Source organism: Cynocephalus volans, chromosome 9 (genome assembly GCF_027409185.1).
Source record: "Cynocephalus volans isolate mCynVol1 chromosome 9, mCynVol1.pri, whole genome shotgun sequence".
Taxonomy (NCBI): domain Eukaryota; kingdom Metazoa; phylum Chordata; class Mammalia; order Dermoptera; family Cynocephalidae; genus Cynocephalus; species Cynocephalus volans.
In genome coordinates, this window is record NC_084468.1 from 8955693 (window position 1) to 9027781 (window position 72089).

General features: G+C 42.0%; 1 protein-coding gene across 1 annotated transcript; it reads right to left on the minus strand.

Annotated features, from left to right (window-relative positions):
• Positions 1-21738: 21738 nt before the first annotated feature.
• HS3ST1 (heparan sulfate-glucosamine 3-sulfotransferase 1) lies at positions 21739-53841 on the minus strand. Its single transcript, XM_063108680.1, has 2 exons — positions 53672-53841; positions 21739-22980 (listed from the first exon to the last, which is right to left on the minus strand). The coding sequence occupies exon 2, from the start codon at positions 22869-22871 to the stop codon at positions 21933-21935; it is 939 nt and encodes a 312-aa protein (XP_062964750.1). The 5' UTR covers positions 22872-22980; positions 53672-53841; the 3' UTR covers positions 21739-21932.
• Between the last annotated feature and the right edge of the window lie 18248 nt (positions 53842-72089).

Here is a 72089-nt window from a genome sequence, read left to right on the forward strand (position 1 = left end):
ATTGTCCTGAACCTCAAAAACCCATTCATGTCTATTAATGTCTATAGTACATTGCAAGCATGACATTTAAAAACTTGAAGTTGTTTGAATTATGAGATTGCCAAGGAAACAAAAATTTCCCCATACTTGAAACCCTTTCAATTCTATCAGCTCCCACAGCTGCAGAACAAGAGCTCAAGGGTTTTCAGACTCCAAAGCATTTTTCATAGATAGAGGAACCAACTGTGAAGTATTTCAAACATTAGTTGTTGTTTTTCAAGCTATGACTATGTCAAGGTCTTCAGTAGGAAAGGTTCATTGTCTCTAGTGCATTGATAATAAAATCCATAATATGATATGATTATACATATATTGAAAGGATGTATGTGCAGGCATAGACACCAAAGCAGAGCGAGTGAAAGAGTCATTGTTGTGTGATGGGGAGAATACTGGTTTTAGAGTGAGGCAGTCAAGCTTTAACCCAGCCTCAGTTTCCTCTCCTCTAAGGAATCATTTTTAGGGTCCAAGGAGACAGAATACATCAAAGGTATTAACTCTTTGTCCAAGCAAGAGCACATTTACATTTAATTTAAAATGATAATGCCATTGAATCTCACTAGCTCAATTGCAGAATCTCGGTTCCTCTCACCAGCATCTTCCAGTTCTTTCTTCCATCCCGAAAAGGGGTATATCACATGTTTACAATTAGTCAACTACTTGTCATTGCCCTATGGGTTGTGAGAGTCTGGCCAAGCTTTGGTTGTACTACAATATCAACACTCCTAAATCTCAAAGGGTTTGTACACAAAAGTGTTTCTAGCTCACACTAAATCCACTGAGAGTCTGGGTGTCTTTAGTAGTTGCCTCCCATGTCTCTTGCTTCCACTGTCTGTATGAATGGGCAGAAAAGGGGCTGAGATGTGGGCACTGGCTCTCTCCCATTTAGAGCTACTTTTTCACTTGACCCCAGAGAAGTCCTGCTCTACCCAGAATTCCACAATGTCTTTCAGGATTTCAGCCCTGTCAGCTGCCCTCTTCTTTTCTTTCCTGGATGCAAGTCTCAGAAAATAAACTTTCAAAAGCCACCTCCATTTTTATATTGATAAAGTACAATTCATAGAACATTCTAAATCAATTTCCTTTCACCAGCCCTTTGCCAGACCCCAAGTCGACCATGACCCTATCAACTTGCTGACTTAGCCACTCCTACCGCAGAAACAACTGCCTAGTGTAGCACAGAAAATGTAAAATGGGTTTCCATTTCCAAATCCATCACTGAACTCTACCTAAAATGTCAGGATGAAGGAGATGACTTTCCAATAAATGACATTTGTAAAAAGATGATACTCAGAACAGAGGAAAATAACCACAAAGGAGTCCTCAAGTTTCTTCATCTAAAGAACATGTCCAAATGTCTACAGCCTTTAAGAGATCATTTTCTCTGGCTTCTACCCACGGCATCTTCCAAAACGCAAGGTACTAACTTCAGCCAGAGCACTCTGTTATTTACTTAAAATTTTGGCACTTAAAAAAAAAAATAGAGGAAGAAAAAGAGAGAGAAGAATGAGGTGGAGGAAAGGGAGGGAGGAAAGTAGGACAGGAGAGAGGGAGGGAGGGAGCAAGGGAAGGACAGTGGGAGGAAAGACGACAGACACTTGCCCTACTGGGAAATTAAAGATTATCTAGTTCTATGACCTTTTTCAGAGAAGGAAATCTGAGGCTCAGAGAAATGAAGATCATGGTGTAAAATCACAGAGCTAGCAAGTGGATGAACTAAAGCTTTTTGCAGCACTTTGCACAGTCCTGTGTCGGGTTGTCTAGATAAACAAGAGCTCAGATAAGAGGAAGAGCTTTCTGGGCAATTATCTCTTGCAAGTCCCAGCCAAATCCAGCCTTCCTTTTGTATAAGTCACTTTGTTTCGGTGCTGAGAGAGCAGTGCTTGTTTAAGCCCCTGGCCCCTGGCCAGAAAAGCCGGCTCTGGAAGCAGTTCAGGGAGACTGTAGTGAATGGGAGAGAGGCTCCCAGCTGGGAGGGACTCTGGCTCTCTGCCGAGGACTGCATAGGAATCCTCCACGAGAAACTACTGAGAAATCCCTCTAGGATGGTAAGCAACTTTTAGTGCACAACTGGTGGCCAGGATGAAGGACTGATGTGAGCAAAAAAGCTAATTAAATGTCCCTCCTGGTTACTTTTTTCAAGAATCTAAACCCTGAATGATTAGAAATCTTCACCATCTATTTAGATGGAGTGTTCCTGGAGCACAGAGAAACTTCTTACGTAATTGATGTCTTTCCTGATCCTTCACTATTTTTTTTCTTCGCTGATCAGTAATCCTGTGTTATTCCGCACAGATATAGTCGCTAGAGCGTGGAGCTGGATTAGAATTATGATGCTGTCCCTGTCTAGCTGTGTGTCCTTAAGGAAGTTATTTGATATCTCTGAGTCTCACTTTCCACACTTAATAGAGATAAAGTTCAGACCACACAGAATCATGAGGGTGAAATACCAGATGCATTCCATAACCCAACTCTCCATCTGTCGGAGATCTTCTGAGTTTGCCCTCCCCCCTTTTCTTCCCTGGTAACAATTGCTATGTGCCAGATTAAAAGAACATTCATTCATTTATTTATTTTCTAAGCATGTACTCTGTGAGCCAGGCATTGCTTTAGAACCAGGGGATTCAGGAATGAACAGAAAACACAGAGTCTTGCCACCATGGAGATGGACTGCTGGCAGGGAAGGCTGATAATAAATCAACAACAGGGGAAACATTTCATGATAGAGGAAATTTTTCTTTTTATTTGCTGTCCTATTCTCAGTCTCATGAGTAGTGCCTGACACCTAGTTGGTGCCCAGATAATAGCCATTGAATGAGTAAATTAATTACATTTGGCACTGGAAAATTGAAACAAAAATATTTAAAAAGCAATATTTAATCTACAAATAAATATATAATATCATATTTGGTAATGATCAATTACATAAAGAAAAAATAAAGTACAATAAAAAAGTAGAAACTTATCAGAAGTTAGAAGGTGGTAAGGGACATTTTTGCTAGGGACTGAGAGCGGGTTATGAAGAAGATCTAGCTAAGGTACTCGATGATGGTGGCTACACTAAACAACAGATTTGCAATGTGGACGAAAAAGCCTTATATTGGAAGAAGATGCCATCTAGGACTTTTACAGCTAAAGAGGAGAAGTCAATGCCTGGCTTCAGAGCTTCAAAGAAAAGACTGACTCTCTTGTTAGGGACTAATGCAGCGGGTGACTTCCATTTGAAGCCAACGCCCATTCACCATTCTGAAAATCTTAAGGCCCTTAAGAATTATGCTAAATCTACTCTGCCTGTGCTCTGTAAATGGAACAGCAAAGCCTAAATGACAGAACGTCTGTTTACAGCATGGTGTACTGAATATTTTATGCCCACTTTTTAGAACTACTGCTCAGGACAAAAAAAAAAAAAAAAAAGATTGCTTTCAAAATACGTTGGCTCACTGACAAAGTACCTGGTCACCCAGGAGCCCTGATGGAGATGTGCAAGGAGATTAATGTTGTTTGCATGCCTGCTAGCACAACATCCATTCTGCAGCTTATGGATCAAGGAGTAATTTTGACTTTCAGGTCTTATTTAAGAAATACATATTTGTCAGGGTACATCTGCCACAGGTAGTGATTTCTCTGAAGAATCTGGGCAAAGTAAATTGAAAACCTTCAGGAAAGGATTCACCATTCCGGACGCCATTAAGAACATTCGTGATTCATGCAAGGTCAAAATATCAACATCAACAGGAGTTTGGAAGAAGTCAATTCCAACTCTCAGGGATGTCTCTGAGGGGCTCAAGGCTTCAGTAGAGGAAGTAACCACAGATGTGGTGGGAATAAATAGCAAGAGAGCTAGCATTAGAAGTGGAGCCTGGAGATGTGACAGAATTGCTGCAATCTCATGTTAAAACCTTAACAGAAGAAGAGTTGTTTCTTATGGATGAGCAAAGATAGTGGTTTATTGAGACGGATTCTATTCCTGGTGAAGATGCTGTGAACATTGTTAAATTGAAAACAAAGGATTTAGAATATTACATAAACTTAAACTTAGTGGATAAAACAGTGGCAGGGTTTGAGAGGATTAACTCTAATTTTGAAAGAAGTTCTGCTGTGGGTAAAATGCTATCAAATAGCACACATGCTACAGAGAGATCTTTTATGAATGGAAGAGTCAGTTGATGTGACAAACTTCATTGTTTTCTTATTTTGAGAAATTAGCACAACTACCCCAATGTCCAGCAACAACCACCCTGCTCAGTCAGCAGCCATCTGCACTGAAGCAAGACCCTCCACCAGCAAAACTGTGGCTCTCTGAAGGCTCGGATGACCATCAGCATTTTTTAAGCAATAAAGTCCTTTTTAATATAAAGGTACATACCTTTCTTTTTTAGGTAAAATGCTTTTGCACACTTAGTAGACTACACTAGAGTGTAAACATAATTGCCATATGCACTGGGAAAGTAAAAAGTTGTATGACTCGCTTTATTGTAATATGCTGTTTATTGTGGTGGTCTGCAACCTAACCCATAATATCTCTGAGATACGCCTGTATATATTATGATTTCCTACATATACTTACCTATAATAAAGTTTAATTTCTAAATTAGGCACAGTAAGATATTAACAGCAATAACTAGTAATATAGAACTTTGGGGCTATTATTAAGTAAAATACAAGTTACCTGAACACAAGCACTGAGATACTGTGAAAGTTAATCTGATAATCAAAAGGGCTACTAAGTGACTGATGTGTGTAGTGCATACACCATGAATACGCTGGAGGTAGGGATGATTTACGGCCCAGGCATTGTGGGAAGGGGCAAAATGTCATCACACTACTGAGAATTGTTTGGAATTTAAAACTTACGTATTGTTTATTTATGGAATTGTCCATTTAATATTTTAGACTACTGTTGACTGTGGGTAACTGAAACCAAAGAAAGTGAAATCCTGGGAAAGAAAGACTACAGTAACTGGTCTGTGGTCACAGAAATAGACAAAAGAGAGTTTGATATTTAAACCCAGCAGCCTGATCCTGGTCTTGTGCATTCAACTGTCATGTAGCACTGCCTCATTTCCATCAAGTTAGGAAACATTCTCAAGCCTTGCACTCCTCAGATCCAAATTACAGAACAGTGGTTTAATCATTCAGTGTGTTTTAGAATGATCTGTGCTTAAAGTGTCGGTGGCAAATAGGGATGTTGTTTTGAGCCTCTGGCAGGTCTCCATGGGTGAATCATAGTGCAGAGCTTTAGGATTTTGGATCAAGGCCCTGCCGTCATGTACACATAACTAATCTCCCTTTGAGAGACAGCTCTTGGCCTGCTACTAGGCCTTAGTAGAAACTGAACCCTTGACTTTGAGCCACCAAGATACCATGTGACCTGAGTTGACCCTCATGAACTGGATGTTATCTGACCCAACAAGCCATAAGGTTGGGAAATGGAAATGGTTTATATGTGATTGGATCTGAGCAGGTCCTGAAGGCACAAGTAAGTTACATGAAGAAGTGGCCCAAATGCCCTTGGTCTCTTCTGCTACACTATTTTCTCTGTCCCAATCTGCACCTATTGCATCATGGGGAGTATCCAATGATCAGTTGAAAAGATAGAGGAGACTTGGGCCTGGTTTCAGATGGTTCTGCATTAGATGCAGTCACTACCCCAAAGTGCAGCTGCAGCACTAGAGCCCCCTTCTGAGACACCCCTGAAGGGCAGTTGCAAAGAGAAATCTTCTCAGTGGGCAAAAATTTGGGCAGTGCCACTGTCCATGCACTTTATTTGAAAGAAGAAATGGCCAGATGTGTAATTATATAGCAATTCACTGGCTGCATAGCCAATGGATTTGGCGGGATTGTCAGGAACATGGAAGAAAATGCAGCTTCCATTTATACTTCTGTCCCCTCCACCAGGCCATCGGCTTTTCTGGGACAAGAACTGTGTCTGAGCCACTTGTCATTCACTGGGATTTCGGGGTGCAGACAGACAGGCCCTGTGTTAGTCTGTTTTGTGTTGCTACAACATAATAGCTGAGACTGGGTAATTTATAAAGAAGAGAGGTTTATTTGGCTTACTATTCTGGGACAGCTGCATCCGGCACGGACCTCAGGCTGCTTCTACTCATGGCAGAAAGTGGCAGGGAGCCAGCGGGTACAAGCAGATCACATGGCAAGAGGAAGCAAGAGAGAGAGAGGGGAGGTGCCAGGGTCTTTAAACAACCAGCTCTTGTGGGAACTAATAGAGTGAGATCTCACTCAGGACCCCCTCCCCCCAGGGAGAGCATTAATCCATTTATGAGGGATCTGCCCCCATGACTCAAACAGCTCCCAAAAGCGCCATATTGGGATCAGGTTTCTAAGAGTTTTGGTGGGGACAAAACATCCAAACTCTATCAGGTCCATACTCTATCAGGCCCAAACTGTGAAAAATGAAGCTAGGACAGGCTGGTCTGAGGAGGAAAGAACCTGAGGGAAGACAAGCCTGCATTTATTGGCCCATTTCTCAAACTGACACAGGGCTGGGAGCCAGAAAGCAGCCCTGGGCTAGAACATCGTTTGTTAAAACCATCAATTCTATCCTCGCCACCTCCATTTTTGAAGCGGCTGTGTCCCTTTCACAGGCCCCTGGGTGTGCTTAAAGGGTTTCCTAGAAGGGAGTCCTTTGGTTTTCATGTTATCTTGTGTCCTAAACCCTAGGTTCTCCAAAGACCTGGAGTCTGTATCTTAAAGCATTAACAGGACTCTGTCCTAGAGCCCCACGGGAGGCTAAATAATGCCCCCAAAGATGTCCACCCTCTCATCCCTGGAATCTGTAAATACGTTACCTTACACAGCAAAGGGACTTTACGAAGGTGATGAAGGTAAGAATCTTGAGGTGGAGAGATCGTCCTGGATTATCAGGGTGGGCCCAGTGTGGTCACAAGGACCCTTATAGGAAGAAAGCAGAGGTCAGAGTGTGCAAGCAGTGATGTGACGCAGGATGAATGGCCTCCAAAAGCTGCAAAAGACTCTGAAAAGGATTTTCCCCCACAGCCTCCAGAAGGAACAGATTCCTGACAACACTTTCATTTTAGCTCCCTGAGATTGACTTTGGATGTTCGAATTCCAGAACCGTAAGATAATAGACTTGCACAGTATAAGTCACTGAGTTTGTGGTAATTTGCTGCAGCGGCATTAGGAAACTGTTCCAAGCTCCTTGATGGATCCTCGGAGTTGATGGATGCCCACCTGTGGGTGAACAACCATCCCGTACAAGCTGGTTTTTCATTGCTATGTGAGCGAGTCAAAGGTGGCCTCTGTGTTTTGGCCCTTTGGTTGTTTATTCACAACAGGTGGATACCCCTTAGTTCAAAAGCCCCCTGACCCTAAATTCAAATGTTTATGTATCTAGTTACTTACTTTAAACATACTCCAAACAAGCCATTTAGAGCCTGTCTGCTTTATATACCCCAGGAAACCTCACCTATACCCATCGGTAAGATAGGGCCTTGTAATTACAAGTCCTGAAAGAAGCAATTGCTAGTCTTGGAAATTCTCTGACTCAGAGACCCTCAGCCTTGCTGCCATAAGCCCCTCTCTGATCTTGTTCTCCCCTGAAAGTTCCCTTGCCCTTCCCTGCATCTGGGTGGTGGTCCTGCCTTAAGCCTATGGATAGTCTCATGCTGTGAAAATGTCTACTCTTACACAACCCTGTCCAAGTACTCCGGATAAGCTTGTTGTATGTTACAGCTACTCAGGGTCATATCTTTTTCCTTGGGCAGCCCCCAAATCCCTTGAACCCCTTCTACTCATAAGCCTCTATTAGGAGAAATGCCCACTTGCCCAGGACTTCTTTTAAATAACTGAACTATTATTGAAGGAATCTAACCAAACTGCAAGGTGTCAAATTCTCTATATATAAAGCTGTGCTTACTCATATTTGTGTAATGAATTCCATGCATGAAGCTAAATAGAGAGAGTCAATCTTATTTCTAATTACATAACTTTTTTCACTTGATATCAAGCAAGAAGTTGGCATATAAGACGCTGTGATACCTGCACATTCAATTAGCCGGCGTGCCTGATGGATATAAACAAAACAAAGAGATGAGATTTTAAACTGCCCCCCACTTTAGTTTATTATTTTGATTACTTTTAATACAGATCAGGTATATCATTTGCTTTTGCCTATTAAGGAGCTTATCTTTTTAGCATTTATTTCAAAAAATTTGGTCAACTATGCTCAACCTATTTTCAGGAATTTTTGTCATACATAACTGACAGGGCCTTGGGTTAATTTCCACCCTGGGAACTGCTGGCTGATGATGCATTTACCCTGAGGTTGTGATGTTTAACATTTCACAGGTAAATTGGGAACAACATAATTCAGAGAGGCAATAATGCACTTCTCAAGATGGGAGAAATTGAAAACTCTATGTACAGTAGCTTAAATTGTAAGTGTAAATGATTTTCTTGGTTTAAAACCAAGTCACAAGTTAGGCACATGAAACGTGGGTGTAATTAGGCTTGCTTTACATTAGGTATCATGTTTATTTTCCATCTACAAACTAATAAATAATGCAACAGTTGGAAACTGAAAGTGTCATGCAATGATGATGCATAGATTTAGCACTATGCTGTGGATCAATGGATCTCCCCAAAGTCTATGTGTTGGAAACTTGGTCCCCACTATAGCAGTGTTAAGAGGGTGGGAAATCTGATTATGATACTTGAAAGATGGGGTTTTGGGGAGGTGTTTGGATCGTGAGGACTGTGTCATTGTTGAGTAGATTAATCCATTCATGGAGCAATGAGTTATCACGGGTGTGGACTGGTGGCTTTATAAAAAGCACATGAGAGAACTCTTCCCGTTCTCTGGCCATGCAATACCCTGCATTACCATGAGACTCCGTAGAGAGCTCCCATCCAGAGGAAGGCCCTCACCAGACGTACCCCCTGGACTGTGGACTTCCCAGCCTCCAAAATTATAGGAAATAAGCCTCTTTTCTTTATACATTACCCATTTTCAGGTGTACTGTTACAAGCAACAGAAATAGACTAACCCAGCACTATTATAGAAATTCTGCATATATTGCAAATTAACCAAGACCATGGTTGATTTATAACTAAATACAAAGTTCATATATAGACTAAGATTAGATTCTTTTTCTTTTTTGATATATATATTATTGTGGTAAAAATATATAACATAAATTTGCATTTTAATTTTTTTAAGTGTGTGATTCAGAGGCATTAATTACATTCAAAGTGTTGCGCATACATCATCACTATTTCCAAAACTTTTTCATTACTCAAATGGAAACCTTGTACCTATTAAGCAATAATTCCTTTTTTCACCCTCCCTCTACCTGGTAACTTCTAATCTAGTTTCTGTGTCTATGAATTTGCCCATTGTGATATTACATATAAGTGGAATCATACAATATTTGTCCTTTTGTGTCTGCTTTGTTTCACACAGTGCAATGTTTTCAAGGTTCATCTATGCTGTAGCATGTGTCAGAATTTCATTCCTTTTCATGCCTGAATAATATTTCACTGTATGGATATAACACGTTTTGTTTATCCATACATCTGTTGATGTCACTTGGGTTGTTTCCACCTTTGGGCAATAGTGAATAAGAGTAAGCTTGAATTTTAATAAATAGATGGACACAGTTAATATATTCATCAAACTTTAAAATTCTGAAAGTTTCCTTCTCGAAGTTACAATTCCCTCCCCATCTAGGGGGAAAAAATAAGTAGGACTCTACACTGGGAGAGGGGAGAAACTGAATTTCAGAGGGATAACTGTGGTAAAAATGAAACAAAACAAAACATTGGTAGCTAATTAAAAAATGATCATTTTATGTTCTTGGAAAATAGTTAACAGCCTTCTCTACCAAAAGAGGAAAATTTCCAAACTATTTAGTGGAAGAAGTGCTTTTTAAAAAATGCCTTTAATCTGAGTCTGTCTACGTACAGAGAAGAAAGAAACAAGGAGACCATTCAACCTCTTCTTCATTATTTGAATATTTCAAGAAAATGAAATGACTGCTATTATGTTGATAATTGCCTAAAAAATTGTGTTTGTTCATTGTACAGAAAAACAAATGTTTTTCTCTGTGTTCTCACTCAACTCTCACACCAGTACTTTACTTCTGGTCAGCAAACGTGTGGGTTTTTTCCCACACCAAGCAAGTCTCCACTGCTCGACAGACACTGACTAATTTAACTCAGTTCTTACACTGTCTTAAAACAGCATCCGACCCCACAAGTTAGGGGCTCAGTCCTACAAGAATGTCCCCACTACACATACCAGTAACAAGTCCTAATTTGTCACAGGTACTTCTGATTCACAGAGTATAAATTCAGGGGGTTCCCACAACCCCTCCTCAGGTTCAATATTCCTTACAATGGCTCATAGAATTCAGGAAAGTGCTTTATTTACCAGCTGATTATAAAGGATACAACTCAGGAACAGCCACATGGTTGAGATACCAGGGCAAGGTACGTAGGAGGGCGTGGCGTAAGCAGCTTTCATGGCCCAGTGGGTAGGCTGTCCTCCCGGCATCTCCATGGGTCTATTGACCTGCAAGTTCTCTGAACTCTGTCTTTTTGGGTTATTATTTAGTAATAATAATACTTCATTTAATAGGTATGTTTGATTAAATCATCAGCCATTGGTGATCAACTCAACCTTTAGCCTCTCTCCCCCAATTCCAGGGAGATCCGGGGTGGGGGAGGGGACGGGGGGGGGGCTGTAAGTTCAACCCTCTGACCACTGGTTGTTCCCCTGGTAACCAGGCCCATCCTGTGGTTGTCTAGGGACTTTCCAACAGTTACCTTATTAACATAAACTTTGGTGTGGTTTAAAGGAGTTTGTAATGAATAACAAAAGACTCTTCTGTCACCTGTGTTTCTTTTATAACTTAGGAAATTCCAAGGGTTTTAGTAGCTCTGTGCCAGGGACTAGGATAAAAACCAAAATACACATTTCTCATTATATCTCTGTATCACATTTATCCATGGCTTGGATTTATGTGAATGTTTATCAGTAGAGGCCCAACAAAACTTCATTGATTTTAGCTAGATTGGCCTTGATATTTACAGTGGTGCAAGGATAGCTGAAGGGATGGTCTATCGCCAACAGTGAGTTCCTACTTACAGATCCTTTGAATGGGTCCACAAAAAGTGTACTAAAATAGCACTGAATTTACATGTGTTAAATGTTTACTATGTGTCTGGATATACTCACAGCCTCTAAGATCCACAGCAATTCCTTAAATAAAATCTTATTCCCAAGGTCATGGGTTTGGATCCCTGTATCAGCCAGCCACCCCCACCAAAAAATAAAAATAAATAAAAATAAAAACTCTTATTCCCATTTAACATGAGAGGAGGTACTTCAAAAAGCTCGTGGGAATATTTGAATTATCTTTTAATTCTATTTTTCCATGAACTTTTTGAAGTACCCTCATACCAGCAAATTGACCCTCTGAAATTATTAAACAAATTTGCCTGGCATTACCCAGATTTTAAGTGATGATGCCAAGATTTAGAACCTAGTTTTCTAACTGAGAAGATAAACAGATAAATAGAGAGGAATAAAATGTAAATCACAGCTGAATTGGATACTTGAAGTGCAAATCAGAACTAGGTACAGTCTTTAATTGTGTGGAAAATGTAAATTGCTACTAAAGATAGAACTTCCAAATTAAAGAAAGTGGAAATAGAGTCTGTCATGCATTCTCTTTTGAATGCTGTACACAGCTTTTAGTATACAATGTTAAATGTCTCGGCAACATTCTTTCAGTTTGACAGATTATCTAAGAGGTCTTGTAGGTCTGCCAGGGTCTTTGCCTTCATATAAGACTGTTTCCTTTGAGCTGACCCCAGCCTGCAATTTGTTCTAAGTATATCTTTTCTTCACATGGTTTAGTTGAGCTTTAATGATATTCAGAGGAAACAACACAGTGTACATGCACACATTCTACTTATGGAGCAGTTGGATTTATGCAAAAATCACTTGTTCACCATCACATATGATCAAAGGACTGGATTGAAAATAGTCAAATGCCTTAGGTCAAAATAGTTGAAATTATATAGCAGGCCCAGTGACTTATGATAATGGTAACTTACATTTGTGTAACGGACTCTAATATCATGAAAGCTGACACCTATATTAATCTCCCTTTTTATATATGACCAAAGATCCATTAGGCAGGTAGGTGTTCTATTTTATTGTCAAGAAACAACCAGGTATGGTAACTAGTCTTGAAAGAGTACGCTTTTGTGAACCAGGCCTCCTATTATTCAGCCTCTTATGTGATCCTTTCTCACACTGAGTCTGGGCTGGCCCTGCTGAAACAAAAGAATGTGGCAATAGTTTCGCTTATGTAACACTTGCAACTCCTACTTTTGTCTCTTGGAACACTGGGGAAAGCCAGCTGTCATATAAAAAGTCTCACCAGTGACCCTGAGTCTGCCATGCTGTGAGGAAGCCCGAGTTGGCCAAATGGAAGTGTTGCAGTCACCTCAATTTAGGCACCAAACATGTGATGAAAGACGTGTTCTTGGACATCCATCCCAGTTAAGCCTTCAGATATCTTCAGCCCTAGCTACCATCTGACTACAACTGTGTGACCCCTGAAGCAAGATTTGCCCAGCTGTGCCCGATTCAACTGTAAAATCATAAGAAATAATACATTATTTCTTTAAACCACTGAGCTCAGGGTGGTATGTTGCACATCCATAAGCAATTAGAATATCAGGACTATTTAGCATTTATTGTTTTTCCCACCACACCGACGACACTACACTCAATGAAGAGCATGACTTTAATCAACTCTTAACAGGGTATCTGCAAAGGAAGAGAAGTGTTTGAGGCCTGGGTCTCTAGAGTAAGAAACAGGCCTTCACTTGAGGATCAGGTAGTTAGACAACAAATATACAGGCACTAGGAGGTAGCTCTGAGTTCTCAGTTGGATTCTGTTGCCAACTACACGAGTGTGAACAGTGACTTTACTCCTCTAGGCTTCAGAACCTTCTCCAGTAAAGCAAGAAGATTGGCTTAAATGACTTCTAATAATCCCACTCAACTCTATTAACTGATGAAGATATAATTTTTATTTTTTTATTTATTTTAATCTGGAAGGATAAAAACCAAAGTTGACAATAGTTATCTCTGAATAATCTTACTGGAAGACTCTGGTTATTACACAATGCACGTGTATTCGTTGGGTAACAGAAAGCCATGAATTTTGTTGGTTTTCAAGAGATTGTATAGAAGAAAAGTGAGTGTAAGCCAAGATGAATGGACTACAAAATAGACTTAAGTCTTTATATTAGTTACTTATTACCTAGCATATTACTACAAACTTAACAGCTTAAACCAACATACATCCATGTTTTCAGCTTTCATGGCACAGTAGTCTGAGCCCTAGCTTGGCCTCAGTCTCCCCAAGCAACCATCAAGGTGTCAGCCAGACTCTTTCTCATCTGGAGCTTAGAGACCTCTTCCAAGATTATGGTTTGTTGGAAAAATATAGTCCTTTGCAACTGTAGGTTTGAGGTCTTTGTTTTCCTGATAAATATTGTCTGTGGACACTCTACTAATACCAGTCACTCTAGTCCCTTGCTATGACACCCTTCCTTAGGCCTCTCACAACACGGCAGATGGTCTCTCCAAAGTCTGTAGGAGAACCTCTCCCTTTACAGTCTTATTTGGAGTCTTATACAACATAATGTAGTTGCATCCCATCACCTTTGCCATATAGAGTAATCTAACCAAAATCATAAGATTCCATCTTATTTACAAGACCTGCTCACAGTGAAGGGGAGACTGTTATAAAGGTTGTAAATACCAGGGAGAGGGTATCTTGGGGGCCACCCTAGAAGTCTGCCCAACACAGTCTTTCTGATGATATTTGTCTTTAGTTCCTGATCTCTATCTTTGCCTTCTCTGTGTTCTAGCTTTTTCTATGGATGGCTGTGTTGGATCGGAAGGCAGTGCAACCTGAAGGTTAAGCATGCTAACTATGAAGAGACTGTCCAAGGAGAAAATCTGGCCCTATCATTTACTAGCCGTGTGACTTTGAGCAAATTACATAATATCTTAGTACCATGGCTCTCCATAAAATGAGGTCAACAGTAGTACCTGTCTCATAGGCTGACATGAAGATTGAGTACTACACACTAGCCTTCAGTAGGCACTCAGCTATCATTCCTTTACCTCCTATGAAAGATGACATCAGCCATGAGTGCTAACTAGAAGTCAGAGGGAGTTACTTTTCAATATCAGATCCATGTTTATAAAATTATGACATATTACATTTGTACCTTGTTCATTATCCATGTGTATTAGTCCATTTCTGTTGCTTATAACAAAATGCCTGGAACTGGATACTTTATAAAGAAAATGAAATTTATTGCTTACAATTTCAGAGGCTGTGAAGTCTAAAGTGCAGGGAACACATCTGGGAGGGCCTTCTTTGGTAGTGGCTTTATAGCAATGCAGGGGTCTCACATGGCAGAAAATGGCAGAGCAGAGACAGAGACTCTCACATGCTCAGCCTTTTAAAGCCCTCAGAACCACACCTCTGACCACCATTTTTAATCCATTCATCATGGCATGGTCCTACAATCTATCACCTCTTCAAGGCTCTACCTTTAAATTACCATGATAGGACTTCCCACCCTCAATAGTTACAGTAGGACTTAAGCTTCTACTATATGAACTTTTGTGAACACAATTCAATGAGTCCACAGCACCATGTAATACTCATAGAATCCCTGTGAAGAAGGCATCATTACTCCTGTTTTACAAAAGACACTAGAAGTTCAGAAAAGTTAAGAAAAATGTCCAAGGTCACATAGTTACGAAAAAGGCTGAGCCAAACCTCTCAGTGTAATTCTTCAAAATTCAAGGCTCTTTCCAGTAGGCCAACATGAGAAAGTGGTATTAGACTTGTTCTTTGTGATACCATGTGGTAGAACTCAGATCCATGGGAAAAAGCTGGGGAATATAGATTTAGGAATTGGAAGTATGAATATCAATAGCCAGTTTGGAGATGTGATGGGTTGCCTTGAAGAATACTGAATTATCTGTTGGTGCAATATTCAAGAAGTGGTTGTATAGTATGGCATAGTACAAAGAACTTGGGTATTAGGATGATTTGTTTAGTTAATTAATATTTGTAACTCTTATGTCAAACGTTGTACTGTGTGCTGGTGATATGATGGTAAGCAATACATGAGTCTTTGATTGACCATTTCCCCTGGGATTTGTGGGGATTAAATAAAACAGCATATTTAAAGTACCTACCTATGCCTGGACCAAAGAAAAGTGCTCCCAGGAGACAGGCCAGATCATAAGGTTGGGATGTGGCGGAGAGGGATTTCAGATCAGATTGACAACTAGGCTAGAGAGTTACCAGTCAATCCACAAACAAATATGTCCTATCTACCATGTGCCAGGCACTGTGCTAGGTGCTGGGGGTTGCGATCAAGAGAAAGAGACATTCACTGTCTGTGTACTAGCTCTATGTGGAACACACATCAAACCGTAGAGAACAGTTCCCTATGACATAAGCGAGATGGAGATCCAGGAAGTTGCCATGAAAGTAGAATTTAAGTTTGATACTGATGCATTAGTACTATTTTGATAGTCTGATAAGCCCCCCCCCAGAAAAACACTACATGATAACAATTTTTTCTACTGTTGTATTTTACACTTTGATGTGTGAGACAATAAAATAGTCTCATTCTCTGCTTTCTCTCATCAATTGAAGGAATTATAATGAAATAATAGTGACCATGTGGATTGGTCATATCACCAATATGAAATACAGACAAAATAAGACACATATGCAAGGTTACTGTCTCAGATTGGATGCCCTAGAAGTAAAGCCTGAGATGGAGATTCCTGTATTCTTGGGCAACTCACTGACTGAGAATTGGATTATAGGAGAAATGGGTGAGAAAGGACAGGGACAAAGGAAAGAAACGAGCAAAACTGTGGTTTTAGGAGAAATCTAGCCTCAGCCTGATCCCACAGGAGCTCTGTGAATGAGCTGTGCCATGGAGGTTGTCCTGCCCAGAGGCAACGAGGCTGGGCTGTTAACCCACCACCCTCACTTTCCACCCCACGTCAGTCAATCATCAGTCATATGGTACCCCCAGGAAAGCAGGGGAGCAGGGTGGGTGAAACTTCCCCAGCATCTCCAGGTAAGGCAGCTTCTGCCAATGAGGGGGAAATGCTCCAGAAAATAGTACAGGGCGAGCCATTAGCAGCCAACTTTTATGGCAGCTGGGGTTGAGGACACTGCCGTGGTAAATGGGATCTGGATGGGGACCTAACAGCAACAGCTATCTTCACATACCTGGGAAGTAGATGAAGAAAAAAAAGAAAGAAAGAAAGAAAAGAAAGAAAAGGAAGGAAGGAAGGAAGGAAGGAAGGAAGGAAGGAAGGAAGAAAGAAATAAAGAAAGAAAGAAAGAAAGAAAGAAAGAAAGAAAGAAAGAAAGAAAGAAAGAAAGAAAGAAAGAAAGAAAGAAAGAAAGAAAGAAAGAAAGAAAGAAAGAAAAAGAAAGAAAACACCACCAAAATAAAGAGTCTGTTGACTGGTTCAAATCCAGTTTGGGTCTGTCTCCCAAAGCCATAAATGCCCTTAACCTCTTAGTCACATATGCACTTAGTATATAATTTTTGTCTACTTTATCTCATTGAATTTTCCCCAAAATAGAGTGAAGTTAGCATCAGCCTATTTTTACTAAGAAGGAAATTGAGATTCTGAGAATTTGAATCTAAGGCCACATGGCCAGGATGCACACTCAGGTCTGTTGGCTCTAATTTATTTTTCTTTCCTGTTACCTAACTGAGAAATTTGGCAAAATGAAGTAAAGATCTTGGTGTCAGGATGAATTAAAGCTCCAAGGACATTTCCTACATGAAAATATTTTAGTCAGGCAACTAAATAAGAGAGCATTGCTTGCTTTGGTCCTTTCTCCTTTTCACCATCTGGAGAGCTCTGTTGTGTTGCTTTGGCTTTTAGCTCAAGCTCGGGCTTCCTAAATGAACTTCTATCAGTAGAGAGAGTGTTTCATTAGGTCCCTGTTGCATCAAGTCCCAGCCACTGTTTTGGTCAAAGGTGATCTTGGCATCCCCTATCTGTCCAACCTTGACTCCTAGATGTCATAGCTTCCTTTACAGGCTCTGCCTAGTAGACAGACATGTTTGCTATACTTCTTCCTACCCTCACCCATGATTGGATGCACTGAAAAGTAGCAAAGCGAGACATTAGAGACAAAATTCCAACTGTAATGAGCAATGACTCTATCATTGTGGGCAAGCCCTTTAACCTCTGAGATTGAGTATTCTCCCCTGTGAAATTAGCATGCCATTTCCTACTTCTCAGAGTTGTTGTGTGGGTTATAAGCAACCTATTTAAAACACCAAGCACACAGCAGGTGTACAATAAGTGGTAGTTGTCTTTATGAGACAGACACACCTGTGCAGGAGCCAAAGACACAGGAGTGCCTGCTAAGTTCACTCCCAGCACATCAGCCTTGGAAAGCGGCTGTCCAGGCCACAAGTGTCTGACCTGCAGTGGCTTCTCAATGTGTTTAACTGTTCCACATGCCTGCAAGAAAAGTCTCTTGCCTCTTCCTCCTTCTCCATCTCCATCGCCACTGTCTTCGTTCCTCAAGCTGTCCTTGTCTGGAATGTCCTGCTCTGGCATCAACATTGTCTTTCATGCTCTGGCTCCATGGCAGTTCCTCCACAAAGCCTTCCTGTGGAACAGCAGGGTCCGGGTGGCTCACAAGTTAAGTGACCTGTGTTGTAGCTCTGCCATGCGACCTTTGGGAAGAGTCTTCATCTCTTACTATTTCTGTGAAATGACATCATGGGAGCAGTCTCTGCCATCTCTCACCTTCTGTTTGTGATACGTGAGGCCAACATTCCCCATTGCCAGGCAACTACTCCCCCAGAGTGAGAAATATTTCTCTCTTCTTAAAAAAATGACTTGTGTGCAGGGCCACTTCTTATACCTTAGTTTCTCCCCCTCTGTGATGAATCTAGTTGTTGCTGAATCAAATGTCAAACTCTCAACACACTGCCCTGCCCATCTCTACACAGCTCAGCTTCCATTTCCATTGCCTTCTTAGCCCTTCATCATGTATTAAAACCCAGAATGAACAGTTCATGCCTATTATTTTATGCTGCACTTCCTTTTTATATTTTTTGAGGACTTAATACCATGCTGAGCACATAGTAGGGGCTCAGAAGAAAAATATAGTTTTAATAATTAATGGTGACTTCTGACCCCATTGTGGTATGCAGCAGGCACATCGGGCATTGACTTCTTCTGTTCTGCATCTCCCTGTAGCTGAGAGCCACAGTCTCCCAGGACAGGGGGGCCAAGGAAACCTGAGCTCAAAGGCACACCATTTTTCCTAAACTAGCAAATTTTCAGGCTGTGATCTGAAAACCAAGTGGCATTAACAGGATTTCAGCCCTATCTGATTACTGGAGGGAAGGAGTGGGTAGGGGCGTCCTGACTCAGGAGCCTCACGTGCAGCGATTATTCCAAATGCAGCAGCTGAGGCTTTGCTTGGCCACTCTCAGCTGCCTCTCTGGAAGAACACCACCTAGAGGTCCCCAGTCTGCCCCAGGCCTGGTCCTGTCAGGGCAGGAGCCTCACTCCCTCCAGCTGGCATCCGTCTTTGTCAATAGAATTGGTATTAGGTGTGTTCAAGAGGAAACAGGTGCCCATTAGGCTCCTGAGTCACTGCATTTCAGTCCCATCAGGACAGGCTCAGGTTCACTTCAGGGCCTTCTCTGAACTTGGCAGTGCTCAGATGAGAACTAAATACCTGGGCTAGGTCTGGAGCAGTAGCTTCTTACTCCTTGCATCTACCTAGCAGCTGACTAAGCTTTCACCAAAAAATGAATGAACAGACACTACCAGTAGGACCCCTGACCTGCATGCTAGACCTGTATGGACATTTCCTTCGTCAAGACTCTGCAGGCTCAAATCAACAATGACTGATTTTACATCCACCAGTCATTTTATGCTGCATTACCCCCTACCATCAACCGTGCTAGATCTTGACCCTAGTGCTTGTCCTGTCTTCCTCCTTTTCTACCCACCATCTCTTGCCCCAACAGTCCACACTTCAACCATCCCTTACACAGTAGGGCACAGGCATTCACAGGAAGTTTGCAAAGAGCATCCTCTTGGGAGTCAGAGACTCTCACTGGAGTTTCCTTAGTCACTAAATTCCTAGACAGGCTTGGAAACTTGATTTAATCTTTCTGATGACTGAATAAAAATTTTTTAAAATGTGGCATATATACACAATGGAATAGTACTGAGCCATAAAAAAGAATGAAATTCTGCCATTTGCAACAACATGGATGAATCTGGAGAAAATGATGTTAAGTGAAATAAGACAGACAAAGAAACAGAAATACCGCATGTTCTCACTCATAACTGGCTGCTAGGAAGGAAGGAAGGAAGGAAAGAAGGAAAGAAAAGACCACGACAATACATTAAATTTTCAGGAGAGAATAAACCTAAGGATACTAGAGATGAGGGGACGGAGGGAGGGGGTTTGGGAAGTGACCAGTTGGGTAAAGGACATAAAGAAATATCACGACTTGTAAGAATGAATATGCTAATAATAAATAAAAAAAATTTAATAAAAAAAATCTTTCTGACACTCTCATTTCTTCAGCTCTTAAATGAGTGTGGCAAAAGCAGGATGCAGTGATGTGCTGCAGCGGGAAGCACTCTGCATAGTGCCAAGTACCAGGTCCAGGGAAGCCTGCTGTAAATGCTTCTGTTACTCCCTCTGGGGAAATGGTGGTTTGACGACAACCTGAATGGATTCCGAAGAGGAGAGCATGCGGCGGGGCATGGGCCGTGCTAAGTTCAGGCCAGGCTGGAGCTGATGAAACATAACCAGTGTGACTCACTTCCCTGACAACGCCGCTGAGAAAAATGCAGGCTCTTTCTTGCTCTTCCCTCTAACTGGGGCACACCTCTTAGGATGGAAAACATTTGGCACCAGGGAAGGAATGTCAGGTCAGAAGAAGTGTCCTTGAGTCTGTGCTTTTCCTTTTGAGTTTCAGAAAGTGTCAGATAGAACCATAAATAAATAAGTATCTGTGCTTTGGCAGTACATGGACTCCAGGCCCTGGCTTAGAGTCAATGTGACCTTGGGCAAGCTCCCCACATTCTCTGGGCCTGTTTCCTCCTTTTTGAACTTGCCATAATAATTCCTACATTCTGGAGTTACTTGAGGAAATTTGAATGAGTATGTGTAGGAGAGTATCAATAATGTCTACTTCTCTCTTCTTCCTAAAGTATAAACTATGATGGGAAATGAGTTTATTTTGCTTGTTTGTATTTTCTTTTTTTCTGTAATGAATATGTTTTACTTTCATAATGAAAAAAAAAAATCCAATCTACTTAATTCTATAAAAGGCTGAGTGAATGAAGAATGCATGAGAAAAATGAGAGTTAGGAGAGCTCATGTGACCACCTTCAGCAAGGCAGCTGTTCAGGGCCAGAAGTGAAACCACCACTGGGGCTGTTGCCTCTGGGGGCAGGTGCGGGGCTCCTCACCCTCAACTTTGCCTTTTTCACTTTTTAGTGTCAACCCTTGGGAGTTTAAATTTTCTTTCACATTTAGGACTCCATATTCAGAGTTGATTTTGAAATATACACATATTTATGTCTCAATGAATATGGAATATATGTCTATAAATGCATATTGATCTTTCAGGAAATAGATAAACAGACTCCCAGACTAAGCAAAAGGCTACCTACCTCTTTAGTCAGCTTTTCACAGAACCAACAGGATGGAGACACACATAGATTTTGCAATTTCTCTTTTCTATTCTAGGTGACTTTCTGGAGGCCAGTTGCCACCTGGGGCAAAGCACACAGCCTCGAGATCATTCTGAAGGTCAAAGGTTTAATCCCTTTTATTGTAGGTTTCTTTCATCACTGAGATCAGGAGTATATGCAAATATTCTTTGAGGCCAAGATGAATCACAGGGAACCTCTGGCCAGTTATTAACTGCTTCCCCATCCTTATTATTGCTTTGCTCACTTTGAGTTTACATGGGGTTAAATTCCACATTCAGGTAATTGCTGAAGTTGGGAAGGGGTGAAACCACCCCCTCCAAGAATAATAGAGAATCTCAGTAAAAATAAATCTTAAAGTGCAAGTAAAAAATAAATCTAATGACCACAGTGAGACATTAATTTTTTTTTAAAAAAGAGCAATGCAGAAAGGATAAGGGGGAGAGAGGTCCATAATAGATACATAATAGATATAAAAACATTTTCTTTCTTTCTTTCTTTCTTTCTTTCTTTCTTTCTTTCTTTCTTTCTTTCTTTCTTTCTTTCTTTCTTTCTTTCTTTCTTTCCTTCCTTCCTTCCTTCCTTCCTTCCTTCCTTCCTTCCTTCCTTCCTTCCTTCCTTCTTTCCTTTCTTTTCTTTCTTTCTTTCTTTCTTTCTTTCTTTCAAGTAACAAAGGAATATAGGCTCTGCAATGAGTGCAACACAGACAGTTATTTTGAATTGGGGGCAAGTTAATTATGTTCAAAAAAAGACAGCGTCTCCTGAAAAAATCTTTTTTTTTTTTCAGTGTAATAGTTTAGTTGCTTCATATAGAGACATATTACACAATGTTAACAACCATGAAAAACAATACAAAATGCCCTCCATTTAACAAGTAGAAAAATATAACTAGTATATATGGCAATTGTGAATCTAATACTGTACAGAAGTAATTTATGGATTTTACAAATAAATTATAGCTTCAATGCCCTTTTAAAATTCTTTTTTTTTTTTTTTCTCTCCCTCTAGATGTACACCAGGACTTACAACAGGAAAGGTTCCGAGCCTAGCTGATTGCACATCAGTGCCAGTCAAATGTCCTGCCGACGAGCTCGAAGAACTTCTTATTTGGCTCGTGAAAATATTCGTGTAGTTTACTGAGTAGTTTGGGATCGACGTGGGGGTGCGCCCGGCCTTTGGACTCGTGCAAGCAGCGGTCCCGGCCGCCGTCCCGCAGGCAGTAAAAGCCCTTGGTTTTGTTAAAGTAGAAGTTGGAGGCGTTGATCTGCGGCGACAGCTTCAGGAACCGCTCGACCTTCTGGATCTCGGGGAAAGGGTCCCTGATGAGGCGGTCGCCGTCCACGATGTGGATGCGGCGCAGCGGGAAGCGGCGCAGCCAGTTGTGCAGGTGCAGGTGGTAGAGGCTGCGGTTGAGCGCCTTGTAGTCCACGTTGAGCCTGCCGTCGCGCACCAGGAACTCCTCGATGGACGGGTAGGGCTTGCGCTTCTGCACGTGGTTGTACAACACTTGGGTGTAGTCGGACAGCACGCGCTCCGACGGGTCCCGCAGGATGAGCAGCAGCCGGATGGCCGGGTTCATGGCGTGGACCCTCTCAGGCACTTTGGGCGACGTGAAGTAGGCGGGGGTCTTTTCCACCGTGAGCTGGTGCGGGGAGGAGAAGGGCATCTGGCTGCGGTACCAGGCCAGGCCTTGGCGGTAATGCTCCTCCCAGTCGAAGAAGTGCACCTCGTTCTCGGCGGCCGCCACGTCGGGGTGCAGGCTGAGCATCTCCAGCAGCGCGCGGGTGCCGCCCTTGCGCACGCCGATGATGATGGTCTGCGGCAGCTGCTGGGCAGAGCCGTTCGGGGCCGCGCCCGCTCGGATGTCCTCCTCGGGGCTCCCCACTTCGTGCAGAAGCTCTTGCTGGCCCGGCTCGGCCCTGGGGGCGGCGGTGGGGCGGGAAGGCACTAGCTGGGGCTGGGCCACCAGCAGCACCGCGCCCAGGAGCAGCGCGGCCATGCTGGACACCACGGTGGCTTCACTGGGCCGCGCACGGCGGGGTCATGGAGCGCTGCAGCGGGCAAGGCCTTCCCGATCAGTGGCACATGGGTGTCGCAGACGCCAATCACTAGGGAACAAAGGGGGGAAAATATTAACCCAACGTAAGTACGGGGGTAATCCAACTGACAACTGCAGTCACAGGCGTTGAGCCCTCTGGGACGCTCTCAGTTTCTTTATCCTATCAAATCGAAGGTGACAAACACTTTCTGTAAAGGGCTGGAGAGTAGATATCACAGGTGTGGGGGACATACGGTTTCTACAGCAACTTCAATTCCAGCTATGCTGTTACAGATCTAAAGCAGCCATGGACAATATACAAGGAAACGGGTGTGGTTGTGTTCCAATAAAACTTTATTTATGGACGCAGATTTAAATCTTCTATGTATACTTTTCATGTATCATTACATATTATTTTCCTGTTTATTTATTGTGCAGCCATTTATATGTTTAGCCCTCTGGCTGCACAAAAACAGGCCAGGTTTGGCCCAACAGCTATAGTTTGCCAACCCCTGCTATAAAGGAAAGGATTGGAAAGGTCCTTTGGATCTCAGCAAACATCAGCAAAATAGCTACCACCCACCAGTCCCTGGCAGAGGGGCAGGTAATATAGAAGCAGGCTTTGTGTCTGCTTCCCACCTGCCCTGTCAGGGGCTGCCAATCTAATCGGGTAGGCGAACCTGTATGCAAGACTAAATAATTAGTCCCAGATTTTCACCCTGCATCCAACCCTTACCATGGACTCACAAGTAGTGTGTGTAGACAGATGTGACACTTTGCAATCCCCAGCCTGGCTCAAGAGGCCTTGTGAGTTTCCACTTGCCCTCTTGCACTCCTGCCATTGCCATGAGAAGAACGTGGCCTGGCCAGCCACTGGTCCCAGGGGGAGGATGACAGCCAAGTTCATCAGAGCCACCCCACAAGTCCACTGTGTGCAGCACAGCCTGCCCAGCTCAGAGCGAGAATGGGTAACTGTGGGTTAAGCCCTTGAGTTGTGGGGTCGTTTGTATTGCAGTATGACCTTGGCAAAGGTGAGTTTGTGCAGCCTGACTATGGGTCTCAGGGTGATATATGTTATAACTGTAGTTTAGGTAGGGTACTATGAGGAGATGTGTTTATTCGCTTTGCCTACAATAGTGGGGGATGGCTTTATAGTAGATGGGATGTTTGAAGTGGGCCTACAGGGACAAGCAGGTGAAGTTACTAGAAAGAACAAAAAGCCTTCGTGTGTACAAAGCGTAGTATTCATGAAGTGTTCTCATAGCTGGCTCAGTTGATTGTCACCGCAACCCCACAGTGTAAGGTAGGAAGGCAGGGCAGTTACCGATACCATTTTATAGATGACAGTCTTGTTTAAGGACACAAGTTTCAGTCCATTTCAGAATTCATATCTCAAATTCAAAACTAAATGTAGGGCTCACTTTCCACAAACTTCCTCCTTCTACCAAACATATCCTTACCTCTCTGAGATTTATCACATTTAGGCAATAAAGTCCCGCAAGGACATAGGCACTGCTGGTATAGATGCTATGGGGTTCCCAGGGACAGATGAGTCATAGTTCATATTTTCAAGGAGCTGATACATAATCTGTGACTGACGCTCTCCCAAAAAGAGGAGACTGGAAGCTCTCATTTAAATCATTCCTTTTTAAACTCATTAAAGAAGGGTTAGAGACAGGCCCGACTTGGGGACTGTAGTATTTACAAAGCTGGTGAAAATCTTCTCTATCACCTGCTTTATAGCAGCTTTAAAATTCACTTCATCAGTTTAAAATTGTCCAGAATGTATAAACAAAGAACAAAATCCAGGTCTTCCATTTTAATGATCAAACCAATCAATCTACCTCCCTCAGATATTAATTGTGTTAGTTGCTTTGAAAAACATGTACTAAAAAGTAAGCAATTAAACAGATGGAAGCCTTTGGAAAACCACAGAACACTGGAGAAGGGAAGGGAGAGATCAGCAATTCACCTCTTTAGGGGGAAAAAAATTTTTTTTAGGGAGGGATGGCCAGGCAGGACATAGTTTCAGGTTGGTTCTACTGATTGGATAAGCTCAATTTAATGGGCGATTTGCTTTAGTCAATTGAAAGTTTCAGTATGTTTCAGTCAAGTTTCATTTCCTTCTTAATTGCCCATGTGGGTCAACCAAATGGACCAGTTATTCTTTCCTTTTTCACATTTGGGGTGTGCATGTGCATGCTTGGGTGTGTGTGTGTTTGTGTGTTTGTGTGTATATGTATGTGCATGCTTACGTGTGTGTGCATGTATGTGCACATGTGGCATGGGCTAGGGTGGGTGACGAAAGGGGGGTACAACTACAGCACAGTAGAGTGCTGTACTGTGTGTGGGGAGCACTGCTATCCCCATCTTACAGTTCTGTGTTGAGACTCAGGAAACAACACGAGATCCAAATCATTCAATACCTGAGTGACAGGGGCAGAGCGGGTCTGAAATTCATACTGCCTGACTGCTCTTTCCACTCTAACATGAGGCATCCTGGTTAGCACAGCTCACATCTGAGATTTTTTTTTTTTTCTAGAGGGGAATTACCAGCAGACAGCAGAGAAGAAACTAAATATAGTTTGTCCTTTACAAAAAAAAAAAAAAAAAATCTGGGCAGTTAGTAGTTTAAAGTCTCCTTGTTTCTACTTTAATACTTTCTAAAAATGTATTTACTTATGTCTAGATCTTTTTCATTCCAAAACTATTTGAAGTATTTGGTAAGAATATTAGCTAAAATCTTACATATAGCTAAAGTCTTAATATTAGCTACAGTCTTACATATACACATACCATACACACAAACACACACACACACATATATATGTATATACATATATATACACACACACATGCAAATGACAGTATTTCAAAAAATTCATAGAAAAATAAAATTAAAAGATAATACTCATGTTTCCATACATTGTTTGACTACAGCTATGTATACTGTGGTTTGGTAATTTGGATTTCCTAGGGACACAGCTAGAATTTCTGGGCCTTTTAGTAACACTCAGAAAAGGTCCCCAAGCTCAGCTGAAACTGTAAGCCAGTCATTTGGGCCACCATGATTCTGACAATGGAATTATAAATATCAGGGCAGAAAAGAGCCATTTGGTCCCTGTATTCCAAACCCTGAGATGAGTTGCCCAAAGTCACATAGAAAATCTAGGGCCTAGAACTTGTGGCTCCTGAATTCCATACAGTGGCTGTTACTGCTGTCTCTCAAGTAAGAGGTTTGAAGTAAAATGCTGACAATGTTTTTGCAGTCCCAAAGAAGAAAGACCCAACCAAACCTGCCTAGCTGTGACCACTCTCTGGCCACCAACTCCAGAATCAGCTGGCACCAAGGGCATAGACAGTACAGGGTCAAACTCGCTCATTTGTTCTGTTCAGTTAAACGGTCAAAAGGAACTGCCCAGGCTATGGAGTGAGTATTCCTGTCTCTAGTCTTGACCTTAGTCAAACTGGCTGACCCTCTCTTAGCCTCAGTTTCTTCATCTGTAAAATAGCTATCAAATGGTTACTTTGAAACCAAATGAGATAATGTGTATCAGGGTCATTCAGCAGAAATAGAAAGTGAGCTACATAAGAACTTTTACATTTTTCAGGAGTACTATGGGTCAAACGTGTCCCCCAAAGGTTCATGTTTTGGAAACTTGACCTTCCTTGTAAGAGCATTAAGAGGATGGAATATCCAATTATGGTGTTTGAAAAGTGGGGCCTTTGATAGGTGACTGGATCCAAAGACCCTGCCCTAGTGAATGAATTGATCCATTCAAGGAGTAATGGGTTAATGGTTTAATGGGTGGTGATGGGCATGGTTCTGATGGCTTTAAAAGGACAGCAAGTGAGGAGGTTAGCTCTCTCTTACTCAGCTCGTTCTCACCATGTGAGTGACAGCCTCTAGGGCTATACAGAGTCACCACCAACAAGAAGGCCCTCACCAGATGTGTTCCCTAAACTTTGGACTCCCCAGCCTCCAAAACTGTAAGAAATATCATTTCTTTACATATTACCCAGTTTCAGGTATTCTCTTATAGGCAACAAAAAATGACCTAATCCAAGGAGCCACATTAAAAAAAAGAAATAATATGCAAGGGTACTTCAAAAAGTTCATGGAAAGATTTATATTATCCTTTAATTCTATTTTTCCACAACCTTTTTGACGTACCCTTGTATTTTATATAACCTGATATATCCAAAATGTTATTACTCCAATGTATAACCACTGTATGAAAATTAATAAGATATTTTGCTTTTTTTTGTGCGTAAGATGTCTTCAAAATCCGGTGTGTCTATATTTACCCTTACAGCACATCTCAAGGCCATGGGTGGCTGGTGGCAACTGAGGTGAAGAACACAGAGGTAGAAAGCACAGAACACAGCTGTGATTCTTAATCTGAAAGCTGTTTAAGTGTGCAAAGCACTCTCCTAACAGCAAGATCCCTACCCACTCACAGATGAGGAGCCTTCCTGAACGGGAAAAGGACCAAAAGGCCTGTTTAAACTTGCAGTCAGGACAAAGATAAATCCATCATACTCCCTCAAGAAACAGACCAGGTAAAATGGAACACATGGAGCCTTCTGAATGTTTGCAGCCTGTAGCTGTCACAGGCACTGACACCAAATGCTCCACTCCACCTAGCAGCCGTGGCCGCGTCCCTTGGCAAAAGCAGGGATTGCAGCTCCATTCAGGGGCATTTGTGGCACTTTAGCAGGAGCAAGGCTGGCAACTTTGCACACAGGGCTCCCTGAAATCCTCACTGCAAGTCCTTAACGGAACTAATATTATTATTATTAGGTGAGGCTCAGAGAAAAAAAAAATGGTTTGTCTAGAAAGACAGAGGCAGAGCAAGGATTCAAACACTCTGAGCGAACAAAGCCAGAAACCTCAGTGTCCCTTTCAGCCCCTGGCACTGTTGGGAGTCAGTGTGCGAGTAGTGACTGTGGCCCTTGGTTGGATTCCTTGGTCCTGTTAAGCATTCATGACTGGCATCAATTTTTTAATAAGCAACATAATTTCTCTGAAGGCTCATACTTGCTAGGATAGACAAAATGAACCCCTTCTTTCCTTTTGTAGATGGGTTAAAAGGTCCCTAAGGGGGACCTAGCCACCTCTCTGATTATTCCTTTTTATTAAGGAGGCTGTTTTCTGGGTACCGCAGTGATAAACCAAGGCTTGAGTTTCAAGAATTCAAAAGACCAGAGTCCTTCCCACCAGCAGCACTGGGCTTCCCTGGGCCCCACTGTGAAGACATTAATGACCTGCCAGGCATGGGGAATCCAAGGGAGAGTCCACAGAATTTTCCATATGGAAGCTTCCCTTGCACTTGAAATGAAAGCCAAACTCCTTTTCAGGCTGGAGAGACCCCTAGAAACACACCCACCTCCCTCTCTGGCCTCAATTTGCTCCTTCAACCCAAGCCCCAGCCTCACTCTCCTTTCTGGCCCTTCGAGCTCACCAAGCTCATCCCAGCTTGGGTGTTGACATTTGCAGCTCCCTCTTTCCGGGATGCTGTGCCCCAGGCTTTCTGGGGTTGGCTCTTTCTTATCACTAATATTTTATTGCAAATGACAGGTTCCCTTGAAATGTGAGCTCAACCTCTCTCTTTAAACACTTTCTTTCACATCATCACATTTTATATTCCTCACATACTATGCAAAATTACATTTGCTTGTTTACTGTTGTCTCTCCCCCCAATAATGGACATGTCAGATCCTCCTTGTTATAGTCTCGCCTTTCTCTGCTGCATCTTTCTGATACATAGTAGGTGTTAGAGACCCCACTTGTTGAACGAACCTGTCTTAATGAAGTGGACAGTTAGGCAAATGGCTGGAAGTTACTGGGAAAGGATTTTAACTTAGTAGAAAGAAAAACTTCACAGCCTGTCTATGAAAAAGACTGTGTTGAAAGTCAGTGAGTTTTCCATCCCTAGAGAGTCAAGCAGAAGCCAGATGTTCAAAAGGGGGACTCAACATTTCTAATGGTGCTTGGCCCTGACCACCTGAGAGTCTAGAAAATATTTTAATTAAAAAAGGAGGGGAAGCTATAAAATAACCCTTCAAAAATATTTTAACTTTCTCCCTAAGTCTCTTTATTACATAATTCACATCATGACCTAGATTTCAAATGTAATTAACTATAATATATTCTCTCAGTCCCACCACTAGAATGTACTCATGGATAAGATGAAATAACTAGAATATTTCACAAGAGGTATGTTTAATGCATTAGGGAGAGTGATGGATGCTAGCCATCTCTCTGTCTGCAGGACACCTTTGCAGCCCCACAGCAAGAGATGGTGTCAGGCAAGAACCTCCAGAGTAACAGGGATGTTCAAAACACCAGATCACAAGTAGTTTATGGGATTTAATAAAAGGTATGAAAAGAAAGAGATCACTTGCTGAGCACCCACTGTGTGCCAGTCAGTAAGCACTTGTGTGTGAACTGTCTCTTGTAACACTTGCAAAAATACCAAGAGGTGGTTGTTCTCATTTCATTTTATATTTTTTAAGCAATGAAAAGGTGGTGAAGAAAGGTAAAAAGCAAGGAAACTTTTGCAATTGGACAGATCCAGGCTAGAATTCTTTTTTTTTTTTTTTTTTTTATATAAGGATTACCTTCTTTATTTCTTGTTATATGATTCCTTTCTCTTTTTTAATTTAATTTAATTTAATTTTACTTCTCAAAATACATTGTATTTGGTTTTCATGCCCCTTTACCCGTTCCTCTCCACCCCCCCTCTACCCCTCCCACATCATATCTGTGCACTTGACTTAAATAGTTCAAGGAATTTTTTGTGGTTATTATGTCTTCCCCTCACCCCCACCTTTTATTTGTTTGTGTGTTTATTTATTTATTTTTAGCTCCCACAAATAAGTGAGAACATGTGGTATTTCTCTTTCTGTGCCTGACTTGTTTCACTCAATATAATTTTCTGTAAGTCCATCCATGTTGTTGCAAATGGTAGCATTTCATTCTTTTTGATAGCAGAGTAGTATTCCATTGTGTAGATATAACACAGTTTCCTTATCCACTCATCTGATGATGGACATTTGGGCTGGTTCCAACTCTTGGCTATTGTAAATAGTGTTGCAATAAACCCCAGAGTACAGGTATCCCTTCGGCATGATGTTTTCCATTCCTCTGGGTATATTTCCAACAGTGGAATCGCTGGGTCATATGGTAGATCTATCTGTAATTGTTTGAGGAAGCTCCATATCATTTTCCATAAAGGCTACAGCATTTTGTAGCTCCACCAACAGTGGATAAGAGTTGCTTTTTCTCTGTAACCTCTCCAGCACTTATCATTCTCAGTCTTTTGGATGTTAGCGATCCTAACTGGAGTGAGATGTTCTCTCAGTGTGGTTTTGATTTGCATTCCCCAGATGTTGAGTGATATTGAGCATTTTTTCATGTGTCTGTTGGCCATTCATATATCTTCCTTTGAGAAATGCCTTTGATATAATCCCATTTCTTTATTTTACCTTTAGTTTCCTCTGTCTTTTGGGTCCTATTCATGAATTCTGTACCCACTCCTACTTCCTGGAGTGTTTCCCCTATGTTTTCTTTTTTTTTTTTTTTTTTTTTTTTTCTTTAACAGAAGTTTATTTATTTAGCATGAAAAATTACCATTACAATGACCAGAAACTCAAAAATGCCATGTGATAATATATTTTTCCGCTGAAGTGCAGATCTATGTGGAAAAAAAACAACAAACAAAACAAAACAAAAACAAACAAGCAAAAAACATTAACTGGAGTTTTTTCTGACTATAGATTTATAGCTAGGGGAGATAAGTTGAATATTTAATGGCTTCACTCTAACTTGTTAAATTTAACACTAATAAGAAATTCAACAGGTTGAGAAATTTTCTAAATTCTCTGTTTAAAACTCCACCCCCAACAAATATTATGAAAAAAGAAACCTCTTTGGAAACACACCCCTTCACCTGGACGTTGAATGTATGGGCCAGGCCTCAAAACACTGTTTTTTTGGTTTTGAGTTTTCATTTGCTTTGCTTCTAAACTAACTAACTACATTTAGGATTAAACTATTATTTCTTTACACATATTAATTAAATTATTATTAGACCTCATATTCTATCTCCTTTAGGAGATAGCATATTTGAATCAGCTATTTAGCTTTGTGCATAGAATTCTTATAGCTAACTGACCTCAGGTAAGTTTCGTACCTTTCTGCGGCTCAATGTGCCACTCTGCATAAAGGGCTTAAACCTACTTCATATGAGTGTCACCATGATTAAGTAAGATCACCCATGCTAAATATGTAGCACAGTTCCCAGCACACAGTGGGCATTCAACAAATGTTAGTGGTTTGCCTTTCTCCCCATATGGGAACATGCTATTAAGATTAAATGACCTCCTCAAGGTCAAAGAACCAGGAAGTATCAAAACTGAAATTCCATGGGCTATTTCTAAAGCCTCAACTGTGCTTTTCTTTTCCCCTTTGTGTGGTAATGCTTCCCAGTGGGCAGTGGGCAGTGCATTCCAGGCAGAGAGGGCAGCTTACACAAAAGCACGATAAGATAGAAGAAAGTATGCGTTCTACGATATTGCTATGCAAGAACTTCTTTTTTCCAAGCATGTCACGGTGTTGAGTGATTTAATATTCTGCAATGTACAGAACCTGAATAAAGACAGTTCGGACAGCAGAACTGTCATTTTTTATCCAAGAAGACTTCTTGGCAATCCAAATATAAGATTATTTGTTCATCTTTAGGTGTCAAAATGTCTTCATTTTCATCTTTGCACAACTACTTAAGAACAAGTTGCAGTGGTGTCAAATTTCCATGCTTGGCAGTTCATCTTGGAAACCAAGAAATAGGAAATAGATTTAGCTTGTGCCTGTCAGTCTATGAAAGGACAGTGATATTTAAAGGCCTGCATAAATATTTATTTTCTCCAAATTTCCTGTACATGACACTCTTCAACAAATGTTGACATTCACTTTTGTTTGGATTTACTTATGGTAATTGCTATGAGGTGGGCTGGGGTGGAAAGAGTTCAGGATAGAAAGGACCAAAGATCAGTTAATAAGTTTCCTTGGACCACATTTACCATCTGAGGGGGTGGGGGGATAGGTGTAACTAGTCCCATTTTCCCCTTGAAAAAAAGGAGGACTATGAATGCCTCTACCTCCAGACATTCTATGCTCCCTTGAATCCTTGGAAATGCTGGGAGGTTCCATATTTACAAAAGGTTAACTGAATAATAAATATAACTGTCTAGGATTGAAGGAAAGAGATACCTTGGCAAGCCAAAGGGCAGCATGGTGTGGTAATGGGAGCAGAGATTTGGGGCCAGATTCTTAAATGTCAGTGTCGTCTCTGAGTCTCTGAATGTTCCACGATAAAATGAGAATGATAAATGATACCTGTCCCACAGGGTAGTCTGAGATCAACCCAACACAACATTATTCTTCAGACTAGGTGAAAGATTAGGGCCCAAGGATCTGGATGACGAGTTCGGATAGGAGGTTACTAAAGCTTTCCTCCCAGGAGTTCTGCCTGCACAGTTACAATCACCAGCCATGGTGTTTTCCAAATATGAATGTACACACCAATCACCTGAGATCTAGTTAAAAATGCAGATCCTTACACAGGATGTGTGAGAAGGGACCTGAGATTCTGCATTTCTAACAAGCTCCCAAGAGAGCTGGTATGTTCACCTATAGTCCTTGGAATGGCAAAATCCCTGTTAACTTCATGTGTCCATTCAGATTCTAAATATGTTGGTCTAAGGCATAGGTGGGACATGTTCTCTGTCTATGTTTCTTGCTGTTGTGGTGGTGGTTTGTTTTTAATTCCAGGATTGAAAACAACCTTGGTAGGCAAAATAGAGAGCGATTAGCCCGGCCATAGAGGCAGTGTTATGGGAGACGGAGGATGGACAGGAGATGCTGGAATTAACAGAGGATTTAGAGCCAAAAATCCAGGCTTAAATCTCAGCTCTGTAACTTAAAATCTGAAAGACAGCCCTGAAACTCAGAGCCTGAGATTGAATACTTTGGCTGTGTGTGTGTGTGTGTGTGTGTGTGTGTGTGTGTGTGTGTGTGTGTGTGTGTATGTTTTGTGCAGTATTAAATAAAATTGTATATAGAGAGTTCTTAGGATATTGCCATATTGCCTAGCCATTGGCAAGCCCTCAAATCATGCTATTTTCGTCCCTAAAGAAAAAAAATTATGCCGTATGGCATAAATGGGATTCAGGGATGATAATTAGTCAAACGCATTTGTTCACGATTTAGAGTACTGCAGTGACTCAACCCGACAGAGGCTCAGGGAAGAAAGTACAGCAACACAAAGAAATGCTCCTGGCTCTGTGTTTGTGGAAGGGCACACAGTAGGTCTTTCATAAATGGCTCCCAAATGAATGATGAGCAGCCAGGTGTGGGCAATGGCGAGGCCCTAGTGAAAGAAGTGGACGAGGCGCTCCTTTTCAACATACTTAGTCTGTGTTGCTGTGCACAGAAGGCAGCAGTGACCTAAATAAATCCTTCATTAGAAGCAGAAACACACTGGCACCAGCAGTGCATGGCACAACTCTGTGACAGGAGGGCGGATGGGGCCTCTTCTATTACTCAGGGAAGCTGACTGGAAAGGGGGCCCTGCCAGCAGACAGGAGACAGGAGCTGGGCCGCCTCAGCCCACTCTGGTGTGTGTGGGTTCAGTTCCTGCTCCAGGTGTGACTCCACCTCTGAGAGGTGTCATATCTGCTGCAGGAACTTCCCCAACTGAGGTGGACAGTTATTCATCACCCCACAGGTGATGAGCACCCATGGATCCAAGGTGTTTCCCCAAAAATGGCCAAGAAAAACACACAAGACATCACAGGCAAAAGGGCCATGTGCCGTCAATCATTTTGCAGAAAGTGAAAGTGAGGTAGGCAGAGAACAGGAACCCCAAGGTTCAGTGTGTAGATGCTGAACTGAGTGGAAAGCCAAGGTCTCCTGATTCCTATCGCACTTGTCCCCAAACATATGGGAATCGATGCTTCTTTTGTGTTGGGACAGGGAAGATTAGAATAGCTTCCAGCTGAAAACAAATATGTACGAACCAAAGTAAATCCTTCTCCTGGATGAGGAATGGCGGATGGAAGATTTGTTTCATTTCTTGGGCCAGTCTGTTACAGACTAAGTGTTTGCGTCTTCCCCAAATTCACATGCAGATGCCCTAACTCCCAATATGATAGTATTTGGAGGTGGGGGATTTGGAAGATAATTAGGTCTAGATGAGGGCATAAGGTCAGGGTCCTAATCCAATAGGATTGGCATCCTTATAAGAAGAGTAAGAGAGATCAGTCTCTCTCTCTCTCTCTCTCTCTCTCTCTCTCTCTCTCTCTCTCTCTCTCTCTCTCTCTCTCCGCCCTCCAACATGTGAAGAAACAGCAAAAAGTGACCATCTACAAGCCAAGAAGAGGGCCTCGCCAGGAACTGAATCTGTCAACAGCTTCATCTTGGACTTCCAGTCTCTAGAACTGTGAGAAATAAATGTACATTGTTTAAGCCACCCATTCTATGGTATTTGGTTATAGCAGCTCAAGCTGACTAATACACAGTCCTCAGAAAGAGTATTAGAGAAAAAAAAAGTTTGAAGTTTGCCTGAGGCCTCTGCTGTGTCTTTCCAGGACAGCACACAGCTGCTTCCTGCATTCAGGTAGGTGACACCCACGTATGACACCAGCTGGCTAGTGGGAGGACTGTGGCAAGTGGCTGTGCATGTGATCTTTCTAAACAGACAGTGGAGGCTGGCTCTGGCAGATGTTGCTGGAGACCATAGACCAGTGTGTTCTGATCCTCAGATTCTTCAAGATTCAACTACGAACATTTATGTGAAAAGTCCCGATTTTTATGAATGTAATAAATGGATATTAGTTGTCATGTAAGGTGAAGGAAAGAAAAAATAAAAAAAATAAAAAAGACTGAAAGGCAACTTTGCAAAGATGGATGCCGAAGGTCGGCACTTTACCCATTGGTGATTACAAGGCATCTATGCTATTTCTAAGATTGTACTGAATTTCTGGGGATGCCAAAATAATCCATTTGATGTCCTCAAGGAGTGCCCTGTAAGATGAAAACACAGGTGGAAACAACTAATCCCTAGGTTTCGGAGTGGACACAGATCCAGCCAGGGCAGTGTAAGAGTCCCGAGGAGACAGATGTAGCCAGCAGAGGAGCAGAGAGGGCCTGGTAGGACTCCACAGAAAAGATAATGTTCAGGCATGATCTGGGAGGTGTTGTGGGGTTTGCTGAGCAGAAAGTCCCACAGGAGCATTCATTCAGAGTGGAGCTTGCAGCAGGAGATAGGGCTGGGCAGGGTGCAAGAGAGGTCTTAGCCTGTGGGGGGTTTGCTGTGGGGAGCCCAGGTTATTGGACGTGTTTCTGGAGACGAGGTGTAGGAGCCAGTGGGGATCACAGCTTGAGGCTCCAGAGCCCTACTGAGGAAACTAGAGACACAGGAGAGGACAAATAGTCCTGGCACTGCAGCAAAGTGGAGAGTCCTGAGCATGAGTCCCACAACTTCACCTCATCATGAACAGATTCCAACTTGGGAAAAGCTAATGGAGAAGTCTTGGAAATTTCTGCTCAGTTTGGCCCAAAAGCTTTTTTTTTTTTTTTTTTTTTTTTATCTTTCTTTTTGGATATACATGTTCTTGGTTTATGATCTTTTTAAAACTAATATTTAAGTGAGCCCTTAGTATCATCAGGCATCACAAAACACACCAGGGGTTGACAATGACTAAGACGCACTGATGTCTGCAAGGGGCTCAGGGAAAAGGAGGCATGAAAACAGCAAAAGTAGCACAGCAGGCTCTGACTTTATGTTGGCCATGTATTTTCCTTTTCCGAATAATACTGTCACTGTGCATGTGATGGCACTGGACAAAGCAACAGTGCACAGTTCGTTCCTCTGCACCCCCCATACACCCTACTGTTACTTCTACTTGTTCCTTACTTGAACATTTAAAAAAAAAAAAATTGCTATTCAAGTTGAATGTTCCTTTATTCTGATGCCTTGGGTTCTACAAATTGAATTAGTAACTCATTTGCCTCTGAATCAAGCTTTAACTTATCTATAATAAACTTACTTCAAACAGAGGATACCTGCTTTATCTTGCTGAACTCAAAATATTTAACTGCCATGTAGTCTATGTAGAGGAATAGCACCTAGATATTGCACTCCACACAAGCAAGTCTGTGACCTCTTGTTCTCTCATGATAATTTCTATATCTTCAGATTAAGGACAATGGTATTCATACGGTTAAATCATGATGGGCCTGGTCATTCTTTCAAATGTTGATGCAAAGTGATTTATATTTTATACTCTTAAATATTAAGCATTATTACTTAAATGAAGTATTTGAAACAAGCAAGCATAATGGGTGGGGGGATTCAGGGATCATTAAGATGAATTATAGAAGCTCAGAGTGGGGAGGCTGGTGGCTAAGAGTGGGTTTGAATCCCAGCTTAACCCCCACCTCTGTGTGACCAAGAGCAAACCATGCCACCAAATGTCAGCTATTGTCACTGTCAGACTTTTGTCTTCCATTGTGGCAGCTGATAAAGGTCCTATTCAGGTAATCAATACCACAAACACAGACAGTTACAGGCACATAAAATGCATCTCCACAAAGTCTTCTTTGCTAGAAGGGACCATTGCCCTTGAGTGAACAGGGTGCCTAGCTGGGAGTCAGGAGCTGGGATCCAGTCTCCAGTTCTGCTCTTGCTTCCATGTGACCTTGAGTAAGACACAGAAATGCTCAGAGCCTTGTTTACAAGGGAAAATTATTGGATCATAAATTCTAAGATTTTTTAATATCCATCTAAAACTTTAGAAGGCTTTAGAGAAGTAAGAAGCTTCCTTGTCTGTCATAGCAAAATATCATTATCCAAAATTACAAACAAAATGATTACTGTTAAAAGTTAACCACAAAGTTTCGTCACTTGTTCCAGCCTCAATCTAACATTTCATCAGTTAAAGGTAGCAACATATGCTGAATGTCTAAGCTGCTGAGGTCTTTGTAAGGAGGTGGGGGAATAGCACTGCCTCAAGTGGGTTAAAAGACTATTGCCTTCAGTACGGTCTCTCAAACTGCACTTGCTGTATTCACATCATATTTAGTGCTCATTCAATGTATGTTAATTGAACCTAGGACCTTAATTGATTAAGAGGTGGATCAGTTAGACTAGGGAACAATCTATGAAGTATGCTTACTGTATTAGTCCATTTCTGTTGCTTATAACAAAATACCTGTAACTGGGTAATTTATGAAGAAATAAAATTTATTTCTTATAGTTTCAGAGAATGGGAAATCCAAAGTCCAGGGAATACACATGGTAAGGGTTTTGTCCTGGTGGTGACTCTATAGCAACACAGGGTATCACATAGAGAAATGGCTATGCGAGAGAGAGCTAAGATTCTCACTCACTCTCCTTTTAAAGCCATCAGAACCACACCCATTATTCCATGAATGGATCAATCCATACAGGAGGACACAGTCCTCGCAATCTAATCACCCCTTTAAGATTGAAAGGTGGCTTTCAATTACCATAATAGGATTTCCCACCCTCTTAACACTGTGATGGTGGGGATTAAGGTTCCATTATATGACCTTTGGGAGACACATTTGACCCATAGACCTCAGTCATTACTGGAACAAAACAAGATGGAGAAAAAAATGTTATGCTGTTATGGGATGAATGATTGTTTCTCTCCAAAATTTATATGTTAAAGTCTAATCCTCATTGCAATGGAGTTGGAGCTGGGGCCTTGGAGGTAATCACGTCATGAGAGTGAAGCTGTCATGAATGGGATAAGTGCCCTTATAAGAAGAGGCCAGAGAGTCAGCTCACTCTCTACCATGTGAGGTGATAGAGTTTGGGTGTGTTGTCCCCACCAAAACTCATGTGGCAGTGCTGGAAGCTGTTTGAGTCATGGGGGTAGATCCTTCTTGAATGGAATAATACTCTCCCTAGGTGGGTGGATTAATGAGTGAGATCTTGCTCTATTAGTTCCTGTGAGAGCTGGTTGTTTAAAAGACCCTGGCACCTCCTCTCTCTCTCTCTTGCTTCCTCTCACCATGTGTTCTGCTTGTACCCACTGGCTGCCTGCCGCTTTCCACCATGAGTACAAGCAGCCTGAGGCCTGCACCAGATGCAGCTGTACCAGAATTGTAAGCCAAATAAACCTCTGCTCTTTATAAATTACCCAGTCACAGGTATTTCTGTTACAGCAACACAGACGGACTAATACACAAGGATACGACAAGAAGCCGGCCATCAGCACCCACGAAGAGGGACCTCCCCACAATTGCAGACTTCCAGCCTCCAGAACTGTGAGATATAAATGTCTGTTATTTATCAGCCACCCAGTCTATGCTACTTTGTTATTGCAGCCAAAATTAACTAAGATAAGCATTATATAAAAAAGTTTCTCAGTTATAATAAAATATTATTAGAAGAAGACCTAAAGCTTGGGGCAAGGGCAAAGGGATTGTGCATGTGGTGGGATAAGATTTCCCTGCTCTTAACTCTAAAGGGCCAGCTTACTGACCTTCTAGGCTGGGCAGAGGTGGTTGACTCTGGGGCTTTTGCTTGCTTCGGTGAGGTTTGAAAGTTTGGGAGTGAGTGGAATTGCTTAGGAACAGAGGAGGACTGAGAGCTGTTACAGGGGTCCAGCTTCTTGATTCTCGTCGCAGCAACATACAGCCTCTCTTTCAGTAAGTAGTGAAGCAACTTTTGAAGAATATCAGGATATGAGAACACAAAATTATCAGCCTGCCCAGAGTATACACAGCTCAGAGTCAAGACCTAAATAGACATGCTGTGTGTCAGGCAATAGGGAATTGGAGACAAAGTTGACATCCACCCTGTCCCTTCCCTCAAGCAAGTCAGGTCCATGCAGAGTGTAAGGTGTGGAGAAGGGAGAATGAAGGGAAGTGACAAAAAAAAAAGAAAAAGTTGTGATTACGTTAGTGTCAGGCCCGTGAGCAAGCTAATGACAGGCTGCTCGCCAGCAGGGCACAGAGATTTACAGATAACAGAATAATGACTATACATACGTCACACAGGAAAACTATTTTGGTCTTATTAATGTGTTATGAGATGAGAACTTTAATAGAGTTACATTTAGAAATAGTTTGTTTTGTGTTACAAAATCAAAGAAAAAATGTTGTGAAATGAGTTGTCTTCTCTTAACTTCATTTATTTCTCTAACTCTGAATTGAACATGAAGGAAAAGCAAAGGCACTGGGGAGTGGGAGAAGGACAAGCAGGCATCTGCTGGAGGTGGGATATTCCACAACGCTCTTTCTTCCATGGTGATCAGTGGCTTTGACAGGACCTTAGAAGGGTTCCCTCATGTGCTCAGTTCCAGCTCCTGCAGAGAGGGACCTGGTGCATAATGTCTGTGTGCGCATGTGCGTGTGTGGTCACTCAGGTGATAAACTCAGCTCTTACAACCTCCTGCCACTCTCACATGGCCATCCATGCATTAACAAAGGTAGCACATGCCTCAAGGTCCTACAAGTTTTCAACCCATATGATGCTTCCATGAGAATGAGTTTTCAGAGGTGTCTAAAGGATAAAACTGACTACAGATCAGTTTCATCTGGTCCATCAGACACACTGCTTTCTACCTTAACAATCATAGGTACTTCCCTGCAAAGCTGGTGTGAACACTCAGGCCCGGCTTTGTATTGCAGATTGGTACCAAAACTAAACCAGCAGATTCATTAGTGTCCAACATGCCATGGAAAATGAGTAGGTTTGGCCAAAGAATGATGGTTCACATTAAATGAGGCTTTTAATACTGTGCTGCTATCTCTGAATTGGCTTTCTATAGTTTTACTTCAAATGCTTAAATCTATAGGGAGAGAGACTTTTAATTCTGTAAGTCTCCAAATTGGATTCTAAGGAGATTTCTTCTTGAGTAGATTATCCTCCCTCCCCTCTCCCCACACTGTAAAATTAGCAAACTCAGACACTGCCCAGGAATATACGGAATTTGCTCAGGGCACAGGTAGCCAGGCCTCCTACGTGCAGACTCTGTCGGGCTTTGCCCAGCAATACAGAAAGGAGATGGGACCCCACCCCGAGGAGTCCACTGGGCAAGGGGAAAAATGGATAAGGAAACAAACACTTCCGATCCAAGGAGATGAAGGAGACTATGGGATAGATGTGGTTTTAGCAACTTAAAGGAGGCCAGGAAGAAACTTTGGGATATATTTTATGGAAAAGACACCTTATAAATGTTCTGTCTGGTGAAGACAAAACAAAGACCAACACTTCTAATTGGATTCCAGGCTGAACTATATAGATAAGGAGATACAAGCGGAGGAATAATTGGAGCAGTGTGAGAAAGTCAAAGAAACTGGGTTTAAATCTTGGTTTGGTCATGGGCCCTTGGAGAAGCTACTTTCCTCTGTAGGTCTCAGTTTCCCCATCTGAAGAAAGGGAACACTGCCTGTCCTCGTGGCTGGCTATAGGAATTAAATTAGATATAATTTAAAACACAGGCTAGCCCAGCTGGCACACCACTCCATTTCCTTCTCTACTCGTATTTCCCTATTGATACCGGAATTCAGTTAAAAGTGTTGAGCTCTGTTTTGTCTTCACCAGACAGAACATTTCTCAGGTGTCTTGCCCATAAAGCATATCTCAGACTCTCTTCCCGGCCTCCTTTAAGTTGCTACAATCGTGTCTCTCCCGTAACCTCAATGGTATTCACTCAACCGATACAGCTTGATGATATTAGTTGAAAAGAAAAATGAAAGGACAGTGATGGTAATAAGGTACATTTCATAACAATGAGTCCTGTCATAAGTCATGAAAGGCAACATTCCGGAAGCTGATGAGAAGAAAACACACTTCAGAGAAAGCGCAAAAATGGTGCCATATTAACCGCTATGCAGAGAGGGACAAATGACAAAGAAAAAGCAGAACAAAAAGCATAAAGAAGCTGTGAATCTAGCATTTTTAAAGGACAACTATTCTAAGATAATATGCCACCTTTAGCAGAGAATCAAACAGTTCAGTAAGAAAAGGTGGCAGGTGATGACAATCTTAAACACATGGGTTTGCTTAAATCAGCAGGGCCTGGTGGCCTACGCAACCAAAATCCTACAAACGGCCTATGCCAACCCACAGCCCTTCTGCTGCTTTTCCTGGAACTTGTGTGGCAAGGAAGCCATGGCTGGGGATCAGAAGCAGGCAGGAACTGGCGCCAGCTGTAAGATTGAAAGTGGAAAGATGTCCCCAGAACAGGTGCCTTGAAGGTGGGGGAAAGGCTGAAGCTCATAAGGACTCTGATGAGACAGCTTGGGAAAGGACAGAGCACAGGTGGCACTGACCTTATCCAGAGGCCATTTTCTTGGGTCACTTTAATTCCTTATGAGGTGACAAAGGCCAGCTGCCCTCTGAACTCAGGAAATCTGAACTGAAAGATCAGACTCCCCTCAAAGACTGATATTTATAATAATGTTACTTTCTAGTTCTATTTATAGTAATGGTACTTTCACTTCCCAGCTACCATGGCTGGAGGCCCTTTCTCATACCCCCTCTCACACGACCAATCCATATTTCATCTGGCGAGCATGGACTGATACTTGGACTGGACACATGGGGTGTGGCATAGCATGAGAAGTGTTTTGTCCTGCTCTCTGGGAGCTGTTTCCTGAGGGATGCAGCCAAGTCAACAAGCAATTATAACAACGTCACCTGTGAAATGAGGAGCACTCTAGGATGACTGTGGAGGTGGTGCCTCACCCAGGACACACTAGGCTAGGCTGATGGCAACACCCACGTCTCAGCGCCTCCTTCCTCTGACTGCTTGCACCATGTGGGTCGTTGGCAGGACTCTGCTCACTCAAGCTTCACACAGCCAGCAAGACAGAGCAGCTACTGTCTTCAGTAGTGCAAGTCACCAGGCTGGAGAGGAAGGGGACACACATAAAGCCTGAACTGGCACTTTCAGCAGCAGGCCAGAGACCCTCATCAGATCCTGTCCCTTTCACATGGACATGCTGGACTTCAGCTAGGACTGCCACACATATGATGACTTACTATGGAATAGGGAGGTGGTGAATTGGGACAGCATCCTGACAGATGCTGAAGAATGACACAGTCTGGACCTGATGAGGAACGGAGAGGGTGGAAAGGGTCCAGGCGCAGGGAACAGCATGTGCAAAGGGTGGCAATGTCCATATTCCTGAATCATCTGGGGGAACAATGGACAGCCCTGTGGTCCGATTATGAGGTGTGTAGAGCAGAAAACGTATAGAAGGGTGAGGAGTAAAAGATTAGAATGTGAGTGCTATGCTGTGGAATTTCATCACTGCTTTTATTATAAAAAACAAACCAGCAAAAGAAGGGCCAACTGCTGGGCACCCACCATGTGCATTAAATACTTAAATTCAACTCATTATCATTAAAATTATCATCCTATGCATTATTACATTTAATCCTGACAACTCTTTGAAAAGGAGGGTATTAGATTCTGGTTCTGTTTTGTTTTGTTTTGTTTTCATTCAGTGACTATTTCTTGCATGTGAACTGTCTGCCAGGAATTGTTTCAGGTTTGATCCAAGTTTGGGGTCTCTAGACAAAGTCCCCATCTTCCTACAATTTAATCCTCTGGAACAGATTAAACATTAAATAAATGAGCATATGAAAAATACATAATTAAAAATCATGAATGAATATTTGAGGTTTAGAGAGATTATTAACTTGCCTACGGTGAAACTGCAGTGAAGAGATGTGGCAGGGACGAGATTTCTTCCTGCGTCTGAGAGTGCTGCACTTAATCGCCAATACTGTAAATAACGGGAGTCTATGGAACATTTTGCATCAGGGGAGAGGGCAGAGACCTGATCATATTGGTGTTTTGCAAAGATTGCTCAGGTCAGCAGGAGTGATTAACATAGAGAAATATTGCAGATTGCAAATGGTTGTAAAAGTTACAGAGCTGAGGAGAAAAAAAGAGGAGGCCAGAAGGATACACGATTTGTATTTCGGCTGAAGATAGCAATAAAAAAGAAGTTATGAAGCTGAGCAAGATCAATCATCAATTGCAATATACAAACGTAAGTGTAATAATAGTAGCTCAGAGGCAAGAGGAATCAATTCGGGGTTACCATATTCGAGTATTTTTTCTCTTTTATTGTTTCAAATGTCTTTGTGTCTCAGTTTCCTATTCTGTAATTTATTTTATTTTATTTTATTTTTTTACCTGTGGGCCTGTGATCTAGTTTTTGGCTAATGAGACCTACAGGGAAAATCTTCTGGAGGCTTTTGAGAGAGATTTCCCTCCCTGATTAAAAAAAGAGAGGTTCCAGCCTTGCTCTCTTCCTACTTATGAGCGCAAGGATGAGACCAGCTGCTTGGGGACTCTGTGGCCCTCTCACCACCTGGAGGGGAGAATCAGCCAGAAGAAGGAGGTGCACTGGAAGGCAGTAAGCAGCTAGATCCATGATGACATTCTTAATCTGCTTTTCAATCAAAATCAGGCTTAACAGCAAGAAAAACTAATAATTACTATTAAATGCCCTGTTTTGGCATACATTATAAGATGTGATTTTCACAACAAAAGTCCGTGAGGAAGTATAAACCCATTTTACAGGTAAGGCAATCAAGGTTCAAAGAAGCAAAATCATTTCCCCAAAGCCAAATATGTCAAATAATTCACTCCCTTTTACATCAGGGGACATTTTCTTGTGCCTAGAGTCACTGTGAGCTCCAAACTGTTTGAGGAACAAGCTCTAGCCCCCGGTATGATCCTGCCTCACAGAGTGACCGATGAGGATGGATCCTTCATCCCAGAAATAACCAGTTCACCTGGTGCATGTGGACAGGGTGTAGGAGAGAGGCCAGCATGCCCTGTGCGAACCATATGACAGGAAGGAATTGGGACAGAAGATATAGCAGCCTGAAACTCTCTTTGATAAGAGCTGAAGTTTAACTCATAGAAATTGAAAACAAAACTAAACAAAACCCCCACACAGTAAGAGAACCACGAAAGGCATGGTGGTCAGTCCCTCCACAAGATGGCACTCGGTTTCTTGTCTTCAGTTTTTATCTGTGACTTTATGTTTTCACAGAACTGGGAGAAATGCACAAATTCACTGCTTATATCATATTCCATATTCTTTCCAGTTTGACCATTACAGTCTTTGAGCCTTTCCCTCAAGATCATGGGGCACATGCTGGGGTCCTGAGAAGCCTTGGGACAGGGAGAAGGGAGTAGCATTTGCCTAAATGACGGCATCAGAATTTAATCAGGGGCTGCTGAAGACTGGACTGTCACAAAATATCACAAAATTGTCTGCTCTTAATTGTTTTCTACCCTCTCTTGTTTTCTGCTCCCTTGTCTTCTCTTATCTTCTCTCTTTTCTCCTCTCGCCTGCCATCTCTCCCTCCTTATTTCCCTCCTTTTTCTCTCCTGTACTTTCTCTGTGTCTTCCCTTTACTAACCCTCCCATACGTTTTCTACATTGCTGCTTCTAATCTGCTGGCCTGAAAATCAATAATACGATTTGTTTGAATTCTATAAATTAAGACTAAGGATACAAAGGGCAAAAGGCTGAGACACTCTCCTACAAATATGACATATGAGATTTAGTTCATGGTCTCTGTGACATGACATTGAGTTCGCAATCCAGAGGCATTCCTTGCTTTCTTTTCTTATTTTATATATATATAAAATATATGTGTGTGTGTATATATATATATATATTAAATATATATGTGTATATATGGATATATGTACACATACATGTATACATGTATATATTTCCCCCCTTTAAATGCTGACCATGGGCCAGGCATTGTGTAAATGCTTGACATAGATTATTTGATGTAATGCACGTGAAATGACCCTCTGCTATAATTTTAATTACGCCCATTTTGGAGATGTAGAGACTGAGGCTTAGAGATGTGAAATGACTCACCTCCTATGACATGGTTCAGAAGGACCAAAATGGATTCTAACCAGATCTCTCTGGCTGGTTAAGCCTTCTGGCTAACCATGACGCCATTCCACCATTGGTAAGCAGCTCAGTTTAAATGAGGAGTTATTAATATTATATACAACAGAAATTGGTTATTTCAGCATGAGCAATACCTCACTCTTAAAGAAAACATAAAACTCTGCTTTGGAAAGTCCACATGCAACAAAATTCTTGTTAATTTAGTTCCTTACCAGATCACTACCTGAAATGGAAATACGACATGTTCATGGTCGTCCTCGGAATAACATACTCCAGCAGTCTTAGGGCAGATCTTGAGCTCAATTTATAACCTGAGGTCATCTGTTTGGGAGAAGCGAGACTGAAATGCTAACAGTTTTATTAGCTTTGGATTCATTTGGTGCAGGAACAATTTCAGGTGTGAGTTTCAAAGCACAAAGTGTCCCTTCAGTGTGCTCAGTGGAACTCTTGTGTGAGCCTTGCCTTTCTAAATCCAGACCTACAGGGACGAGGTTGGAGCAATATTGATATTTAATCAGGTGCTGTCTTAGTGTACTAACTACTACACCGGTGGCCTCATGAGGTTGAAATACCTTCTTCCCGAAGGGTGTTGAGAGTAACCTGGCTCATACCTTCATAGCCTGGGTGAAAATTGGGCTTGCTTCTTAAATGCACACAGAGACCTGTTTTGGTCTACACTTTCTTTTCTTCCTTTTAGCAAACAAATACTCTTGACTTGCTTTGACTGTTCTGTTATTTGCTTAGCTTCCCAAGGAAAACAAGCCTTTTCTTTCACCTAGGACCATACCACGGCTAAGTCATTTTACCTTCCAGATGACAGAAATCTCAATTCTCTAACTTCCCATGGTCCTAGAACTTTCAGAAAAGTTATCTTTCAGAACTGTTATCAGGAGAATAGGACTATTTAATAAAATACAGGATGCCCAGTTCAATCTGAATCTCAGCTAAACAATGAATAATTTCTCAGTATTTAGTATCTGGGATATACCTATACTAAAATATTATTATTGTTTATCTGAAATTCAAATTGAACGGGGTGTCCTGTGTTTTTATTTGCTAAATTTGGCAATTCTACACAAGAAGATAGCTTTTACTGAGCATCGTGTCAGGTGGTTTATATCGGCGATCTCCTTTAGTCCTCATTAGAATATTGAGAAAAACTAAGGCCCAGAAAAATTGTCTACTTCTCAGGGTAACACAACCAGTAAGATAAGGAGTACATCAGAAATACTAACAGATGTGACTTCCTAAGCCATGTTCTTTCTACCACAAGAAAAAACTCCCAAATCTAATTCCAGAAATCTGTAACAAATACATTGCCCTTCCTTCCCACCAGGTTGCTGAGAAAAATCTGGTTTGAGAAGTCATTTAAATAAAGTGCAAACCAGTTTTCCAGAGGAGGCTCCCGGCCCACTGTCACCTGCTACCACTCAAGTATTTATTTTTCTGAGCACAGCCAGGCGAGCAAGACTTTTCATTTCAGCTGCATTCGCAATCACCTTTCTCCCACTGTAGTTGAACTGCTGATACAGGTCTTTGATTTACTCTCCTAAACTAAAGAGTGAACACATTTACATAAAACGACCCACTGCAGCTTGTATGTGTACCTAGTCTGCAGAAATTCTAGGGGAAATTCTTCGACAGAATGTGAAGGGTTGAAATGGAAGTTCTTGATGGATACAAGGAAACTCAAATGCTTTAAATCTAAAAGTATTTCTTCACTTCTAGGAAATGTGGGCTACCCAGTCCTTCCCAGATTTAACAAGTCTCCACCTTGAGCCATCAGCTCATCACAGGTAGAGGATCTTGGCCATGGATCCAGTATCTGCTGCCTTCACTCTGGGAAGGAAAGAAAAGTTGCTTCACTTCTGGACCTCAGTTTCCTTAAAGATAAAATGAAGATGCTAAGAGCTTTTTTGCGACCCTTGCAGAGCTGGGTACAGGAGATAAATGATACTGTGGGTATTATCGCACTATGTGAAAGTAAGGAATTATCGTGACTATTTTCTTTCATGCCAGAATGCTTTTCCACTGCCAGCTTCCATTCAGCAGAGGGTCTGTGCTAACGTGCTAGTTCTTCAGCTGGCTGACCGCACTGGGTATCCCTAAAATGCACAAATGAGTTCTCAACAAGAGTTAGGGGCCATATATATCTCAACTACGTTTTATCATTGTTCTTTGGCTTTTCTTTCCATGCATCTCTCTCTTTTTAAAAATATTTCTTCCCTTATAAAGCCTTTTTTAATGCTCCAAGACAGAAATGCTGCCTGTTTCTTTTCTGAACAACTACTTGGAACCAGACATACTGTTTTAGAAACCAGAGAAAACATACACCTCCTGGTCCTGCTTGTATGAAGCACTTATTCTGGGGGGGAGTGAGAGCCAGTAAGCCAGTGAGCCAATCAAGAAGCAGGATACTCCAGATAAACATACTTGTTGCACAAATATGTTACTGAGGAATTTCTTGCTAGGAAAGAAAAAAAGAGGATGCTGACAGGGGGGTATTCTTGGGATGGTCTACCTAATGACTCAGGTATGCATGTATCACTTTTTATGGAAAAACTTGATAATTTATCTGACTACCAAACTAAACTGTAAGCTCATCAAGAACAAGAACTATTTCTTAATCTCTTGCACAACCGCTCTGACAACAACAGTTAATAGCAAAGGCTGGGGCAGATTTGGGAGAAGGTGTATCTGAGGCTCCAAGGTCACACGGATACATCTCACACGGAACACATTTATGAAATACTTTGTTTTCATAATACAAAATGAAATTTTGTAATGATAAAAAATGTCATTGCCAGATAAAGTAATTAAAACTTCAAAAAAACCCTCCACCGATGACGGGATGCAGGCATAAAGCAGGTTGAGAAGCACAGATCTAAACTGACTGTTCCTGGCACATATGTGATGCTCAATTAAAAAGCTGCTGAATGTCAGAGTTCTGAGCACCAAACCCAACCGTTAAGACATCCTCACCACAATTCTCATCACCTTAGTTATCTAATCACGTATGGTCATGAAATAACGTCTTTCATGCCGATCTAAAGTGTCCCTGACGACTGTCCCTTGATTGGTGTTGCTTATCAATGTGCTCTAACAGTTAACGCCATACCTGGCACATGGTGGACACTCAATAAATGTGTTCAACCATTTCATTAAAATTGAGACTGTAGCCCAGGATCAGGGATTAGCCCACAATCACAATTCCCAGGGTACAATCAAGAATGCAGTCTCCCATGCTGAAAAATCTTTTATGTCAGGCAATGAAACTTGACTTTGATTATGTTGAGCCAGAGACTGAATTGCCCTCTCCCTGGCTATCTGCCTAAGGCCCCCCCCCCCCCCAGTATCGTGACATTTCTTCTCACCTTCCCCTGGTTTAATTTTTTATCCTTAGCACACCACTATCTAACTAGGAGAGATTTGCTTATCTATCTTGCTCTTTGTCTGTCCCCTCCACTAGAAGATGAGCACAAGGGCAAGGATTTCTATCTGTTTTACTCCCTGCTGTGTCACCAGAGAGCAGAACAATACTTGATACATGGCTGGAACTCAATAAACATGTGTTAAAGGAGTAAATGCGATCACTGTAGCTGCTTACTGAGACACGGAGAGGGAGCCATGTCCCAATAAGAGACATGGGAATCTCAAAAAAAAAAAAAAAAAAAAAAAAAAAGTTAAAACAAGCACTCCATAAATGTAAATGATAACTAATTAGAACACTGTCTACACTACCCCATACACTCTTGACTGAATATTCTGTGTAACTGATTCTTCCGAATCTCATATTCCAACCAAATTTCCCTTCCATGTCTGGAAACCGGAGGCAATAAATTGGAGGTTGGTGGGACAGATATGAGGCTTACATACAGTAGTGATTTGTTTGGCCCATGTGGTATATTTAGAAATATTGAATTAGCTGCTGGCAATTAAAAGTCAGTAGATTCCACATAATACTGTGAAATTACAGTCTGTTTTGAAAAGAAAATCAGATCTAACAAGACCAGGCCCGAAGTCCCACCTGCAGCCTCTGTGCTGGATCTGAGTTACAGCTCCCCCCTTATCCAAGCAGGACCCCAAGGCCTGTTCCACTCAGGCTGTCACCTGCCTGGCTGTTGAAGTCATTTAAGTTTGCAATCCTGCTGGAAAACTGCCAAAAAGCACACAATAGGAGAAAGAAAGAAGAAAAAAAAAAAAAAAAAGATGCTCAGTGGGTTCTATTTCCGTTATGTTCAGGCTATTCCTTGGAAGAATAATGTATTCATTTTTCTAGACCTCTGGTGGTAGCACATAACTATTGGCAAACCATGGCCCAGTAAATATTATTCTAACGGCCTGGAAAAGCTACAGACTTAATTCCCCATGGGTAGAGGAAGCTGAGATGCCTCACGTCGGAGGCAGGCCTGAAGATGAACAGCAAGACGCTGTGCCTCGGCTGGTTACAATTCTGGCTAACTCACAGAGAAAAGGAACTTGCTTGAAGACTATGGTTGCATCTAGGAATTGGTGAGAAAGCCAGGATTGGAAACTGAGAAGAAATAAAGGGAACTTGGGTACCAGAGATCACGGCAACATGGTGCTATGGGAATGATACTGTTGGGACCACACCCTGGGACATCCATGCTACTGCTGACACCACTTGACCCATGAACCCAAGGTGGTAAGTAAACATTTACTGTCCCTGTGTCCTTTAGCTAGTCACTTAAGATTCCAGGCCCCACATGGGATCATTCAACTGAGCCCTAGTTCAGGGTTTGGAACTAGATATAGGCCACCTGCTACCAAAAAATCCATCTATGAGGGGATGGTGGTGCCCCCTACATAAGAAAGTGTTTGGTTGTTGGGTACCTTCCAACCGCTTGCAGAATTTTAAGTGTTGATGGAGGAAGAGGACACTACACGCAGTACAGCAGAGTGAATTGAGAACAGACAGACCTGAATTCCAATCTGGAATCCTTTGTACCTTCAGAAAATTAATTAAATTCTCTGATCTGCAGATTCCAAATTTTTAAAATAGAAATGATGCCATCTGTTCTTCAGGGTTGCTGTGAAGATTCAGTTCAATCATTCATTCACTTCTTCCAAGCATATATTTTGAACATCTACTGAGTGCCAGGCACTGTGCTAGGTTCTGGGGACAAATTCTGAATACTAGAATGCAATAGGGAGCCAGTGCTTTATGCTGATGACAGATTTAGACAAGGGAGATGCAAGTCATCTCCTGAAACCGGTTATGTTTCACTTCCCTGACTGATTCACTCATCTGTGACTTTTCTACTTTCTGGTTCATCAGTACCAGGGACCTTCCTCCAAACAGATTTTCTTAAGACATATAGCATGCATGAAGTTTACAAAAAACAAAACAAAACAAAAACAAACAAACAGAAAACCTCTAAAAGTTAACTCTGATCCTGAAAACAAACTAATAATTCTGAGAAGCAATAAGGCTTGATGCTGGTAGAATTCCGGTGGAGTGATCACAAAGAGAAACTGGCTAGTTATGTGAAATCCTCTTCCTAATTTAATGTTTAGCATACATAATTCACACAGACATACCCAAACTACAATTAAACTTAAACAACCCTGTACAATTCTATGAGTGTTTTATAATTACCAAAATGCTTTTCATATACAGTATATTTTCTCACTTTCTCATAATAATCCTTCAATCTCAATTTTGTAGAAGAAAATTCGAGGCACACAGAGAAAAGAGTCATTTGCCTAAGATCATGGAGTAAGAAGCTGGCTTCAAATCCACCTAGCACTCTCTCTCCTTGCCCTTTCAAAAAAAGGCAGCCTCAAGAGAAAGCACTAGGTCAAGTAGCCAGGTTGAGGGAAGCCAACAACACCAAATGGATGGGCAACAACCCCAGCCTTTTCCAAAACCAACTAGAAAGTCACTGCCTTCTGCAGTGGCTGGAAAGTTCCAGCATTTCCCACAGAGCAGCTAGGAAGTTGCTACTGTCCAGCTTCAACTGTCTCTCACACAGGGACTCCGGCTTCCACACAGGCCCTCTAACTGGTGTCTGAGCACTGACTGCGGGTATAGCCTCAGTTCCATCAGAACATCCATGCATTACTGTCCCTCTTTCCAAACTCTGGCCTTGCTACAGAGAGCATGATTTGGTCCTCAGGATGGGTATGTGCCACTTAGGGGAAGGTAGATGTTGCGGTCTCAGAAAGGTGGTTGCACCCTGCAAGCAATTTACACTAGACAGTCCCTCTTCCTAGAGCCTTTCTCTCCTCACCATCAAATTGTAATTCAAGGCAAGAAAAGCTTCCACATGGCTTTTGCCTTCAGAGAGCTCCCAGGACTTTTCCAGTAGAATTTCTTCTTATTGACAACAAAAACACAAGCCCCAACTATACTGTAGAGTAGTAAAGCAAAACCTCTTCCCTTTAACCAGGGTTACTGACTGACTACACTGAGCAAGGCACTGCTTTAGGTTGGGGGACTTGAGGCCTCATATACCAGGCATACCGAGGGAGAGTAAAAAGCCATAGCTTTTCCAGACTCCCACTTACAAGTTCAAGGTACCGTTCTTTCACCAGTTTCCCCTAATAAAAATCTCCCATCTTAAAGCTACAGTGCATTGTATATCCAGCAGCTTCACAGTGGATCCCAGCCCAGCAACAGAGCCTAAGGCACCTCACTAAGGGATCCTCACGCTATGCTGCTGCTGGAATTAACTGCTTTGACTTTAGCGTGCTTAGTCATGAAGTGTCCAGCCCCGTCAAAGTCAAAAGAGTTAGATGGGCTAACTGAAGGCCAGAAAGGCTTCTTTAGAAGCTGATCTTTTTCTGCCTAACGCTGGAGAAAACCTTATGTAACACAAAGGTCCATTTCAATGTTATTTCCGGAATCCTAGGGAAGGGGGGTGGTGGAGGTGGGGGTGGTGGGGGTGGTGAGAAGGATCCAAGCACCGGACGTATAAAGAAAAGGGTAAAGGGGACTTGGAGTTGAAGCATTCATCTGGAATTTCAGTAGGCCAGGCTTATTCTAATTGCACCCAATGTTATCAGAAAAGCAAAAACAAGAATAATTCAGAACGCCAAAGGAAGTGCTTTAGAAATGCAGAGAGGAGGTACATGGGGTTATCTCTCCCTCCTTTTTTTTTTTTTTTTTTAATAGAATGTAATTTCTGGAATTAACCCGTGTGTGGAAGCTGGTGATTGCATTTTTGCACTTCAACAAAATAAAGTGAGAGCTGACTGCAAAGCAAGAACATATGGTGGGTTCGAAGGTTCATGCCAGAGCACAGACTGCGGCCACAACACCTGGCCACACACCCAGGACCCAGGCGCCTAGGGACTGAGTCGTCTGGGGACCAGCTCCCTGGGCGAGTGGCGGGAGGCGCAGCTGAGCCACGGTGGCCGGTTTCGCTCCGAGGGCTCTGGCTGCGGGAGGAGGCGTGCACGCACTCCGTCTTTAGTCCTTTGGCCACTCTCCCCAGCACTCGCTGGGGCTGCTCCCCGCTAGCAGGAGACTGCTTCTGGGAGCGCAGCCCAAAGACACTGGATTTGGAGTTGCGTCCCCAGAATCCCCCCCAAAAGCATCTTGGCACAAGTTGTAGGTAAAAATAGCCCGGGATAACGCTGGGGGAAGGGGAGGAGCGAGCGAGACTCGCGCGAGGCAAGGCAGGGATGCGACTGGTTCTGCAAAGGGAGGAGGGCGGAGAGGGAGAGATGCAACCCCTGGCCCAAGACAGGGCCCTGGGTGTGCGAGGAGGCGAGGATGCCCTCGCAGCGGACAGGGGAGATGGCAGCTGAGATGGAATACCCACAGCGCCCACACATGCAACTTCGGAGCCCGGCGCATCCCACCCCCCGCGCCCGCACCCCGGCTCTGGCTCCCGCCTCTCCATCCAGTCATCGGCCTGTGCTCCAAGTGCAGCCGCCGAGGCCGGCCCTCCGCTTCCCGGGAGCAGCGCACGGTCCCCCGCCTGGCTGGAGAGCTCAGGCTCCGCGAGTAAGTCCCTCTTTGGGAGCAGGGAGCTCCACGCTCCGCCGCGGGTTCGTGCCCCGCCACTCCTAACCTCACGCGCCGCCACTACCCGTGGTGCACGAGGCGGAATAAACAAACAAACAAACAAATAAAGTAAAAAGTAACCTGGAAAATCGGGAGCCGCGTTCCTGATTCCGAAAGGGAGGCTACTTACTGTCAGGGATGTCGCCTCACTCTTTCTGCTTGCAAGCCCCGCTGCCCCTCGGGAGATGCCCCATCCCCTCCCTACCCCATCCGAATGCAAAGGCGAACCAGACCCAGGCTTCCCCAGCCCAGAGGCTCCCTCGGCCGAGTGACTTTTGCTGACAGTGTCCCCGCGCCCATGCCCGGCCCCTGGTGGTACCCGGGCTCCACTGAGCGCTTCGCTCCCGCTGCCCCACAGGGTCCTGGTGAGAAGCTGCGGGCACGTAGCGCCGGGCAGGGGCGAACCTCCCGACTCTGCTAGGGGGTGGGGGGGAACTCCAGTCCATGAAGAGGCAGAAAGCCAGGTCCCTATCCTTACAGACCAGTCCCTCGGGACTTTCCGAGCTGAGGTGCTAGGACAGGAGGGGAGGAGGATGAAAAAACCCTGGGTCTCTCCTTCCTTGTTCCCCCTACATCCACTCCACCTGCGCCAGCCCCGACTAACCTAGCGCTGCTCACTTGCACGAAGTCCGGGACGCCAAGTGAAGGCACCCTGGCGGCCGTCCGCGGTGCCGCTCCCCAGCCTGGCGGCCCGTGCCCCGCGCGCACCGCACTCACCTGAGCCGCGCCGCCGTGCAGCAGGTCCGGCGCCCTAGATCTGCTCCCCAGCTGGGCCATGGGCGTCACCGCACCCGCGGCGGGTGGAGAGAGCTTGGGGACGCCCCGGGGCGGGCGGGCGAGGAAAGGGCGCAGATACCCACTGAGACCCGGCGGTGGCAGCGGCTAGTGGCTGCCGGCGCGCCGAGGACCTTGCAGGCGGGCGTTTTGGTGCTCAATCCCGAGGAGGGGAGGAGCAGGAGGAGGAGCAGGAGCAGGAGGAGGAGACGGAGGAGGCCAGGCCCTGAGGGAGAGCGCGTTGGGCAGAGAAGGATCGCGAGCGCCCACTGCTGCCCGGCGCGCTCCGCTGCGGCCCCGAGTCAGGCCCGCTGTGCCCGGCGCACCTCCCTGCGCCCGGCGGCTCCGCGAGCCTCAGCCCCGCACCCGGCCTCAGCGACACCGCCCAGCCGGTGCGGCCGCAGCTCGGGTTTCAGGGCAAAGGGAGGGACCTGCGCGGCTGGGAGGGTGCAGCGCGCGGATGGGGTGAATGCGCGGTGGCTGCAGACTTGGGACGTCCTGTCTACTGCTCACTTCTGCTTGGTCCGAGCCCCGATCCCACCTCTTCCCCCCACTCCCCAGCTCGGCAAGGTCCCAGGGCCCTGCGCTTCTCCCACGTGCGTGCGCACCGCCTGTTTCCTTCCCGGCAGGTGACTCACCTCAGGCGCTGGGGCCCCTTGCAGTGCCCGGGAGGCAGGGACAGCCGTCCTCTCCAACGCGCTCTGCAGCCGGGCTGGGACGCGAGCGGCAGCCCGAGCCGGGATCCGCGCAAGGAGCCGCCTTCCGAGCGCGCCGGGTCGCCATTGAACACGCCTGTCCTTTGGTTTCGCGTCCGGGAGCGGACGCCAATTCACCAGGCGAGCGCGGAGAGTCCCGCTCTGCTTAGGCTGGAGCGCTAGGGCTGCAAACGTCAGCTCTGAAACCAAGCAGGGTCTCCCCGCCCCCGGCCCCTGTTCGGAAGTTGGGTAGTTTTGTGCGACGCATCCAGCAGTTCCATTTCAGATTTAAGACTTCAGATTTCGAGGGGCGTAGGGTGGGAAGCGCCTTGGAGAAACTGGGTTGCCTGCTCACCTGAGCCCCAAAGCAAGTTGTCCTTAAAGGTGGGTCAGTCAGCAAAGGTGGGGTGAGGGCGGGGCGGGGAGCCAAACGCACGTCAAAGTGACTTCCTTTAGATGAGATTTCAATAAATCTTTTATATCTTAAATATCGGGAGATAAATATTTGAAAGGATTCAAATTGTTATTTACGTTTAAAAATATTTCATTCTTTGTTTAAATGAAAAAGACTGTTCCATCTAAGAGAAGTTTGCTATAGGAAATCGAACCCTTAACTCATGTGAAGGTTACCCTCAGCCTTTTTAGAAGGCAAAACAATGCCCAGTATTTTCTGGCCGTAGGATAAAGACAGAAGCGTCTGGGAGGCCAAGACCTAGCCCTGCTTTTGGAAAATAAGCTTTTCGGAGTTTTAATCACCCTGACTACTTTGAGACAGACTAAGGTTGGCATGCCTATTTTAGGTAGAAAAATACAAAATTTTTAAAAATAAATTGTATTGTGTTTATTTGAGGTTTATATGATGATGTTTTTAGGGTACATGTAGATACATACAGTGGTTACTACAGTGAAGCAGATTAACACGTCTATCATCTTACGGAGTTACATTTTTGTAACAAGAACACCTAAAATCTACTTATCTAACAAAAATTCCTAATACAATACAATTTTATGAACTTTTGTCCTCATGTCGGACATTAGATCCCTGGACTTGTTCATTCTAGATATCTGCTCTTCTGTGTCCTTTGACCTACATCTCATTTCCATCCCCCACCCCATGGTAACCACTGTTTCAATTTCTAGCTCTATGTATTTGAGCTCTTTTTAAAATTACTACTCTACACATAAGTGATTTTATGCAAAATTTTTATTTCTTTGTCTGGCTTATTTCACTTAGCATAATGTCCTCTAGGCCTATCCATGTGTGGGATATGGTAGGATCTCCTTTTTAAAGCTGAATAATATTCCACTGTATATAATACCACATTTTCTTTATCCATTTGTTGACAGACACTTAGGTTGTTTCCATATCTTTGCTATTGTGAATAATGCTGCAATGAACATGGGAGTGCAGATGTCTTTACTTGGTGGTGATTTTGTCTCCTTTGGATATATATATACTCAGAAGAGGGATTGCTTGGCCATATAGTAGTTCTATTTTTAATTTTTTTAGGAACCTTCATACTATATCCCATAATGACCATACCAATCTACTTTCTCGCCAACAGTGTACTGGTGTTCCTTTTTCACCACAGCCTCACCAACATTTATTATCTCTTGCCCTTTTGATAATAACCATTTTGAGGTGGTATTTCATCGTGGTTTTCATTTGCATTTGCTTTATAATTGTGATGTCGAGCACCTTTTCATTTACCTGTTGGCCATTTTTATGTCTCCTTTGGAGGAATGTCTGTTAAGGTTCTTTGCTCATTTTTTAATTGGGCTGTTTCTTTTTGTTATTGAGTTATAAGTGTTCTTTATAAATTTCAGATATTAGCCCTTTATCATATATGAGTTGAAAACATTTTTCTTCCCAGTCCATAGGTTGCCTTTTCATTTTGTTGATTCCTTTGCTGTGCAGAAGCTTTTTAGTTGGATGTAGTCTCATTTATTTATTTTTGTTTTTGTAGCCGGAGCTTTTGGTGTGATATCCAAAAATCATTGCCAAGGCCAGGTCAAGGACCTTTTCCCTTATGTTCTTTTCTAGGAGTTTTATGGTTTCAGGTCTTACAGTTATGTCTTTTATCCATTTTGAGTTGATTTTTGTGTAAAATATGAATTTTTAAAAGTCACTTTAAAGCCCCACTTTAAAAAGCCTTAGCATTTAAACTTACACTGAGTTTAAAAGAAGTGCTTTTCTCCCTTATTCTACGAAGCTGTGTAAAATCATGTACGAGGCCGTGTGGGTTAGACTGAAGTCGGAGATAAAGCCCTGACAATTAATGGTATATTTAAGCTTCTACCAGCAGCCAAGCACAGTGCAGATCAGGAGTTCCTCAAAACAGGGAGCAGTTTTGATACCCTATATTGGTATGATTACTTCTTCTCCAGAATTCAAAGTGCTTTTGTTCTCATAACCTGAATTTAATAACTCATCTGTGAGACAAAACGAGGGTGAGCAGTGATTCCATTTGCACCCTGGAAACCACAGGCAGGTTAACTGACCTACTTAGTTGTCCACCGCAAGACCTTAAAAGAAACTAGAACACCAGATCCCCGTCCTGAATCTCTGTTAGAAGCTTACATTTTTAGGAAATGACTTCATCTGGCAATTAAGAAGAATTTAAGGACTGGCATTTTAGTTTTTCAAATTTTTTAAAAAACGTTAGTAATCATTCATTGATTATCAGTTATCTTATGTTCAGAAAAATAAAAGTATCAACTGGCTATTTTGTTCTTATTTAGCTGTATGTCTCTGCCCAGGCATTTGCCACCTCTCTTAGATAGCCTTCCCTGAAATCGTCTGGTCATGAGTTAGGGTTCTCATCCAAGTTCTCACATAGTACCAGAGCTTGGCTTTGCTGTAACAGCACAAACATTGTATTGAAAATACAATCTGCTTAGGGATATGTCTTGCCTATCAGGTTACATGTGCCTTGAGTGTGGGGACTGTGACCTATCTCTACACAGATACTTGCATGGTGTTTACAACATACTATGCTCTAAAAAAAAAAAAAAAAGTTTGTATATTGAACTTCCTTCAAGGAGTCATGATTTAGATCAGACATGTTTTCATTTCAAAGTTGTAAGTATAAGAATGGAGGCCCTAGGAGACAAGGTGAGAGAAAAATGGAAAAGCAGCTATCACTCATAGATTTGTGGCCCAAAACTCTCTTACTCAGTGACATCAACTGGAAAATGAGATGGTATTAGTAGATGATCTCTGCACTGCTAATATTCTAAGATATCAGAGGTTTTATGAGTACCTAGTATGTATTCAATACTATGCCAGGTACTGCAAGACAGAGGGAAAGTTAAGACATTTCCACTGTCCTAAGCAAGTATAAAAATCTTATCTCAAATAGAAACAAGGCTAACACTGACAGCCCACATTTACAGAAACTCACTGGCATCAGTTAAATTGTAAATTGTGTTCTATAGAAGATAACGGCTGAAGTAATGAAATGGAAACAGAAGCAACTGACCTATGAGTTTGGTCAATAATTAGTAATAATACCAGCCAAGGTGTGTCCAAGGTTCATTTGCCAACTACTGTGCAGAATGAATTACATGAGCTGCACCTTTTGTTCTTATACCAGCTTTCTTAGATAGATACTAGAATTTCCCCCATTTTACAAATGGGGAAACTGAGACTTAGAAAGTTAAATGATTTGTTCAACACCACATACTATAATAAGTGGTAGGACTGATATTCACATCCTAGGTCTTGTCTGACACCAAAGTACATGTTCTTAACACATCTTAGGGATGATTAGTCCAGGCTTCCTCATTTTATAATTGAGCAGGTTCATTGGAGTCCCAGAGGAGGATGTGATTTATCCAGGGAAGGCATCTTTCCACTAAAAACTAGGCGCCTTCAGTGCTCTTTGTCATTAGATAATTTGCTCATGTTTGCTATTGTTGTTTTTGGTCGTTCTCTTTCCCTCAAATATGGGATAGAAGAGGAGAGGTCAGAAGATGGGAAGGTGGGAAGAGAGAGAAAAAAGAGAGAGCTTGTTTCTTGTGACCATGTCCAGGATCCACACTCACTACCCGCCTGGACTCAGTGGGATTTTATCTGTAACCCTTGTCTGTTGGGCTGCTTTATATGCGCTTCTCCTTCCATAATGGTGTTTGAATCTTTCAGGTTAACAGCATGAATTTTAAGAAGTCCAATGAGATTCTTTATAAGCAGATGAAATTGAGATCAGGTTAAAAATCCAATTTTAATAAACTTTCCAAGTCCTGATTTAGATGGTGTGCTAATGGCTCTTACTGCTGTATCACCTTAAAAGTCAAATGTATTTTTGAAGGGTCCTTGTTGTATGGAAGCTTGATGGGTATTGTTTAATTGCACATTGTGCATTCCTGTCTTCACAGAAAAAGATCGTCTGTAAAACTGATGAGAGCAGATGGAAGATAGTGCTGGTTGGATAGAGAGGAGTGCATTGGGTTTGGAAGATAATTTTCATTCCTTTGACAAAAACAAAGAGAGCATGATTATACTGTGTGAAAATGGTGTCCTCAAATAACTCCACTAATTTGATTGTGCTGAGGTCTAGAATTGTTTCTGTTTCTTTTGATTTGCTAATTAGCTAGAGCAGTCTGCTAGTGAGCAAGGAAATGAGGGTCACTTCCACAAAACATGGAGGATTGTGGTTCTTTCCAGCTCAGCCCATCATCACATGCCTCCTCACCAGCCTGTCCCAACTCCTAACTTTATCTATCTGTATGTGAAACCAATCCATCCATCTATGGTTAATGGATTATGGGATTTTTATCCCCTTTATGATACTAGATTTACTCTAGATGTGTGATATGTGTGTATACAGGGCTGGGCTATGACTTTTATGACTTTTGCCTTTGTGGACCCCTTTTCAACACACACAACACTCATGCACGCACACATTAAAATTCTATTTTATGACTGCACTGATGCAAAGATGAATATATTATTCTTATGTATGTATTTATTTATTCATTTTCTACTGCTAGGTAAGGAAACCATTATGTAGAAGGGATCCCTGCACTCCCGTGTTTATTACAGCTCGATTTACAATAGCCAAGAATTGGAACCAACCTAAATGTCCATCACTGGACGACTGGATGAGGAACATGTGGTATATTTACACAGTTGAATACTACTCTGTCATAAATAAAAAAAATAAAATACTGCCATATGCAGCAACACGGATGAACTTAGAGAAAATTATGTTAAGTGAAATAAGCCAGGCACAGAAAGAGAAATGCCACGTCCTCACTCATAAGTGGGAGCTAAAAGATTAACAAATTAATTTTTTTTAAAAAGGAGAAAGAAAGATAAAACTAGCACAATAATATGTTGAACCTTCAAAAGAAGAGAAAATTACTGAGGTTGCAGAAGTGGGAAAGGGGGAGGCTTAGGAGGATAAGGAAGGAATTCATCTAGAGCCATGAAAAACAATTATATTGTATACTGTTAAATAGACTAATTATCATGATTTGAGCATCACATATTGTGCAAGGTATTGACATTTAATGCTGTACTCCACAGGCATGTACAATCAACTATGTTATAGTAGAAAATAAAATATTTTCTTTAACCTAAAAAATCTTTTTTTCCCTTTTAATTTAAAAAGAAATTCAAACATTTTATGAGAGCCTCAAACCTCCAAGGACCAAGGTGCTTATAACTTCTGATGGAGAGTTTGGCCCTGTGTAGATGATAATATTGCAGAAAATGAATGCTTACTTAATTAGGGTAAAGTACGTATGCTAAATACAATTTTGTACAAATAGCTTGTAGTCCATTTGTCATGTTGGATAAACAACTATAGACAACATATTGCTCTTATTTTTGATCCTGTGTCAAACTTTGCCCCAAGTTACACACATTACTGCTACAAAAATTACAATATTGCAGGCTTACAGGGGTCCCCTTGTTCAAATGATTAGAACCTGCTGAGTGCTGGAATGCCTTCAGGGCAATGGAAAATTGTGGCAGTTTCTTTGATTTTAAGTTTGCTGTAACCAAAGCTGACTGATCCTTTGATGTGGACGTCTTGATGATTTTCATTTTTAGGCCGTATTCAAAGATACTGGGAGGTTCACACTTTTCAGGGGGAAAAAAAGAAGAAAGCTTTTTTTTCTCCCTGCAGCTCCGTTAGTCCAGTTGAGTCAACATTTACTGGATACCTCCTACATAGCAGCCTCTGTATTAGATACATGGGTGGAGATTTATGAAGAATGAAATTCAATCTCTTAGTTAAAGGAGCTCACAGATATGCATGAACAGAAAAATTACACTTTAATCTGATAATTCTCATGAGCTCCTAGTTCTCTGTATACTAGGAAAGTGGAAGGAGTGTTGGACTGTGACTCTCAAATCCTTACATCTTACACTGAGTTCTCAGCTTCCAGCAATACATGATATTTCTAGTAGCTCTCTCCTCTCTTGGAGTCCCCACTGAAGTCCCAAAATCCTCTAGAGTGTGGCCCTATTGTACTTGAAAACTGACAGTGCTGCTTTCTCCCTTCTAAGCCTGGTTTTGATTCCAGATTTAAGACAGAGCCAAAGCCACATGAAGTCTCTTGAAAGATGCTAGAGTTCTCTTTCCACAGACTTTCGCACTACTTTTCTTATGAAAGGGTTTACAGTAACACTTATAAGAGCTAGTATATATATTTTTCACTTTTGTGGTAGTAATAAGTATTTTATAGAAAATACTCTGTATTTAAGGATTTTATAGAAAATGCTTTGAAGATCAACAACTACTCTCAAATGAAAAAAATTAACATTTGCTACTTAAAATGATCAAATTAGCATATCTTAATATATTTGTAATAATATTTATTATGAACTAAGTTCTGTAAACTACTCTACAAATGGCTCTCTTGTACAAAGTTAGGAAAATCCATTAGATAACATGCGAAACAGGAGAGAAATATATAGAAGTAAATAAAAATTATGGTGTTATGGGATAGCTGTATGCTAGAGATTTGAGTTTATTGTCCTTTTATCTACATTTTATATGCAAACATAGAGAAGTTAAGTAACTTCTTGAAGGTTGCATGTTCCAGCATGCAACTAGCAGTGCTGGATTTAAAAGCAGGTCAAAGTCCATTTCTTCCATGTTCTTTTCCTGTCTCATGATACAATTCTCCCCTTCCTTTCTTATCTGCATGCACGCACTTCATAAAACTTTAAGGAGGACTTCATTGTATTTTATGTTGTTTCTTCACATGAAGGAGTAAAATGCTGAGTCTCCTTCATACCTTCAAAATATGCTTACATTCTAGGGATTTGACTATCCATAAGGTATTTAAACCCAATATTCATGATATTGTTATAATTGCACTGAATACACTAATTGACAAAAGAACACACTAGGCTTAAAAGCTCAGTTCTTGGTGTGATTGTTTTTCTCTCCTCACATATAATCAGCCTTTAAATATAAAAGCTGTTTTGGAAATGCAGCACCTAGTGAAAGTTATCTCACACTGGGGCCCTTGATTTCATGTGGTGCTTCAGATCTGAGCTTTTGTATCAATGGTAATTCTTCCATTTCATTATCACTTAATTCTTTAGCTCTTAGTCTGTCCATCATCATGGTAGACCCAGGAGATACATATGTGAGTTAGGGACAACACTCCTGTCCTCATGGAGCTAAAAATCAGAGAGGTTTTGGTGTACTCGTTGGAGGATATAGTGCCCTTCCCCAGCTCTTGTTCCTTATCAGGAATCTGTCTGCCTTTATGGATTCACCTCTTCCTAGAAGCACCACTGAGTGGGCAGGGACACTGCCTGCCTTGGGAGAAGGGGGACTTATTTAGTGGCAAAATTAGGAGGAATAACTGCAGATTCTCTGATTATTAGCTCATTCCTTTTTCCTCCTGGGAGCAAGCTGCCCAGGATCTGAGATAGGGAGCATCTATCTAACTGCAAGGATTTTCTGCCCTTGGTGTTGCCTCTTCCTTCCTGGGTAAGTGAGCCCAGTTCTGGGGTTCATCCAGCAGACCTCTTGGCTCTCCCATGGTTACATTCTCCAGCCTAGCCTCTATTGATTATAAAGGGGACATTTAGCTCTTATTGATCTTAGTCTTTGTTACATGAGCAGGGAAGAGGGGTGCCGTTGAGACTGATATCAAACCCCAAAACTGATGAGCTCCCTTGATTGCTTCTTTCCTGGATCCTAATTCACTGCTCCTTTGCCCACACTAAGCTCTCATTATGCACTGTTCTGTTCTCTAATTGTTACCGTGGCTATGGCTTTTTCCTAGGGTTACTGTAAGTTTATTGTGTTCATAGTCTATGTTAGATACTACTTATATTTAAAAAGAGAACAGAAAATGAACTCCCCCAAATAGACATTCAGTAGATATCGCAAACATCAAGAGGGAGGTTCCAGAACCAGATTGCTGGGGTTCAGGTCCCAGCTCTTCATTATTAATTCTGTGAGTTCACCTACTTTGTTTAACTTAGTTTCTTCCTCTATAAAATAGGGAAAAAAAATAATGACACCCTTCTCATGCGCAGGCACATGGTACACACCAAATGAATGTGCACTGTGATTATAAATAGGAATTAAATCAGATGGTCCTAACCTTCTTAGAAAGGAAAAAGTACAATTAATAAAATGACCCACTGCTCTCAACCCAGTGCTGTCTTCGGGACTCCTAATTACCTCCGTATAACAGATCCTGTAAGGGAACACTTCTTGTGAACAGAACATCTGTTCCAAAGGTCAATGCTGTTTGAAAGTCATAATGGAGAAGAAAAGTTCTCCAACAGGAAGATTTTGGAGTCAGACAAAGCTAAGTTTGAATCTCTGTCCTTCAAATCTATACACATACCCTCTTCTGAATGTAATGTCTTCCTTCATAACATAAATAAAATGGTATTTATATTTAATACAATATTCTGAGATTTAGGTAAGATGGCACAGCTGAAAGCTACTAACAGTGCAAGATGCATAGAAGGTCAATTTATTTTGAATGACTGAATACAGGGACTATTCCTTCTGCCACTGATTTCAAATAGTCCCTTAACCAGAGCTGTTGATGTTGCCTGACTTGACTTGTTGCATTCACATGCAAAGTGGCAGATCCTGAAGTGGCAGAGCAAGAGGAAGAATCTCTCCAGTGGTGCCAGTATCATGTCCACTGCTTGACCAACATCGTGGTAGAACACCATCTATCACGCAATAATCCCAATTTCATAAAAATTAAGATGTAAAAAAAAAAATCTTAGAGATTTGTTTTGTTTTGTTTTTATCTTCAATAATCTTTTACTTCTCAAATTGTAATAAAAATATGTTATATAGTAAGAAACTATTAATGTGAAAAAAATATTTTCAATCTTTCACTGTAAGTTACAAATAAATAGATATGGCTTTTATTTAAAATTAGTTTAAAATAAAAGATATTTTAAAGTTACAGATATTTTCATTCATCTATTATTAGTTAAAACTGTGTACACACACATACAAATATAGAATTGTACCTGCTGTGGAAATACTGTTACTCGATTTATGATATTTATAGTCAAGCATTTGTTTGTGTGTGGGGGGGTGAATAGTTCATTTATTTAATTTTGTTTTATAAGCCCCAGGTGGAACCTGGCTCTGCCTAAAGACATTTCATAGAATTTTGCTTACAGTGCCTGAAAAAAAATCTTAAAGTTAATGAAATACAATATGTTATTTTTTGCAGTCTTTGAAACAGCACCCTGAAGTCGTGTTTTATAACATTTTTTGTGACTTTCACATTACCTTTCACATTATATATTATAATAAAGAATAAAGTTCAAAAATAAAAATAAAAAACACTGAATCAAATGTTGAGGCACTTACCAATTAGTAAGTCATTTAATCAGTCAAGAGATGGATGCTACTGTGTTCTAGGAATGTGTACCTACCTTGAAAATGTTTGCCATATTCAGAGAAATAAGATTGTTTTAACATAAGGGTATAAGGGCATTCTGCTTCCAGCTGTCTGGTCAGGAAGAGCCCTGCCTCAGCAAGGAGGAGGGATCTGAGCAGGCAGCCGAGAAGTGTGGGCTGAGTGAGTTTCAACAGAAAAGTTTCAAATGACAAGATTCTCTGCTGGATTTACTGAAAGCATGAGAATAGGAAGAAGTGTTTGTAGGCCCAGAGTGATACCTGAGTGAGGACTGCACATTGCTTTTAAACCTCCACATCTCAGTGTTCAAGGGTTAAGCTGAATTTTTAGAGTTTACTTTTTCATTTGTTTCCTTATAAAGTACAACTTGTTCATTTTAGCTAATTGAGAAAATTATAGAAAATTAGAAAGAAAACGCACACAGACACACACAATAATTCCACTACCCAGGGGCAATTCCTGGATTAAGATTGAGTAAATACCCAGGTGAAATAAAAAGCAAAATTGAAACAATAGAACAATCCTTGCTTTAACCTGATTCCTGGACCAGGATTAAAGAAGTGGGTTCGAGGTGTACAGACGAGTTTTTCTTTACCACCCAGGGCAAGGTGAAGAACCCTGTGATCACCCCAGAAGCTTCCATGCCTCTTCCTCATTGACGCCCTCTTTCTTCTTCAAAGTCACCACTATCCTGACTTTTAAGACTAGAATGTAGTTTTGCAAACTTTGGAACTTTATTTAAGTGTCACTATACAGTCTCCTTCAGTGTCTCAGTCCTTTTGTTCGACATTGCATGAAATTTATCCAGGTTGTTAAGCGTGGCTGAAGTTTATTTTTGTTGCTGAAGAGTACTATACTGTATAAGTATACCAAATATACTTAGTCATCCTTATGTGGGTGGTATTTGCGTTGTTTCCGTTTAGGACTTTCACAAACCACGCTTCTATGAATTCTCTTATGTATGCTTTTTGGTGCACAATTGCAAACATTTATGTTGGTGTAGAGCTAGGAGTGAGATTGCTACATCACAGGACTTGCAAATGTTCAACTTAAATACTGAACTGTTTTCCAAAGAGGTTGGGCCAACTCATATCCCACCAACAGTGTCACTATGCTTCTTCTCAAGAACTTGGCAGTATCAGTCTATTTAATTTCAGCCATTCTGTTGAGTATGCAGTAGTGTGTCATTTTGGTTTCAACTTGGATTTTTGTGATGACAAATGAGGTTAAACAAATTTTCCTGTGTTTAATGGCTATTTAAATCTTCTCTTTTATGAAGTGCCTATGCATGTTTTGCCCATTTTTCTATTGGCTTGTCTTTTTGTTCCTGATTTCTAGAAATTCTTTACATAGTTGGGCAAGTTGCTGTGCCTTGCTTATCTTATCTATAAAATGGGAATAATTATGATGCCTACCTCATATGATACTGTTAGAAGGATTATATGAATTAATACATGTAAAAGTTTAGCACATAGTAGGTAAAGTGCCCAATAATTTTATCATAAGCCAAGATCAAGATCACACTGCTAGCAGTTGTGGGCCAGGCATTATAACTTCTATTCACCACGTTTTGTCTTGTACAACAAAAACTTTATCATTCAGAGGGACTCAAACTTACCGTATTCACCCCTGGTCATGCCCCCCCCCCCCGGGCCCCAATACTAGCTTTAGGGGGAAATATTATTGTTATTTTATTACCTTCACATCACAGCACAGTTTTCAAATTGAAAATTACTGGGGCACATTCATTCTTATAGGCCCTGCATGGTGCAGTTGGCATTTGGCATGTTAATTCCAAAAGTTTTAAATGAGTGATTTTGCACCAGGAGAAAAAATAAAAAAACAAAACAAAACAAAACTACTCCCTGAACACAGAAATAAAATGTGTTAAAAATTAAAGGATGTCCAATGTGAGCAATAAAGTGTTTTAGGCTAAGTGCCCAGTCTTGCCTCATGCAAATTCCTTTGGTTCACCAGCACACTTAAGAAAAAAGAAACAATTTTTCTCTTTTACTCCACTGGGAATTGCTTTGCTCCTAGTGGTCGAACAATAAAAAATTTTTATAAACAAACTTTAATCAGCCTGATTTTTCTGCCTCCATCTGTGGAATTTTCACAGATAGTTTAAATAAATATTTTGGGGGGGAAGAGAAGCATGAAGAAGACCATAATTCATGGCTTCACAACCAAAAATGATAATTTTTCATTTGTTATTCCTCATGGACAACAGCCACTAATATCTTCTTTCTAGACCCTTTAATTAAATTTGGCTTCTTACATTTTTCTTGTGATTCACTTCCTTCCATTCCAGGATTAATTTAGTCCTTCATAGGTGTAATTTCTCAACTGTTAAATTTCCTTTACCTCATTTAAATGTCTGGAGATTTCTCTCCCCGAGTGGGAAGTTTGATTGTTTACTTCCTTCACCTCTCTCCCCAGGCAAGAAACCCGTCCCACTTACACCAGAGCTAACTGCTTTGTAATCGTTCACACGGAGGTGGATCATTCCATGTAATAAATGCGTGTGTGAACATAGAGTGATTTTGGAAAGTGACAGTGATTAATTCAAGACTGTCAAGGATGATCTTCTCCATCTTTGAAGGTCCTTCTGAAGAGTTAACTTCTGTTAAAAAATTTCTGATTTCTTCAGGGAGAGGGAGATATTTTGTTTTCTACACTCCCACAGATGTTTCAGAAAACTACTACTGCAGTAGATCATGTTATTTTTCCTGATCCTTTGCTCCCGGTTTTCTATAGAGGATTAGACACACTTGCCTATTGCTGTGTGACTTGCAGCTTCCCCTTGTGTGGAGACTGTGCCTCTGTATAATTGGCGCAGGGCTTGGCCACATGACATCCTTCAGCCAATGGAAAGCGAGCAGATTGGTCATGTCTGCTGGGGACTTTCAAAGGCATCAGTTTCCACCAACTTTCTTCTGTCTCAAGTTTCTTCAGCTTGTTCCCCAGAATGAGAAGGCACGTGGAGGCACAGGAGCTGAGCTATGGCCTCCTCCTACATGGGACAGGAGCAAGAAATAAATACAGGGTACTTCAAAAAGTCTGTGGAAAAGTAGAATTTAGATAATACTCATCTTTGAAGTATCCTCTTCTGTGAGGTTTGAGAATTGCGGTTACTTCAGCACTCAGCACTTTGTCTTTTATTAAAATTGTTCATCTACTTCTTTTACTCAAGTTACGTTCCTTGGAAGACAGGGAATGCATCTTCTTTGTTGGGTATCTGTGTAGTTTGTTGCTTGGCAGTCAGTGGGATCTAATCAATGTTTGTGGAATAAGAGTGTGACTAAATGAAGTCCTGCAATGGTGAGGACCATCTATTCTCTGCTGTGGCAGCTGCGCCTATTGGAAAATGTTTCTCCACCTAAGCAAAAATCTGGTCCTCCAGTATTTCCATTGTGGGTTTTAGTTCTATCCTTTGGGCTCATATAAACCCGTCTAATTCCTTCTTCATATGTCAGTCCTCTAGTGTTTTACAACAGGACTACTATCTACTTTAGGATTTGTCTTTGCAGATTAAATATGCTCCGTCCTTATCCATCTTGTTATCTTCCATGGTTTCAACCTCCTCAGTGCCCTGGGAGTTCTCCTTTGCAGGTCCTCTAATTGAACATATTCATCTAAGAACATGGGATCTGCAATCAGCACCATCTTCCACGTGTCGTCTGAGTAGCCAAAGTGACAAAGGTCATGTTTTCCCTCCATCTAGACTGATTAAACCGAGTCCGACAGAGCCTGAAATTGCCCTCACTACTCTTGGCAGCCACATCATGCTTCTGACTCATACTGAGTCAACCAAATCCCTTAAGCCTGATTCACACAAGCTTTTATTACCAAACTCTGCCTTAACTTGTGCAGTAGATTTAGGGGGCCCATATGTGGATTATTATACTTCTCCCTGTTAGATTACTTGTCTCATTTCAACTCACCTAGTTTGCAGTTTCTGTCTATTTGAGGAAAGGAAGGCTTGAATTTCTGGGAAAGGAAATTCAGCCAGTAGCCAACAGTAAGGAGAAACAACCTTGTCCCATTAACCCTGGCATCACTAGAGAGCCCCACTGTCTGGTCCAGCAACTTGTGCTTAACTGTGACATATAGCTTATTGCCAATACTGTCTCTGCTTAGTTTCCCAAGGAGAACAGGACAGTAGCATTGATATCATGCACCAACAAGCAGCTCTACCTGTGTGTGACAGGCAGACTCTAAGGTGGCCCCATGATCCCCACCTCCTGGTGTGGACATGAATACAATGGTACTTCAAAAAGTTAGTGGAAAAATAGAGTTAAAAGATAATACAGATCTTTCCATGAACTTTTTGAAGTACTCTCATATGTTAAAGATAACAGGATATGTGATTGCACGTATATGATTTTATTACATGAGATTATAACATTGTCTTGCTAGGAGGCTCTCCTTTGCTGGCTATGGAGAAGCAAGCTGCCATGTTGTGAGCTGCTTTATGAAAGAAATCACATGGCAGGGAACTAAGGAATGCCTCTAGCTGCCATCCAGAAAGAAACTGAGGTCCTCAGTCTGACAGTTTGCAAGAAACAGGCTGCTCCTAACAACCACATGAGCCTGGAAGAGGATGCCTTCCTAGTCAAACCTTGAAGTGAGGCTGCACCTCCATTATATCTTTCAGCTGAGACTCTGAAGCAAAGGATCCCAGGAAGCCACACCCGGACTCCTGATTCACAGAAACTGTGACGAAATAGATGTGTGGTGTTTTAAACTGTTAAATTTGTTGTAAGTTATTACTCAGCAATATGTAACTAATATATCATGCAATTAGGTGGCAAAAAAGCAGATTCAGCTGGAAGCTAATGACATCAGGAAGCCAAGAAGCACATGCCCACTGTCTCTTTTTGGAGGCTTGAATTAACTTATAGAACTTTTGATGATTCCCATGTCCTATACTACCAGGATGTTAAAAGGCCAATTATCGTCATCATCATCATCATCATCATCATCATCATCATCATCATCATCATCATTATTATTATTAGAGACATTTTCTACTATTTCCCCAGATGGACTTTCTGCTCACCCATCTCCTTCCATGGTCCCACTTTTCATCTTTTCCTGGTTTTTAGATCCCTTGGTTCTGTACCCAAGTCTGAATGTTTGCTATCTGCCCTCCTGGCCTCCTAACTTTGATTCTCCACTACAGCTGGGGACCCCAGTTTTGATTCTCCCCGTACTTTCACTAGGAAGTGTTTCCACCTTGCTTGTGTTATATCTATATCTTCCATGTCGGGCTTTCCCAGACCTCCTGCCAAAGGAGAAGCATCTAATGCTCTAGGCCCCTTAAGTTGTGAAAAGCCTCCAGCCAATAGTGTGGACTTTGGTGCAATAATAGATATCGATGATGTCAGGGGGGTTCGTCTCAAGCCGTTTTGTTATTTCCACTGGGGTTCTTTTCCTCTTTGAGTCTGAGCTTCATCATCAACAACATATTAAAATTCTGTGCACATATTCCCTATGAAAGGGAACTTGTAAGTGTCCGTGGTCAGCTAGGAGGCATTTCCAGCCATGTGCTGATGGCTTTTTGGTGAGTGATCCCAGGCCATAGTTTGTCGATCCTGGGAAAGTGCTTGATGTCACCAGGGTGGTTCGAATCCTGCTTGTCACTTCTGATGGCATATAGACTGGACACTGGGGCCTGAAGGAGAAGGTAATGACTCAGACTCTGTGTTTGTACCAGTATGCTATTTTTAGATGCAGCTGAGCTTGCCAGCTATAGAGAGGTCCCTGGATTCTCTTAGTCCTAATGTAATTTAAATACTGTGCAGAGATAGAGAGAAGATAGAGATAGAGATAGATAGAGATAGATAGATAGATAGATAGATAGATAGATAGATAGATAGATAGATAGATAGAGAGAGAGAGAGAGAGAGAGAGAGAGAGAGAGCAGTCCAAGTTCTGCACACCTAGGCTTGTTCCTTGAAAGCAAAGGGATCTTCGAGCTTAGGGATGTGAATCTTCCTCATAAGCTTCTCCTTTTAGCTTCAGGCAATTTTATTTAACGTATGACTGCTGAGGGAAAGCATATTCTATGAACAACTTGAGTTGTGCCAATGAATGGCCCTAGAATTATAGAGAAATCAGAAGTAGGGCTTTGCTAATGTCTAATACAAACCCCTAATTTTGCCAACAGAAAAAAATGGAAACTCAGAAAGGTCAAATGCCTGGACAAAATTTATGCAGTTAATTGATGGCAGCAACCAGACTTGATTTCAGACAAGTTAGCCATGGTGTTCTTTGAAAGGCTATAAAGAAATTGAAGCCCAGAGGGGAAAGTCAATCACTTTCAATTACTTGGAGAAGAGGTGAGTTTTAACACAGGAGGCTGGACCTGAGAGGGCAGATACCATAACAAGGAGAATCGTTCTCCATCTTCTTGTCTAGACTTCGAGGAGTCCAGACAATAGACAAGGATGAAAATAGCACCCTCTATGTCAAGGGAGAGCAGGACCTAGAAAGAGAAGGAATCAGGCAGGATTTCCTTTCCCCAGGGTTCACAGGGATGGAGCAGGGCTCTTAGAGGAAGTTTTGATATTGTAAGATGGTTTGTTCCCTTGTTTCTGATCTTCTGCACTTAGTAAAGGGCCTATTGATTTTCATTATTTTTAATTGCAGCCTTGCCTCATCTGGACAGTGGAAAGTAATGGAATGGTCTTTTCTATCTGGGCCAGAGTGTGTGAAGTGGATTATTATCCCCCAGGGCCAGCAGGGTGGCGACAGCAGGAATCAGAGAGGGAGGAAAAGTAAAGGTGCATCTGAAAAATGAGGTCAGAGTTTCAGAACAAGGTGCTTCTTCCTCCAGGATGTTCTCTTCCCAGTGCCAGCCCTGGAGGGGCTTACAATTCCTTTAAGGCCTATAATGTCAAAGGCCCCCTCTATCACCAAGTCTCCTAGATTTGCCATCAATTTCCACAACACACTCATCTGTATCCATAGCCCTTTAGCTGGACATGTATGCCTCTGCTTGTAGTCTCCTTGTTTTGGGAGTTAGCAGTTAAAATACTGACTTGAAGGTAGTAGATGTTCAAGAAATATGTATTCTGTTAATAGAGAAGCAGCAGCATGTCAAGGTCAGGACTGTGTCTTCTGAAGTCAAATAGCCTGAGTTTGAAACACAATTCCAGTGGGTGCTGGCTTTGTCACCTCTGCCAGGGTACTTGACTTTTCTGTGCCCCACTATCCTAATCTGTAAGGGTTGATGTTAGTCATGTCTACTCATGTGTGACTATTAATACAGGCAATTCATGAAAAACACTTAGAATCTTCCATTGTCTGGCAGTTGTGAAGCCCTCCTGAAGTTTGTCTTTAGGCACAGGGCTCTGTGGTCCTTACTCTACATGTGATGGTGTCCTTCCAAGGCATGGTGGAGCCTAGAGAAAGCGGAGACTTGCTTCTGTCAATCAACAGTCCCCAGTTCCCACCCCTGACGCTCACGTCCAGCACAACCTCCCCAATGTCTCAGCTGCCCTCTCTCTAACAGGCAGGGATACATGCCAAGGATGTTTTTGCCTCAGTTTCCTTACTTTGACTCTGCCATGGGTCTCTCAAAGGTTGTACTCTAGAAACATCACCTCTGTAGATGTCTGTCTCCCTCAGCCTGTTTCTCTTTTTATTCAGTCCGAAAAGGGTTAGGATTTGAGTTCGACCACTAAGTCTACTTTCTGATCACACTGAGAATTCTAGATTTTATGTTTTGATACACTGTGGGAGGTGGGATGGGGATCTTGGTTTCTGGTGCCTCAGGATATATA

Bases quoted from the DNA above. Each gene is read 5' to 3' on its own strand.
- HS3ST1 (XM_063108680.1), bottom strand. From the start codon at position 22,871: ATGGCCGCGCTGCTCCTGGGCGCGGTGCTGCTGGTGGCCCAGCCCCAG.